This window comes from Abrus precatorius, unplaced genomic scaffold (genome assembly GCF_003935025.1).
Source record: "Abrus precatorius isolate BTA unplaced genomic scaffold, Abrus_2018 Scaffold5, whole genome shotgun sequence".
Taxonomy (NCBI): Eukaryota; Viridiplantae; Streptophyta; class Magnoliopsida; order Fabales; family Fabaceae; genus Abrus; species Abrus precatorius.
Window position 1 is genome coordinate 23,353,341 of NW_020874395.1, and position 71,930 is coordinate 23,425,270.

A 71,930-nucleotide genomic window follows, 5' to 3' on the forward strand; every position below is an offset into this window, starting at 1 on the left:
GAATAGAATTGCCCTTGACAGAGTGATAGTCATATTTTAGTACATCTTTATCTCCATGTTTTTGGTTTAATTGAGCTTCATTAGTGCATTATTTTGATGTGTTAGTTTAGATTTGTGTTAGTAAGTAATTTAGGATTTAAATATAAATCTTTCTTAATTCCCGCCATAATTTCTTATTTTAACACAGTTTCTTGCAAAGACCATATCTGGAGTTACACTACTCAGAATTGGACAAAATTGGTGTCCCTGGAAAGATAAGACATAGATCTACAACTTCTCTGTTGGAAGAAAAGCCCCGTTCGAGCATCTTCAAGTCCAAAATTGCGTCACAATGTTGCGGCCCTGCACTAAAATTTTCAGAATTTGATTGTATTGTTGATTTTACTTAGTTAGGGAGTTGGGTCTTAATTAAGCCCAATTATTATGTCTTTTACTTAGTTAGGTGTTTAGGAAACTTATTAGGGAGTTGGGCCTTAATTAAGCCCAATTATTTTATCTTTAAATAGAGGTTATGACTCTATGTACAAATCCTTGTTTTTCTTTTCCCGCAATTTTTTTAGAATTACAAGTCTTTATTTTAAATTCTTTCCTTTATTTTCGTCTCTCTACCTTCCATCTTTTCATATTTTCTAGTTTTGGCCAAAGAAAACATGATCATGAAGCAAGGCTAATCCATCAATCGGTTCAAGGTTTCAAGAACAACATTGCGTTTGAGTTTCGGGTTAGGTTCTATCGAATTCGCGCTTTTCTTCCTCTTTTCTGATTAGGATAATTACGTTTTTCATGATATTGATTTTTCGTTTGCATTCTAAACAGAGAATGAGAATTTCAGATTTGAAATAAATGAATTCACCTAATTCAATAAATCAATTGTTCTGAATTTTGTTAGAGCATTGGATTTGCGATTTCAGTTCTTGTTTTAATGAAATTCATAATCTAGATTTAGATTTTGGGTTATTAATGTCGTATTGAATTAATGTTGATTAGAAATTCGTTGGAATTATATTCGTGTAACAATGAAAATTGCATTGTAGTGATTGAGATCTTGATTTGGTTGAATTTCATATTTCATTTTGCTATAATTATTCCTTGTTCTTTTCTTTTCTGTTGTTTACAATTTAATTCAAAACAATCATTCTTTAAGCTAATCTGAAATCACATGATGGAACCAGAAACAGAATGTATCTTATGTCCTTGTGAGATGACCTAGGTTTACTCCTTGTATTGCAAAATTTTTGAGAAAATCTAGTTTGTTTGATACCATTGCGACGTGGTTATCAAAATGGCGCCGTTGCCGGGGACATAAGTCAATTTGTTTTTATTTCATCATGTGTACCAACTGATTCGGTGTTTCTGTGTTTGTGCTACATTTCATTTGTGTTTTTATTTCATATGCATTTTGTTCGTCTATTCCGTTCTGCGTATTGTGTTTATGTTCGTTTGCAAACTCTGAAACTAAGTATTCTATGTATCTGTGTTCGTTTGCAGATTTAGTTTTGCATTTCAATTCGTATGTGTGTGTTGATCAATTCATGTTTTAATGTTTATTCATGATCCTTTGATTGTCTATTGCATTATTCCATTGCAATTGAGTGTGTGATTGTGATTGGTTCAATTGTTGTGGCTGCATGCAAAAAACATAGTTGCTGCATATTTTGATATCAGATTTTACTGTTCATGCACTATTCATCAAATTTTGAAAAATTCCAAAAAAATACCTAGAGATTGAATTTTGATCTGAATTTTTGTGTCCACATTTCTTTTAGTGTCTATTAGTGTTTAGAGTTAGTAGATTGCAAAAATCATTAAGAGAAAAAGAGATACATTGTGGTGGCCAAGAGAATTTTTGTGAAACTTAAAAGTGCCATAACTTTTGCTAGGAATGTCAGAATTTAACCCACCACACATGACTTTGGGGTAGAAAAAAATTTCCTATCCACTGCAACCTGCTCCGCCAGTTGAGGCTGCCCCAATTTTCAAAAATCGCATGTTTTCTAATTTTTTTTTTATTTTCTAGCATTTATTGACCTATTTTTCTTAATATTAGGCTTCTAGTTTCCATAGTAAATCAATTCAAAAAAATCTGAAATTTTTTATGGTGTTTTTCTAAACTAAAAAGAGATTTATCATGGTCCCACTTCATTCATATCTTTCATTTTGATGGTACTTGCTTTGTAAACCTACTTTGTGCATTCATTGAGTGCTTGTTGTTCTTGTTGGTTCTAACCTTACATGACCAGGGCCAACCCTAGTGTAGTGAATCAACCTGATCCTGAGATAGAAAGAACACTTCATAGGATAAGAGCTAGCAAAAACAGTGGTAGTGTATTTGATGCTTCTTTTGAAACTGTTAATCCTACTGTTAGTGAATTTGAACTTGAAATTGAGAATATGACTGATAACCCTGAGCTAACTTTGAAGGAATTGACCACACCTAATGTTGTGTATCAGTCGTGGTGTGTCCAATATCCTGAAGACGAAACAATTTCCTATGAGCTTAAATCTGGACTTATCCATTTGTTGCCAAAGTTTCATGTACTTGCAGGTGAAGATCCTCATAAGCATTTAAAAGAGTTTCATGTGGTGTGTTCCACTATGAGACCTCAAGGAGTGCCTGAAGACCATGTCAAGATGAAGGCGTTTCCTTTCTCTCTGGATGGTGTTGCAAAAGACTGGCTTTACTTCCTACCTTTAACAATCACTACATGGAATCAAATGAAGAGGTTATTTCTGGAAAAATTCTTCCCTACCTCCAGAACTGCAGCAATAAGGAAAGAGATTTGTGGTATAAGGCAGCTGAATGGGGAGACTTTGTATGACTACTGGGAGAGATTCAACAAGCTGTGTGCTACCTGTCCCCACCATCAAATAAGTGAGCAATTACTAATTCAATATTTTTATGAGGGACTAACTTTGATGGACAGGAGTATGATAAATGCGGCAAGTGGAGGAGCATTGATGGATAAGACACCACACGCTGCAAGGCAACTTATTACAAACATGGCAGACAACACTAAACAATTCAGATTCAGAGGAGCTGCTAAGGGAGTGAATGAGATAGCACTTGGTCCTGGTACTAGTGCTGTTTATGGTGTTGAAAATCAGAGGCTGGAAAACAAAATCAACGAGTTGACCACCATGGTGAGGCATTTGGCAATTGGTCAACAAAAAGTAAGTGCAGTAAGTGAGCAACCAGCAAGAGTCTGTGGCATATGTACTTCCACTGAGCACCCTATGGATTCATGCCTTACATTGCAAGAGACAAATGCGAATGTTTCTGGAATCTACACAAACCAACAGCAGCAATATAAAGCTCCAAATCAGCAGCATCAGAGTTATAACCCATACTCCCAGACATATAATCCAGGTTGGAGAGATCATCCAAACCTGAAATGGGGGGGCAATAGCAGCAGCAGCAACAACAAAGCCAACAACTTTCATTTCAACCTGCTGTAGGCAAATATCAGCCTCTATTCAGGCAACAGCCACCTCCACCACCCTCTCCTGCACAAAGAAGTGAGCCGTCATTTCAGGAGATAATGCAACAGATGGCTACAAACAACCTGCAGTTTCAATAGAACATGCAAGCAACTGTCCAGGATTTGAAGATTCAGGTTGGACAGCTAGCAACTCAATTGAGTCAGATTCAGTCTCAAGGTTCCAGTAATCTGCCTTCTCAAATAGTCATGAATCCAAAGGGAAATGTGAGTGCTATTACACTGTGAAGTGGAAAAGAGTTAATAGCAGTTGCAGCTGCAGCACTAGATTCTAAAAACAATAGTGATGCAGCCATTGAGAAACATGTTCCACAGCCCTTCCCGAACAGACCAGTAGCATCAAGAAAAAAACCACAGTTGGATAATGAGTTGCTGGACATGTTTAGCAGAATAGATGTAAATATTCCTCTCCTTGATGCCATCTGACAAGTTCCAAAATATGCAAAGTTTCTAAAGGAATTGTGTACTAACAAGAGGAAGCTGAAGGGTTGCAATCTAAACACTAGCAAGTGCACTAGGATTGCAGCAAGTAATGAGTAAATTTAAGATCCGAGTATCGTCTCCACAGGGAATTAGGAACTCAATTATCACTTCACAGAAAAATAACCATTTGAGCCATACGAATTTGGGAAGAGAGTTGTATCATATAAAAGCAATAATCAGAGCAATCAAAAATAAAGAACTTGCAGAAAAACAGAGTATAAGATTTATGATGAAATGAAATAGCAATGAAGGATAGTTAGGAATTTACTTCACAAGAATATCAATATCAATCCAATTAAATCCTCTGAACATTCAAGCAATTGAATAATTGACAATCAGTTTCACATATACCTAGCCAAAGGTTAATTCCTTAACTCATTGACCCTAACAATCCACTAAACCTCCCTAATCCCTTAGGTGAGATTCAATTTCAGGTTGCATTAAGAATTAGAACTATAAGATTGCAGAATTAGGTCTCCTTATCCCTAAGAAATCCCTAAACTCTGGTTGCCAATTCAGATCGGAGCAAACAATCCAATTCCCATTGGTAAAGATTCCTCTTGATTAATCAAATGAATTTCCATTCAAAGATTGCATGAAAAGCAGAATTAACAACTCAATTAATCCAAGAACTTAAAGTTCAGAAGATAAAGTCGAATCAATACATCAATTCGAGTTTCATAAACCCCTAACTATGGGAAATTAAGCACACATTGCAACAAAAACAGAGAAAGAAGAAGAAGAAGAAGATGAAGAAGAATGCAGAGCAGCCATGGCCACGAGCTCCAATCTGATCCCTCTTCTTGGAGCTTCAAGCTTCGACCCCAATCTTCTCTCCACTCTCTCTCAACGAGAATCTAACTAACAAAACAGAAAATGAGCAAAAGACCCCTAGTTTCGCGCTTCAATCATGTATTTATAGAAACCCCAGTTCTGCGCGTTGTCACTTTTCTTCACAAGAGTAACCACGCAGAAGCTTTATGTAGTGCGCGTGTTCACTTTCAAGAGCAAGAGTAACCACACGCAACTTGCAGAGTTGAAGGCTTCTCTGGAACATTCACTTTAATTCATAAGAGTGGCAGCGCAAGAGGTTGAGGGCTGCGCGTGATCACTTTTGTGAGTAATAGTAACCACGCGCAAGCTGTCCTGATACAAGTGCCTCTGGAACGCTCACTTTCGTTGGCGAAAGTGACAACGCGCAGCTCATCAGGAATGAAGTCTCTCTGGAACGTTCACTTTCATTGGCGAAAGTGATAACGCACACTGGCAACGCTCACTCTTGTAAATAAAAGTGATTACGCACAGGCTCCTCTTCTCATTTAGGCTCTGAAATGATCACTTTCACTAACAATAGTGATCACGCCCAGCCTGCATCCCATAATTCTTGTATTTTGGAGTCCAACATTGCCATTCTTCCTTTTCCTTTCCATTGATAATCCATTTCCATGACTTTTGCTCAGATTATTCCTTCAAAAACAAGATAAATTCCTTAAGAACTAAGCATAAATTCTGCAAATGCAAAAATAACTACAAATTGAAATAAAACTTTCAATCATTCTCTTTTTCTGAGTTTTTCTGCTTTCTTCATATATTTTCCTTATTAAATGAGTTAGAATTATGCTAAAATATCAGTAAAAATATGGATTCATCAGCAAGTGAGTATGGGGAGAAATGGTTTTGCACTTCTCTAGAATAAGAATGTGTCGGCGATCATTCCACCTAAGTTACCATAGAAGTGCAAAGATCCAAGAACTTTCACCATTCCTTGTACTATTGGAGAGGAAGTTTTTACAAATGCTATGTTGGATTTAGGTGCTTCAATTAATGTTATGCCTGCATCTGTTTTTAGATCATTGCAGATTGGAGATTTGATTCCTACAGGAATTGTAGTCCAGCTAGCCAACAAAAGTACTATGCAGCCACTTGGTGTCGTGGAAGATGTTCTTGTCAAGGTTGAGGACCTTCTTTTTCCTACTGATTTTTACATTCTAGAGATAGAGGACGACCTACCCAGTAGATGTTTCAACACTAGCAGTTGACTTATCTCCACCTCCATCAGTAGAGCTTAAGCCTTTGCCTGCACATTTGAAGTATGCTTATTTAGAGGACAACCAGCGACTTCCTGTCATTATTGCTCGTGATCTCAACTCTGATCAAGAGGAGAGATTATTGCAGGTTTTGAAAGAGCATAAGAAGACCATTGGTTGGACTTTTGCCGACCTTCCTGGAATTAGTCCTGCTATTTGTATGCACCGAATTTTATTGGAGGATGAGTTTCGACCTGTGAGACAGCCACAGAGACGACTGATAGCATGCATTATTTGTGCACATTTTCAATCCTTTAGAGTGTGTAAATTACCTTTCATGTTCCCTTATTTCACAAATTATGGCATTTCCTAGTTAATTGGATGATAGGAACTCAATTTCAATTAATGTCTAAATTCTATTTTTAGACCTGCACTCACTGTTTTGATCGTAACTTTTTTCATAGATGTCCGTTCGGTCTGATTCTAGTTGTATTGGATTCCTTAGTTTTTGGGCTATAAAATTCATATGCAGATCGTCCAAATTGGAGCTTTTTTCTATTTTCTATGAATTTTTGAAGTTAGGAAAATTGTGCAAGAATTTTTGTATTCGAATTTTGTTCTTGTAATTTCATTTCATTTGTATTAACATTTCATTAGCTTGTAATCTGGGCTGTTTAATCACACTTGTGGGCCCTTCCTTTTAGTGTTGGATCTGATCATAAGTGGTGCCTATTAATATGTTAGAGGCTCCACTTTGCAAACGTTTTGTTTTTGTTTTTTTTACACATTTTTTTAAATTCGGTTTTGGCTCCTAAAATTCTCTCTCGAATTCTCTCTCTTCTCTTGGTGTGACTTTTCATTTTCTTCTTTCTTCTTCTCTCTTCTTGACTTGGTTGAGCATTGGATTCAATGGAAGGCTAGGCTTCTTGGATTGATACACAAGGAATAGGGAATTGCAAGGAAGATTCAGAGTGGCTCCAAGTTTGAATTCTCTTTTCTCCTCTTCTCTTTCGTTTTTCAAGATATTGATAATGTTTGGGGATAGGAATTGAATTGAATTGCGATTGTAGTTTGATTCATGAAATTGAATTAGATTGATAGATCTATTAGTCAAATTCGTAATCTAGTTTGTTAGCAAATTCGATTGAATTAGTTAATGGATTAGATGTTCAAACTAGGGAAACAATGAAGGATGTTGTTTGCATGAACCTATGACTTGTGGATCAATTAATTCTCATTTGATTTCTCTTTTATTCCAGAATTTTATGCGTTTGATCAGATTATTCTTAAACTTTCAAAATTCCCCAATCTTTTGTTTCATTTTAACAATTCGGCAAAGAAGAATTAGATACAAACGTGTCCTCGAGAATTTGACCTTGGTTGACATTATTCTACAAATAATTGCGAAAACCTTGTGCATTTGATAAGTGTTCGATAAAGCTATATCAACGACTCAATCCTACTATTCTAGATGTTGTGAAGAAGGAGGTCACAAAGCTACTGGCAGCAGGTATTATTTATCCCATTTCTGACAGTAAGTGGGTTAGTCCTGTGCAGGTGGTCCCAAAGAAGACTGGGATGACTGTGGTGAAGAATCAGAATGATGAGTTGGTTCCAACCAGAGTTCAAAACAGTTGGCGAGTTTGTGTAGATTACAGAAGACTTAACCAGGCTACTCGCAAGGATCATTTCCCTCTTCCATTTATCGATCAGGTTTTGGAGAGGCTGGCAGGTAAATCCCATTACTGCTTTTTAGATGGATTTTCTGGATACATGCAGGTTCATATTGCACCAGAGGACCAACACAAGACCATATTCACCTGCCCATTTGGCACATTTGCTTACACCAGGATGCCATTTGGTTTGTGCAATGCTCCGGGCACCTTTCAGAGGTGTATGGTGAGTATATTTTCTGACCTTTTGGAGAGTTGCATGGAGGTGTTTATGGATGATTTTACTGTCTATGGTTCTTCATTTGATGCATGCCTAGAGAATTTATCTAAGGTGTTACATAGGTGCATCCAAACTAACCATGTGTTAAATTTTGAGAAGTGTCATTTTTTGGTCACAGAAGGTATAGTCTTGGGTCACTTAGTCTCCAGTCAGGGTATTTAGGTTGATAAGGCTAAAATTGATATCATTGCTTCTCTACCTTACCCTACTTCTGTGCGAGAAGTGCGTTCCTTCCTTAGACATGCAGGTTTTTACAGGAGATTTATATAGGACTTCAGCAAGATTGCACTGCCATTGTCCAAGCTTCTGCAGAAAGAGGTAGAGTTTGTTTTCGATTAGCCTTGTCAGCTAGCTTTTCAGGAGCTGAAGCGGCGGCTTACCACCACACCTATTGTTCAGCCACCTGATTGAGAGCTTCCTTTCGAGCTCATGTGCGACGCATCCAACTATGCACTTGGAGCTGTTCTAGCTCAGCGGGTTGGGAAGCTTTCTCATGTAATAGCTTATGCTTCTCGCACATTGGATGCAGCTCAAGTTAATTACACCACTACTAAAAAAGAGCTTCTAGCTATTGTATTTGCTTTAGATAAATTTCGTTCATATTTGCTAGGCTCTAGGATTATTGTATATTCTGACCATGCAGCTTTGAAATTCTTGTTAAAGAAGCCCGATGCTAAACCCAGATTGATCAGATGGATGCTTCTCCTTCAGGAGTTTGATATTGAGATCAGAGATAGGAGTGGTGCAGAGAATTTGGTAGCAGATCACTTGAGTAGGATTGAAGGGGGGAATGCTGCTCCCTTTCCAATTAAAGATGATTTTCCTGAGGAGCAGTTGATGCAGTTACATGATATTACTCCTTGGTTTGCTGATATTGTGAATTACCTGGTTGCAGGTGTCTTTCCTACAGATGCGTCTAAAGCACAGATAGCCAAACTAAAAAGTGAGGCTAAGTATTATGTTTGGGATGACCATTATCTTTGGAGATTTTGCAGCGACCAAGTGATTTGAAGGTGCATTCCAGATCAGGAGATCCATTTTGTGCTTCAATTTTGTCATGGTTCACCTGTTGGAGGACATTATGGATCATATAGGACAGTTAGGAAGGTGTTGGAGAGTGGGTTTTACTGGCCTACCATTTTCAGAGATGCACATCAATTCTCTAGCACCTGTGAGCAGTGTGAGAGAGCAGGGATGGCCATTATACATAGACATGAGATGCCCCAGCAGCCGATCATTTTCTGTGAGGTTTTTGATGTTTGGGGTATTTATTTTATGGGTCCATTTCTTGTATCTTTTGGTTACACATTTATTTTACTAGCTATAGATTATGTTTCCAAATGGGTGGAGGCTAAGGCCACCAAAACTAATGATTCTAAAGTTGTTGTGGATTTTGTTAGATCTAACATTTTTTGCAGGTTTGGTGTGCCTAAAGCCATTATCAGTGATAGGGGAAGCCATTTCTGCAATAGAAGCATGCAGGCTTTGCTTCATAAGTATGTGGTTGTGCATCGAGTGTCTACAGCTTATAATCCTTTTGTTGGGATGGTCCTTTTGTTGTTACTAATGTGTTTTCCCATGGTGCAATTGAATTTAAGAATGAAGTCACCGGTAGCATTTTCAAGGTCAATGGACATCAACTCAAGGAATTTCATCAAAGTCCAAAGTTGGAGGAGGAAATTGTAGAAAGCATGTCCTTGGAAGCACCAACTCTTGAACCTTGAGGGAGTTCTTTCCCCATTCTGTATTCTTTGAAATTGTCTTTGTTGTTTGGCTGCATTGAGGACAATGTAACTTTTAAGTGTGGGGGGAGTTGCATGAAAACTTGTGTTGATGTTTTCATTTTCTGTTTTTCGTTTTCTGCAGTTTTCTGTTTTCCATTTTTTTTTTTTTGCTGTTTTTTAAATTCTGCAGTTTGTGCTTCTATTTTTCTGTTTTGATGATGTTTTGTTGGAGTTTTCATCCTTTCTTTTTAATTTCTAGATGTAGGAATTGTGAAAGTTGTTACACCATTTTTAGTTGATAGGTTGCAATACTTGATATGAGTCATTTTTACATTTTTAGTTGAGCAAGTTGCTTGAAAATTTTGAGTTTGATTCATTAATGATAGAATATAAATCTTGTGAGAATTTTGAGCATATTTTACTTCTTTCTTGTGTGATTTCACTCATGTGGCTAGATTACCTTTGGTTTTGCCTTGTATCTTTTTGAAGCTTCTTGTCACATGCATTATTGATATGATTTAGGCCTTTCTTCAAATTGTAGCTACTTTGCCAAATTGACTTACCTTACATTGATTCCTCTTGTTTACCCCCTTTGGGCCTTTATAACCCTTCCTTGATTTTAGCTCATTATAAGCCATATAGTGAAAAATCATGATGTTCCATAACCTTAGGGATTATAGGAGCTTTGGAATTGTTTTGGGAATGAGTCTTTAATAAGTGTGGGGGTGCCTCTAGGAAATACTTCTATATTGTGGATATTGAGTTGTTTGGTATTTTAAAAAAAAATAAAAAATAAAAAAGAAGAAAGAAAGAAAGAAAAGCAAGCAAAAGAAAAAAAAAGTATATATATATATATATATATGTGTGTGTGTGGAAAACCATTGGGGTTAGGAGATTTTTCTAGGGGTAACCTTTTTGCTTATTTAAACTTATTCCCCATTGCTCCTCTTTTCTCTTTGGTTGTTTAAGCCTAAATGTCTTTTCCGTCTAACCTTTACCTTGGCCACATTACAAGCTAAATAAAATTCCTTTTGATCTTTAATAGCATGTGTTTCAAGTTGTGGAAATTAGAAGCTTGTCAAAGCTTGATTGTGCTAGTTTTCATGTTGTGTTGAGCGTAAATACTAGCCAAAAATATTTGAGAGTTGAGAGCTATACACTATCTGTGAGGTTCTATCATTTTTGAATCTTTCTTTATTTTAACTTGCCTTCTTTCTTACTTTTAATGTCATTTGTGTCTCATTGATTGTTTGTTGCCTTGATTCTAGAAATGTTTGTTCTCTTTCTTTATTCTTTGCATTGGAAATTCATTAGAAAGTTTTGCCTCGGAGTGAAAAGGATTAAGTGTGGGGGTATTTGATAGTCATATTTTAGTACATCTTTCTCTCCATGTTTTTGGTTTAATTGAGCTTTATTAGTGCATTATTTTGATGTGTTAGTTTAGATTTGTGTTAGTAAGTGATTTAGGATTTAAATATAAATCTTTCTTAATTCCTGTCATAATTTCTTATTTTGACACAGTTTCTTACAAAGACCATATCTGAAGTTACACTACTTGGAATTGGACAAAATTGGTGTCCCTGGAAAGATAAGACAAAGATCTACAACTTCTCTGTTGGGAGAAAAGCCCAATTCGAGCATATTCAAGTCCAAAATTGCGTCACAATATTGCGGCCCTGCACTAAAATTTTCAGAATTTGATTGTATTGTTGATTTTACTTAGTTAGGGAGTTGGGCCTTAATTAAGCTCAATTATTTTATCTTTAAATAGAGGTTATGAATCTATGTACGAATCCTTGTTTTTCTTTTCCCGCAATTTTTTTAGAATTACAAGTCTTTATTTTAAATTCTTTCCTTTATTTTCGTCTCTCTACCTTCCATCTTTTCATATTTTCTGGTTTTGGCCGAAGCAAACATGATCATGAAGCAAGGCTAATCCATCAATCGGTTCAAGGTTTCAAGAACAACATTGCGTTTGAGTTTCGGGTTAGGTTATATCGAATTCGCACTTTTCCTCCTCTTTTCTGATTAGGATAATTACGTTTTTCATGATATTGATTTTTCGTTTGCATTCTAAACAAAGAATGAGAATTTCAGATTTGAAATAAATGAATTCACCTAATTCGATAAATCAATTGTTCTGAATTTTGTTAGAGCATTGGATTTGTGATTGCAGTTCTTGTTTTGCTGAAATTCATAATCTAGATTTAGATTTTGGGTTATTAATGTCGTATTGAATTAGTGTTGATTAGAAATTCGTTGGAATTATATTTGTGTAACAATGAGAATTGCATTGTAGTGATTGAGATCTTGATTTGGTTGAATTTCATATTTCGTTTCGCTATAATTATTCCTTGTTCTTTTCTTTTCTGTTGTTTACAATTTAATTCAAAACAATCCTTCTCTAAGCTAATCTGAAATCGCATGATGGAACCAGAAACAGAATGTATCTTATGTCCTTGTGAGATGACCTAGGTTTACTCCTTGTATTGCAAAATTTTTGAGAAAATCTAGTTTGTTTGATACCATTGCGACGTGTTTATCACGGAGCTGACCCGAAAAGGCAAAGAATTTGACTGGAACAAAGAGTGTGAAGCAGGCTTCCAGAAGCTGATTGAGATATTGACATCAACACTTGTGTTGATTCTCCCAAATCCTGAATGGAAGTATAAAGTATATTGCGATGCATCTAGACAAGGACTTGGATGTGTTTTGATACAAGACAAGAGAGTAGCGGCGTATGTTTCTAGGCAACTTCGACCCCCAGAAAGTCAATTATCCCATGCATGATTTGGAGCTGGCAGCAGTGGTCTTTGCATTGAAGATCTGGAGACACTATCTTTTTGGAACAAGATTTAAGGTCTTCAACAACTACAAGAGTTTGAAATACTTGTTTGACCAAAAGAAGCTGAATATGTGACAAAGGAGGTGGCTAGAATTCCTGAAGGATTATGATTTCACATTATCCTACCATCCTAGGAAAGCGAATGTGGTTGTGAATACATTAAGCAGAAAGTTTTTGCACATCTTAGCCATGATGGTGAAAGAATAAAAGCTGATTGAAGAATTTAGAAATTTGAACTTGGCAATGTAACTATGACTCAATAGTCTTTATCTTGAGACTTTAAAGATTAGCAACGATTTCCTAGCTCAAGTTTGGTCTATGCAACAAGAAGATCTGTATTTGCAAGAGATGATGCATAAAAAAGATGAAGGCAAGAACTTGGAGTTACACCGTGATTCAAATGGGTTGATAGAATTCAAAGTAAGAGTGTGTATCTCACAGAACGGAAGGCTGAAACAAATGATTTTGGAAGAAGGCCACTGATGAATCCATATTTTATAGATATTTTATTTATCTTTTTATTAATTTTTAATAGAAAAATAGGCTTAGAAATTGTAAATGGTATAAAAATCTCATTTAGGTCAAATATTATATCTTTCTTAATTTTTGTCTTATTTACACTAATTTTTGTGAATATATTTTGCAATTTTGATCATTTGAATAATTTTCCAGGAATCTCCAGACTTATTCTATGGATTTTTGGCCTTGGAGAAAATTTGAGGTGAAAGTGATCACTTTCAGAAGTGATAGTGACCACTACAGCAAGTCAGATCCAAAGGGCAGACCAAAGTGACCACTTTCAGAAATGATAGTGTACACTACAGGGAGCCAAGAACACAACAAGCCTACGCGTAGCCACTTTGATCTACTAAAGTAACTACACGTGCTGCGCATAGCCACTATCACTTGCAACAGTGGCCACTATAGAGAGGAAGAAAATTTTGGAAGCTGCGGGTAGCTACTATCACATGCAATAGTAGTTACTCCAGTTAGGACAATATTGATAGTGGTTACTATCATTTACGATAGTAACTACTATGAAGGCATCAACTTTTTTATATATAGATTTTTACCATTTAAGGTTATAAACTTTTTGTAGAACTTTTACTTTAGATTTTTTAGGACTTTTAGGATACTTTTGCAGAGCCTAGGTTGGACCCTTGGCTGGATAGGTCGGCCTTGGGTTCCAGCCAAGGGTCCAACCTAGGGTTTGATTTCATTTTCTTCTTACTTCTCTTTGATTTTTACATTGAAGTTGTTGATTTCTTTTAACTTTGACTTTGTAATTGTGAGACCCATCCTTATAGAGGGCTAAACCACTTGTAATCCTAGTGGGTTCACTTAGATTATTGAATTCTTCGGTTTTTGAATGTTAATATAATTATTTTTCTTTCATGAATTTCTTCTTCCCAATCTCTTAAATTGAATTAATGGTTGAATGAGGGAGACATTGCTTAATTAAATCTAATTCATTTTAATGACATTCTAAACTTAAATTGCTTAATTCTGGGTTTATTTCTAAAGTTGCTTAATCTTGGGATGAGAGATTGGAGTCCATTAAATTACTTAATTTCGTATGAGAATCTAAGGTTGCTTTTTGCTTGTTAAATTAACCTAATTTTGGAGAAGAGGAAGAGTATTAAACTTTAAGAGGAATGAGGATAGAATTTACATGAATGAACTAGGGGGTTACTACATTCTATTGATTGAACTTTGGAATTTAATTTTCTGCTTAAGTAGATTGAACTTGAAACCACAAAACCCCTTATTTTTACTTGCTTTCTGAATACATTGCACACCATATGTTTGATATTTGGTCACTTATCTAATGATTCTTAGGAGACGACCTATGTTAGAACCCTAGTATTACATTAAATTTCTGTTTAAATTTTGATGAGGATTTGTGACAAATGTTTCGTTCATCACCCACAAGAGTAAACTAAGTTTCTGCTTGGAAACGACAAAGATGTACCAAGATATAAGGAAGAACTTTTGGTGGTATGGGATTAAGAAGGAGTTGGCAAAGTATGTGGCGAGATATATAACCTGTAGGAAGTCAAAGATGAAGCATCAACATATGCTGGGAGAGTTATAACCACTAGAAATTCCTAAGTGGAAGTAGGATAGCATTTTCATGGACTTCGTGTTCGGCCTGTCAAATACCAAATGGAATCATGATGCAATATATGTGATCGTGGACAGACCTACCAAGACTGCTCATTTTTCTCCAGTCAACATGAAGTACAAGATGGAGAAGTTAGCAGAAATGTATTTCAAGGAGATAGTTAGGTTGCATAGAGTGCCTACAAGTGTTGTATATGATCGAAATCCAAGATTTACTTCTAAATTTTGGGAAACTCTACATGGATTATTAGGGACTAAATTGAAACTTAGTTCCACATATCACCCTCAGACTGATGGACAAACGAAGCGAACCATCCAAACTTTTGAGGACTTGTTATAAGCCTGCGTGATGGAACAACAAGGAACCTAGGAGAAATGTCTACCCTTGGTAGAATTTACATACAACAACAACTATCACACTAGCATCAAGATGGCACCACACAAGGTATTGTATGGAAGGAGGTGTAGAATGCCTTTGTGTTGGTATAAGTCTGGAGAAATAATTTTGTATGCACCTGACTTAATTCAAAGGAAAACTGATCAAATCAAAATTATTGAGGAAAAGATCAAGACTTCCCAAGATAGACAAAAAAGTTACTATGATGGCCAAAGGAAACCTTTAGAATTTCAAGTAGGAGACCATGTGTTTTTTTACAGTTTCACCCACCATTGGAGTTGACAAAGCCTTAAAATCTAAGAAGTTATCCTTTAAGTTTATTAGACCCTTTGAAATCTTACAGAGGGTTGGATCTATAGCTTATCGAATTGCCTTATCACTTAGCCTTTCAAATCTACATCCAGTAGTCTTTCGTGTGTCTTAACTTAGAAGATACATCCCAGATCCATCTCATGTAATCGAACTTGATTATGTCCAAGTTCAAGATAATATCTCTTATGATGTATTTTCAGTGAAGATCGTTGATCATCGAGTCAAGCAGTTGAGAGGCAAGGATATATCCCTGGTGAAGGTGATATGGAGTGCAAATGACAAAGGAGATGCAACTTAGGAACTTGAAGACAAAATGCGGATGACGTATCCTCATCTCTTCCTCAGTCAGTCAATTTCAGGGCAAAATTCCTAAAAGACGAGAGAGTTGTAACATCCTTTTTCCATTTTGGGTTAACCAATGAATTATTTAGTGTTAGGATGTGTCTAGGAATAAATTTTGAGCATTTTGAAGAAGTCTAGTGCAAGGGATTTCCCTCAGGCGAGATATGTCTCGCTCAAGTGAGACAACGCTCAAAATGACATGTTTTCAAGGCAACCTCGCTCAAGTGAGATAGGATAAATTCAGCCCAATTGTCGCCTCGCTCAGGCGAGAGAGACGTCGCTCAAGTAAGCTGATATCTTGCACAAGCAAGATGAGTCGCTCAAGTGAGGACTCACAGGAAAAATATCTAGCTCTTTGGACGTCATCTCGCTTAGGTGAGATTGAGCCTTGCTCAAGCGAGGATAGCATAAAAAGCTTGGGGAACCACTGTCTAGTGTTCTCGCTCAGGCGAGAATCACGTCACTTAGGTGAGAATTCCCTCGCTCAAGCGAGAGCTAGCTCACTCACGCAAGAACGCGCAGGTTCAGGGGGTATTTAAGCAATTTTAGACTTGATATTTGCATTACAGTCCAAGAAACATTTTCTAACTCTTTTTATATGAACTCTCTCTTCTCTCCTCTAGTGAAAAGCCTTAGAAACTTCAAAGTTACTCCAAACCCAAGTTTGAGCCTCGAATCTACGGAATCGTTGGTGAGTATCTCAAAGTTTGGCCCCTCATTTTGACTCTATTTCCTCTGTTTGCTCTCTTCTCAAAGATAACTCCTCCCTGTAAGGTGTAGGACGATCTTAACTTATTGGACCACCCTTTCCACTCTCTCATTCACTAAACTTGTCCTTTGAGATAAGTAAAGCTTTATTCCATCACTAAAAACATGATTTGTTTTTCTTGTATGTATGTGACTATGTATCCTTGGTTGTGAATATATGTCTAAATGATTTTGTTGATAACATGAGATTTTCTTGTCCTTGATGAATTGAAATGACACGTGTATTGAAAATAAACATATATATGAGATGAACTTAAGCAACTTAGAAGGAAAAAAGGGTAAATAATTTGTGAGTATAAAAATAATAATGTGTTTAGGTTATAATGAGTAATGAGAGGAGTAAAGTCATAATGAAAAACATGAAAATGAGATGGGAAATATGGAAAGAGAAATGAAATGAGAAAGGAATATGATAAGGACCAGCATGAATAGTTTAAAGGTACACCAGGAGTGTAGAAGATGGAGGCAATTGAGAAATCTTAGGGAAATGAGGGTGGTGGATACCCTTCTTGAATTGTTCATAACAAATGAGAGTAAAAGCACCACAGGGTCACACTTGTTTCCTGAGCTAAACTCATGTTCACGCTTTTGCTAAAAAAAGCTGAGTTAGCACATGTTATATCTATGTAGCTACAACTATCTAGTGACTATCTATGCTAAGAAAGGCTTCAAGAGATTCCAGGGGCAGTGAAAGTGAGAAAGGAGAACTCCAAGTATTAATAGGAAGGAAATGTAATAAGGTGAATAACTAGTGGTTGTTATATGTTCACGAATATGATTTTATGGCATGATTGGTTGTTGTATTATCTTGCTTATATTGTCTTATTTAATTGTGAATGTATGTTTGGTAATGAGAATAGAGACTCATCCTTACATAACCTTTCAAGGAACCACATGATGGCACCTAGAGAGAGGATTAGACTTATAGATAGTTCTGTATATTGTAGGCTAAATTACGTATTGAACGAATATCAAAGGACTTGTTATTTTAAGTTTGCTATACACATGGACGATTTACCTAGGAATATTATTATGATGGAAATGGAATTATACTATAGTATATCTTTAGAAGTCCTTGTAAATAATAAGATCCACCATACTCTATGTGTGTACCTCTATTAAGGCACAGTTAGAACTCTAGTAGCGGTGACCTATCTATTCACATATCATGATCATGATTTCCTTAGGAGGCAAACTCGAGCCACCTTTGAGCGGGTTTAAGGTGTGGAAGCTACTAAAGACTAGAAATCTCTATCTCAAGTCAAATGAGAACCTTAATTCTAAAGATTTTGCAGAGATTGAGAGATGACATAGGGATAACTAGCATTGTCTTTAGTCTCTTAATTTATAGACTACTCATTAGGACTCATTGTATTTTGTATCTTGTAAATGTTGTAAATGAGTCTTAATGTATTTTGAAGTTATGTTTTGTAATTATGAACTCTTATAAACATACTAGAATGGTGTACATTAATGTTATTTTTTGTTTCCTTATAACCTTGTTTAATTCTCGTTACCTTATCATTCTAAATTTTTATAAGTTTAAGTATAATAAATGAAATGTTATATATATATATATATATTTCTATGCGCTTCATTTGGTTTGCAAACGAGATTTATTTTAAATTTTCCTTTCTTAACTCAGAAATTATTTTCTTAATTATATTAGACAAATAAGGATGTTGCTAATAGTAGGCTAAATTATGAATTTAAAGAGTGACGGTGGATCTATCACTGTAAATTTATAGTAGATAATGATAGTGGATACAATGATGCATTTACTCTTGAGACGATAATAGGTATAGTATTCCTATTCATTACCTTATTAGTGGTATAACACATCGCACACTTAACATATTCACAGGGACAGTTTGAATACCAGACATCGTGAACTATGTATGCATGCTTTTCACGATGGCAAATAGATGGAAAAACTACTTTCACTCAAGAGCTGATGACTGGCACCAAGGTCATTACTGATATTGGAGATCATTACGATGAGGACTGATAAATCCACATTTTACTATATTTTTAGCCTAGTTTTTGTTAGTAAATAAGGAGTTAAATAGTAAATAAACTTGAAAATACCATAAAAATTGTATTAATATTCATAATTGTGTATATAGTTTAGAATTTTAGATTTTATTCCAATTCTGGACAATTTTGCTTAAAAAGACTTAATTTTGTGCAGAAGCTTAACCTGAAGATGTTTGAGTTGAAGATTGAAGTGAAGAAAGTAGAGGAATTGAGCTTAAAAGATGAAGAATCAAGCGTTATGTGTTAGGCGTAGCCACTTTGAGTGCATAGGGTTAACACTTTGAAGAAGAAAATCCATGAAATTCAAGTAGGTAGCAACTCTAAGTGCTGAAAGTGAACACTCCAGTAGTAGAAATCCTAAGGAGTCTTGTGCGTGTCCACTCTAAGTGCTAAAAGTAGCTACGCAAAGCTGCGCGGGACACTCTAAGTGCTAAGAGTGTCCACGCAAAAGTAACAGAATTCTAAATATCACTTCTAAGTGTCAACTTTGGACGATTGAAGTCCTAATTCAGTTATATAAGCTTCTAGAAGACCTTTCATGCTATAATCCTCAGAGATTAAAGTATGGAAGTGGAAAAGGCGGGAAAAACATTATAAATAGAAGTTAAGAGTTCAGATTGAAAGTCTTTGGCCATTTTTTGTTTTCTTTTTATTTCCACACCTTAGGAGAGATAGAGAGGGAGATTGGAGGTGACTTTCAAGCTCTGAACTTTGAGGAATCAGGCTGGGGATTGGATTTATGAAGAAATTATGCAGCTTCTCTTCTTCTACTCTTTCTCTCTCTTTTCCTTTTAGAAACATGTTCTGATTTCTTTTTGTTAGGGATCTATGGATCCAGATTTGATATTGTGATGTAATTTTGAATTTGGACCTTGAGGTTTTGATTGAATTGAGTATGTGATTCTATTCTTAATACACTTGTGAACTAATCCTTCATTCAATTGAACCTATAGAAATCTTCATCAATGGAAGTTGAGTTTATTTCTCATATCTGAATCATACGCCTAGGTTATTGAGATCTTAGAAATAAGTATCATAATCTAGTAATCCTATAATTTCTAGAACTTAAAGCAATATTTGATTGAATTTCACCTAAGGAATTAGGGAGGTTTAATTAGGTATTAGGATCAATGAGGCAAGGAATTGTCCTTTGGTTAAAGAAGTGAAATTGATTATCAACCATTTAGAATTCTTAAGAGTCCAGAACATAATTACATTGCAATTAAAAGTCTGGTGAAGTGATTGATGAATCCATATTTTTACTGATATTTTAGCATAATTCTAGCTCATTTAATAAGAAAAATATATGAAGAAAGCAGAAAAACTCAGAAAAAGAGAATGATTGAAAGTTTTAATTCAATTTGTAGTTATTTTCGCATTTGTAGAATTTATACTTAGTTCTTAAGGAATTTATCTTGTTTTGAAGGAATAAGCTGAGCAAAAGTCATGGAAATGGAGAATCAATGGGAAGGAAGAGGAAGAATGGCAATGCTGGACTCCAAAATACAAGAATTATGGGTTGCAGCCTGTGCGTTATCACTTTCGCCAACGAAAGTGAACGTTCCAGAGAGACTTCATTCCTGATGAGCTGCGCGTTGTCACTTTCGCCAACGAAAGTGAGCGTTCCAGAGGCACTTGTATCAGGATAGCTTGCGCGTGGTTACTGTTACTCACGAAAGTGATCACGCGCAGCCCTTGACCTCCTGCGTTGCCACTATTCTGAATAAAAGTGAATGTTCCAGAGAAGCCTTCAACTCTGCAAGTTGCGCGTGGTTACTCTTGCTCTTGAAAGTGAACACGCGCACTACATAAAGCTTCTGCGTGGTTACTCTTGTGAAGAAAAGTGACAACGCGCAGAACTGGGTTTCTATAAATACATGATTGAAGCGCGAAATTGGGATCTTTTTGCTCATTTTCTGTTTTGTTAGTTAGAGTCTCGTTGAGAGAGAGTGGAGAGAAGATTGGGGTCGAAGCTTGAAGCTCCAAGAAGAGGGATCGGATTGGAGCTCGTGGCCATGGCTGCTCTGCATTCTTCTTCATCTTCTTCTTCTTCTTTCTCTGTTTTTGTTGCAATGTGTGCTTAATTTCCCAGAGTTAGGGGTTTATGGAACTCGAATTGATGTATTGATTCGACTTTATCTTCTGAACTTTAAGTTCTTGGATTAATTGAGTTGTTAATTCTGCTTTTCATGCAATCTCTGAATGGAAATTCATTTGATTAATCAAGAGGAATCTTTACCAATGGGAATTGGATTGTTTGCTCCGATCTGAATTGGCAACCAGAGTTTAGGGATTTCTTAGGGATAAGGAGACCTAATTCTGCAATCTTATAGTTCTAATTTTTAATGCAACCTGAAATTGAATCTCACCTAAGGGATTAGGGAGGTTTAGTGGATTGTTAGGGTCAATGAGTTAAGGAATTAACCTTTGGCTAGATATATGTGAAACTGATTGTCAATTATTCAATTGCTTGAATGTTCAGAGGATTTAATTGGATTGATATTGATATTCTTGTGAAGTAAATTCCTAACTATCCTTCATTGCTATTTCATTTCATCACAAATCTTATACTCTGTTTCTCTGCAAGTTCTTTGCTTTAATTGCTTTGGTTTATTGCTGTTATATGTTACAAATCTCCTTCAAAAATTCGTATGGCTCAAATGGTTATAATTCTGTGAAGTGGTACTTGAAACCTAAATTCCCTGTGGAGACGATATTCTGATCTTAAATTTACTCATCACTTGCTGCAATCCTAGTGCACTTGCTAGTGTTAGATTGCAAACAACAGTGATTCCTAACTATTTTCCATATAGCATTTTAATACAAAATTTGTATTCTGTTTTGCTGTATTTTTCAGATTTTTGCACTTTATTATTTTTGTTTGTTAAATGATTAAAAACACCTTAAATTCGTTTGGCTCAACTAGTTATTGATTTGTGAAGTGGTAATTGATAGAACTAATCCCTGAGGATGATACTTGGGACTGACATTGATTTAAATTTTATTACTTGCCTACCTAGTACACTTGCTAGTTAGTATTCTGATTTTGTGCGATAAGTTTTTGGCGCTGTTGCCGGGGATTATTTACTTTCAATATCATTAGTAGCAGAGAGATAGCTAGATTGAGCACTTCTTTTTGTTGTTTTGCTTTCTAATTTTTTGGCATAATTTTTTTTTTCTTTCTGTATATTGTGAAGTTTTCTGCATAATTTTTTTTGTGTTGTTGATTTTTGCATGAGTTGTTTTTCATTTTTCTGAATAGCTGTTTAATTTTTCTTCATAATTCATTTTTTTCTGCATTTTTTTGGATAGATTCTGCATTTTAGTTTTGTTTGCTACATAACTTTTATGTATAATTTCGTTTTGCATTTTTCTGCATAGTTGTAAATTTCATTTTGCATAATTTCTATGTTTTTTGCATGTTATGTTTCATAATTTTCTACATAATTTTAGATTTCATTTTTCTTAGTTACTGATTTCATTTGAATTTTGTGTACTTCCTTTTTGTATGCAAAGAAAAACTAGAAAAATAAAGTGCTCTATTATTTAATGGTAACCAACATGTATAAGAATTTCTATCAAAGCCAAGTTGTAAGAACAAAAAGCTTATGAAGCAGATGATTTTGAAGCTTTGATCAATAATTTTCAAGCTGGAATTTTCCAAACTAACCCCTTGGTGTGTGATTTTTACAGTGAAAACCATGTACATGAAACTTATGATGTGGCTGCACTAAAATTTCAAGAAGAATTCAATTATGGAGGAAATTTTTAAAGACCTAAATCTACCTTTCCTCATGTATATCAATATCAAGCTAACATGAGTCAGCCATATTATGATTAGACTCAACAAATAATTGTTGTAACAACACCATTCTCCAGTCCTCAATTTTCACAGCCTTGTTTTCAAGTATCATATTCTCAATCTCAAAAAGGACAACAGGCTTCAAAGACTCTTCCAAACAGAAATAATGAACTTGAAGAAACTTTGCTCCAATTCATGGAATTTACTCAATCAAGTTTCAAGAATCAAGAGGCATCTGTGAAGAAGATAGAGATACACATAGGACAAATTTCAGAGCAAATATTAAATAGGTATAATGAGAGATTGCCTAGCAACAGCATGATGAACTCAATAGAGCAATGCCAAGCTACTTTCACAAAGAGTGAGGTGAAAATTTCAAGTACTAAAGCTACTGAGAAAAAGGAAGCATTAGATAAATATGAAAAGAATAGTGATCAAGATAATCAACAAGAGGATTGCAAGGAAGAGCAGCTAACTCTTTTAAGAGAATGTAAGATAAAACAACCAAAGGACTGCAGCAAGACATAACTTGAGAAAAGAACCAAAAAATGATTGTTTAAAGATACTTGCAAGCCAATGGATGAAGCTAAATGCAAAAAGCTTCTATTTCCTCAAGGACTGCATAATTCTAAGCAGGAAAAATAGAATCATGATTCTATTTTAAGAGAGATCCTTGCTGGAATTAGATATGAAGATAATAAAGAGCATGAAAGGAAGCTTGCTGAGTATATCAAGCTGCTGGAAGTCCCTCCACTTGAGGAAGAGCATGTCAAGCACTTAAGGATTGTTCTTCAAATTCTGAGGGAGAGGCAACTATATGCAAAATTCTCCAAGTGTGAATTCTGGCTGTCAAAGATTCAGTTTCTGGGGCACTTAGCGTCGAAGGAAGGAATCATGGTAGACCCTACAAAAGTGGAAGCAGTGGCTGAGTGGCCGAGACCAACAAATGTGACTGAGGTCTGCAGTTTTTTGGGATTAGCAGGATATTACCGGAAGTTCATTGAAGGATTTTCTTAGATAGCTTTACCCTTAACGAAGCTGACTCATAAGGGAAGGAAGTTTAAGTGGACCAAAGGGTGTGAAGCTAGTTTCCGGGAGCTAAAAATAAGGTTGACTTCGGCACCGGTGTTGGCTCTATCGGACCCGGAGTGAAACTTTGACGTGTATTGTGATGCGTCCGGGCATGGACTGGGGTGTGTTTTGATGCAAGACGGGCGAGTGGTTGCCTATGTCTCAAGACAGTTATGCCCGCATGAAATCAACTATCCGACACATGATTTGGAGTTAGCCGCGGTGGTTTTTGCTCTTAAGGTATAGAGACACTACCTGTATGGAGCGAAGTTTGAAGTGTTCAGTGATCACAAGAGTTTGAAGTATCCGTTTGATCAAAGGAAGCTAAACATGCAGCAGAGGAGATGGACAGAGTTTCTCAAGGACTACAATTTCACACTGTCTTACCATCCTGGCAAGGCAAATGTGGTAGCAGATGCACTGAGCCGAAAATCATTGCATGTGGCAGCAATGATGGTGAAGGAAATGGAGTTGATTGAGGAATTCAGAGACATGAATTTGGCCATGGAGGTAAGGCTGGGGAGTTTGTATCTCGGAGTGACTATGATTCACAATGACTTTTTGATGTATGTCTGAGATGCTTAGCAAGGAGATGCCTTCTTGCAAGATATAATGAGACAGAAAGGTGAGGGAAAGGAATTGGAGTTCCATTGTGATGAGATTGGGATAACTAAGTTTCAGAACCGGGTGTGCATTCCCCAAGTGGATGAATTGAGGTGGATGGTGCTTGAGGAAGCACATAAGAGCTGAATGAGTTTTCACCCCGGTACAACCAAAATGTATCAGAACCTCCAAAAGAGTTTTTGGTGGAATGGAATGAAGAGGGATGTGGCTGAATATGTAGCTAGATGCCTAACCTGCTAGAAGGAAAAGGTAAAGCACCAGCGTCCACCTGGGTTGTTACAGCCGTTGGAGATCCTTGAGTGGAAATGGGATAATATTTCCATGGACTTTGTTTTTGGATTGCCGATGACCAGGAACAACCATGATGCCATCTGAGTGCTAGTGGATAGGTTAACTAAGGCTGTGCACTTTCTCCCGATCAACATGAAATATAAATTGGAGAGACTTGAAGAGTTTGTATGTGAGGAAGATAGTCAGGCTACATGGAGTGCCGACTAGTGTGGTGTCGGATAGAGATTCGAGGTTTACCTCGATGTTTTGGGAGATCCTACAACGGGCATTGGGGACTAAGCTGAGACTGAGCTTGGCTTATCACCCACAGACTGACAGCCAGACTGAACGAACTATTCAGTCCCTGGAGGACTTACTGAGGGCTTGTGTGCTCGAACAGCAGGGGACTTAGGAGGAATGCCTGCCATTGGTAGAGTTCACTTACAATAACAGCTATCATGCTAGTATTGGGATGGCACCATTTGAGGCCTTATTAGGCGGAGGTGTAGGACTCCTCTGTGTTGGTATAAGGATAGAGAGGTAACTCTGTGTGTGCCAGATATGATTCCCAGGCAAAATGAACAAATCAAGATGATCAAAGAGAAGATGAAGGCAGCACAGAATAGGCAAAAGAGCTACTATGATAATATGAGGAAGCCTTTGGAGTTTCAGGTGGATGACCATGTGTTTTTGAAGGTCTAACCTGTGACTGGAGTTAGGGAAGAGGGACTGGTGATCACGAGTGTCGCGCTCGGACAAATTAATAAAAACTGAATTGTATAAAAATTATGTAGTAAGAGGTGCAATCCGAGTCGTCTCCCAACGATGATAACGTTATACGATTATAAAATTAGAGGGGGTTTGATTTATAGAATAACACTAATTAGAATCAAAAGTTAACAAGAATTAAAAACTCTAATCCAAGAATTTAGAAGAACTACGACCACTCTATCACTGGATTCCAAGGAGATGCATCAACCAACAAATTAGTGATTAACATTAAATTAGAATGAAACCTCAATTCAAATTAAGCATTCACACGAGAACCCTTATGCATTCGATTAACACACAATTCGCGCAAAGTTCAGAAACCTCTAGAACCTAATCGATTTGTGTTAATTTAATTCACTAATGCCATTAATCTTAGATCTCAAACCTAAAAATCTAATTCACACTCTTTCAAGAATTAATTACATACATCAACCGAATAATATGTAATCAAACAACTGCACAATTATCAATCCAAACGAAGAACCTCAATTCAAAATCATAATTAGCAAGAGGAGAAAAAAGGAAGAGATGAAACTGAATTTATTGTTGAATAAATTGCAAAACTGATCCTCAAGAGCGTCTCAATCCTTTTTTAATCCTTGGACTAGATGAAAGTCTAAGCCTCTATTAATGGAGGAAAACGAAAAGTAAAAACGGAAGAGAAAAAAAGAAGAAAACAAAAACCCTAAAACATAAACCTAATCTAACCTAACGTCCCCCGTTGTAACTTGCTACCCTAATATAAATACAGGCTCCTAAGGGTCAAAATGTAAAACCTAATTAATAATTATTCAATTACATTAATCCTCTACTCAATAGCTGTCTTTGGGATCCTTATTTGTTCAAATTCGAATTCTAGAGGGAAAGTTATGCTTGTAATTGCTGGTCAAAATCCATGCTGAATCCGAGAAGATATTGTGTGGCATTTTTGGCCATGAAGATCTGTCCGTTTAGATTTGTGATCTGAAGAGAAATTGTAGCCCTGAATGTTAGCTTCAAAAGATATGGCCTAGAAACCAAAACAGTATCAGAATTTGCCAAATACTGAAAAAATTAAATAAAGTCCAAATAAAATTCAAACATCATAAAATGATCCAATTCAAACCAATTAGGCACAAAAGAGGATTAATGAACTAGGAATGAAAGGAAATAAGATTGTAAAAATTCCAATTGATCAAATTCCCCCACACTTAGCTCTTGCATGTCTTCATGTAAGACACAGTCAAGCAAATAGAAACATGTAACCTAAAAATCGTAGAATAATCAAAATAAATAAATTCTCCAATAAATCCTTAGAAGTGCTGAACTTAGGAACACAAGATCAAATAAAGCATCAAGAGTTCTACAACAATCAAACATCCAACTCCCAACCTCTCAAAAATGCAAGCCAAGCAATATCATTCAAAGTGTATAGATCAAGCATGAAAGATCTTACAAGATGGTGTATATAACTCAACTCTCAAGTTTATGGTTCAAAGTGTTTCACTCAAGTCACCTCAAGAGACAATGCACTACCATAAGCTTGTTAATCTTCTACTTCTCCACTACTTACAATCATATGCAAACACAAATCAAGAGGGCTTTATTCAATGGTTGTAATGGGGCTAATGTAAGGGTAGGGAAATATGAAGATATGATAAGATACAACCGAAGAGAATAGGAATAACAATGGTTCATAGACAAATCAAGCCATAACACACATTTACTTTCCTTGGACTTTCTTTTCCCTTTATAAAAAATTCTCATTTTCTTTGTAAATTTTTTTTATTGTTATTATTTTTTTCTTTTTTTTTCTTTCTTTATGGCCAAGTGGGTAAAAATTTGAAAGAAATGCCTCTATCATATTCATAATTGCATATGAAAATTGTAGCCTCAAAGAAGAATCAAAACAAGTTCTAGAATGACAAAATCTAAGAGGGAAAGCACACAAGAAAGAAAAGAATGGCATGAATTTCAACCATCCAAAAATAAGGCTCAAAAGCTCACAAAGGTAAAGTCTAACATACTCAATCATACAAATCAAAATCAATCACCTAATTCACATATATCAAGAGGAAGAAGTAAAGATGAAATCATGTAGGAACTCTATCCTCCTTAATGACTATTGCCTTAACTCAACAACTTCTAATTCAACAAAGGAAAACAAAACAAAACAAAAACAATGCTGTTGTTCGCAATCTAACACTAGGAAGTGCACTAGGATTGCAGCAAGTAATGAGTAAAATTAAGATCCAAATATCGTCTCCACAGGGAATTTATATTTCAAGTACCACTTCATAGAATTATAACCATTTGAGCTTTTCGAAATTGGAAAGAGAGTAGTAACATGTAACAATAGCAAACCAGAACAATTAAAAGTAAAAGCAACTTGCAGAAACAGAACAATGAACAAACAGTAATGTGATAACAAAGGGAAAGACCATAGCTAGGGAATTGCTTCACTAAAACTCCAATGTTTAATCAATAAAGTTCTAAATTAGCAAGCAATTGGAAAGAATGACAATCAGTTTCACGTTATATTATTCAAAGGTTAATTCCTTAACTCAATGAACCTAACATTCAATTAAACCATTCTAATTCCTTAGATCTGATTCAATTCAATATTGCTTTAAGTGTAAGAAACCAGAAGATTGCAAGATCAAAGCCTCTTATCCCTAAGAAAACTATAATCTCGGTGATTAGTTCAGATCTGAAGAACAAATTCAATTTCCATTGACAAGAGTTCCTCTGAATTTAGTTAATCGAATTTCCATTTAATTTCTACATAAAGTGCAGAATCAATCACTCAATCTATTCCAAAGCCTGAAATTCAGATCCAAATCAATTCAACATGTTCATTTCAGATCTACAATCCCTAACTATGAAGAAATTACACAGCCATGATAGCAGAGAAAGAAAAAGAAAGAGACGAAGTGTAACGACCCAAATCCACACATTGCAGAAACATATCTCTGATATCGCACATACAGAAAACACCAAAATCTGAGACCGCTCTTTTTTTTTTACATGGTAAAAGTTCTTTTGCAAGGTGAGAGAGTTAACGTGCACAACGTTATTTCAACCAACACATTCTTTCCTCATTAGAGGTTCGCTACTTTAGATCACAGTAATTGAGTTAAAGAGAAATCATGCCAACATATCTGTAGTATTAAGCTACTTCCCCAGTAAATAGAAGTGAAATGATTCAACAAAGTCAGTCATAGAACTTAAAGCATAGCAGGAAGTAAATAGCAAAATCTGAAATTTCAAAACATAACATAGTCGACTCCCTAAGAGCAGTTCCCTAACAATAACAGATAAACTATCCCAAATCAATCGAGAGGAGAATAATCCTCTATAGGATCAGACTCCTCGGACGAGGTAGGTGAAGCAGACATAGCAGCAGCAACAGCAGGTTCTCCATCACTGTCCTCAATCCAACCGGCAGTGCTAGGAGACGAGCGAGAGGAAATAAAAGGGGAATGGGGCGATCGGTAGGTGGGTGACATGTAAAATGGTCTAGCTCCACACCTCACTGAGGATTCCACCACATGGACATCCTTCTCAGCAGGTGCAGGTGGGGAGTCAGTGTGGAAAGGAGGGAATGGTACAGGCTGGGGAGTAGGTCCAGGGTAGGAGAACGGTCGACAGACATAGGTGAGGGGTAGTATTCAAAGTGGGATAGGGTAACTGTGTATCACCAGGGGGTATAGAGAAAACAATCTCAATAGGAGTATCGGCTACAAGATGGGTCAACCAAGAGCCTTCACTTTCTTGTCCATAACTGAGGCGAGCGAAGCCACGAAATATACTCTGCTGGGTCGTGGCGTCATACACCCACATGTCTTCCTCAGAGGGAATGATCAGCATCTGTGCACTGTTCCTGGCCATCTAAACATATAGAAAGAAGACAGACAACAACGAACCAAGGGGTGAGTTCTCCAAATACAAACAACAAGCAATTGTCATGCCCCAAGGAAGGCGGCATCTCAGACATAATCAGTTTCAGTCACCACGACAAGTACTATTTCTAGGATATTCAAGACATGACCACATACGATGTGCATGAAACAACATAGATTTATTTCAAAGAGTCTCAATCACGATCATGCACAATCAATTCATTTTCTAAAGGTAATGCAAATGATGCATGATGCAAGTTTCAGCCTCACAGAGGTTGCCTCTCATGTTTCAATCATATGCACATGGAATGCATGGGGATCCCATCCTCTATGACTGGCGACTCTCCTAGTTGTACCATAAGTTAGACAATTTGAGTCGGAAAGACGATCGGAGGACTCCATTCCCTGCATCGTTCTGCACAACAGTATAAAATTTATACATATATCGGATGCGCTCAGCATCAAAGAACACCAATGGTGTTTGGCCCCTCGGTGGGTCTCTTCGGGAATGGACCTCGACGACCATAGAATGCGCAGTCCTTGTCGGGTTTGGCTAAGGTCTGCAGGTGGATCATGACTCGGCTGCAGGCGCGCCTCTTACCTGTTACCACTTGAGTCTCCAGATCCCCTTTCACCACCCCTAGGAGGTCAACCATGGGACCGAACCTACCACACCTTCAAGTTGTGCGTTTGTAATTGCCTTCGAGTCGTTTCACACAATGACATGATGCATGAAGTGACATCCTCAATTTTTATTCAATAGTTTTCTTATTTCAAAAGAATTAAGCACAACAACCCAGCATTGTATGGAAAGAATATAACGATGCAAGTTTCCAGTCAAACGATTTAGAGACATGGATAGATTCCATGGTTTCAAACATCTTCGTGGATAGGTTCCACTTCTCACAATTCTTAGGATAGGGCATTATTGAGTATATCAAGACTCAGTAGCTTATTACATTCACCATTCCTTTGTTAAATCCACATCCTCTCTCTCTCTTCTATATTTTAGTTCAAGTGTTCTTGTTGCCCGCTACTTTTCCCATCTTGACTTTCTCATTAAGTTAACCTCTAATTTCTTTTTAAATTATTAACTCACTTTCATTGAATCACACTTTCACTTAGGTTTCTCTTCTTGGTTTTGCTCTCTTTAGTTAGGGAACCTCTATTTTATTTTTCTTTTTGCCTAGCTTCCACCTAATCTTTTGTTTTAAGTATGTTTCCTCACATGAATACAAACTACCTATTCTCTCGGCTTCCCATTTTAATTTTGAAGTTTGGACTTAACTTAGTTACTTCTAATCCTTCACACGTTCTGAACCTCCTTACCACACACTCCTAGTATTCTCTCTTGGTTTTCTTTCTTTTCTTACAAGTTATTCACACCATTTACCTCCTTACACTCTCGGTTCCTTACTTGCCACAAGCCATCCATTTACCAAGCCACAAGTTCATTTTGGATTACAAAATCCCAAGAGTAACTTAACTTATCAACATCATAAATCTAGAGTCAAAGGTTGCACCATATTTATTTCATCAAATTCTTGTCTTATTAGAATACCATGATGCATGAACACTCCAAATTGATTAACACATCACCAATCCATCACAAGGGCATATCATTCATCAATTTCCAGCCACATATATTTTCATGTTCTGGGTCTTTCATGCGTTCATGCTTCACGTTTGTCCATTCAAAATCACACACATAAGTAGTGACGCACATTACACACCATTCACACATTTTTCAGCACCTAGATCATAGGCAATTCAACATTTTCACACACCTATTCACGGCCAAACTCATGAGCATATAACCAACATTCACATGGGGCTACCCTTAGAGTTATAAGCACTTCCACATATTCATTCACACATTCCAGCGCCATTTTTCTTAAGGTAAAAATAAATTGAAACCTTTTCTTTTTAACAAAAAGTCTTAATTTGAACTAAGGCGTATCAAGGAAATTTTTCCAAACCTTAGGGGTTACTTTAACAAGTTTTTAAAGGTAAAACTAAGGCTGTCCAATTAATTTTCAGCAAGGAATTTCACCACACTTTTACTCTTTGTTTAAAATGATTTTTCCTACCATTTCTTTTTATGAAACTTTGTTCTTGAACACTTTTCCAATTCTGTCCAGCGCCTTATCTCAATGATTTCCAAAGTTCTCAACACATGTACTTTTGAAAACAACAAGCAACACTTTCCCTTAAACTCACATAATATTTCCCCAATGTCACCACATCAAATTTCACAAAGGAAACACTCTTTTTATGTCAAAGTCCCAAACTGTCCAGCCCCTAAACTCATCCAATTTCCTTTAATTTTCTACCCTTACGCCCTCTTAAAATGTACATGCAATCGCTTCCTAACATCGTCCAAGTGTCAAGGGTCACACAAGCTGAAATTCTTAGAGAAACCACAAACATTCAACACGTTAAGGTAGAAATGCCTTTGTACAAGATTTTGGACTTTTAACTAGCAAAAACTGAGGCCAAACACAAGGAAATTTCACATGCAATGGTCAAAATAAGAACTTTCAAGGAGGTTGATGCATGCAAGGCCAAAGATCAAAGCTTTTAGATTAACAAATCAACATGCAAGAGTGGGTTTTTTTTTTTTTTTGTACACACTCACGGCTCAACATTTCAAGCAAAAAGGAATTTAAATACATTTTTCAGCAAAGGGTCGAACAAAACCGAGGCGGCATACAAGTTAAAATTGACATGCAAGCTTAAAAATGGAAACTTTTAAGATGGTTGACGTATACAAAGTTAAAGATTGAAATTTTAAAACCATAAACAACATGCAAGGGTAAAATCTTGGTGCCCACACTCACGGTCCATCACTTTAACACAAGAGGAACAATTTAAATAGAAGTCCAGCAAGGGACAATTGAAAACCAAGGCAAGTGATAAGGCCAAATAAACATGTAATGCTTAAAAATGAGAACTTTGAAGGGGTAACACACATGCAAGAACAAAATTTAAGGTTTTAAGCAAGAAAGGTCTCGAAATCAACATGCATGGAACTCATTCACAATACGAAGAGATTTTCAAGGAGCAAAACATTTATTTTTCATAGAGAAATCACGAAGACAGCCAAGGGTAAGCAAATAGACAAGAAAAGAGTGAGAACTCCCCCTTGCCTTAAGTGTAGCACGAAAATGAAGAGAGGAAGGTAGCTTGAGCTTGAACTCTCCAAACACAAGGTTGGATTCGAGAAGGAGTTGCTCCAAGAGCTTCAAAATCTTCCACTAAAATATCCTTTGAAACCATCAAAGGAGAATACTTGGACAAAACTCCAAAAGGTTTGAACGAAAAAAGAAAGAGAGAAAGGGCTATGAGTTTCTCGGTTACCTTGAGAGAATGAGTGAAAAATGGATGAAATCGGAAGTGTTGATCCTCTTGGTTTGCTTGAAATGAACAAAGGAAGGGTGGGAGGATTTTGAGTGGAGCTTGAGAGCTTACAAGCTCTCGATTTTCTTGAAGAAATAAGGGGAAAATGAGAGTGTTTGAGTGAAAAGTGGTGGAGTTTTGGGACTTGAGGGCTCTCGGTCTTGTTTGGGAAATTTGAGAGAAAAAGATAGTGTTGGAAAGTTAAGGCTTCACGGTTGCATGCAAGAGAATGAGAGAATGAGATTGTGTGTGATGATGGAATGGTTGAGTGAAGAGAGTGAGATGGGAGGGGTGCTTCTCGGTTAGGGAGAAAGGAGAGTGAATTAGAGGAGATTTTTGTGAGTAAGTGTCTTGGTGTGTGGGTGGCCAACCAAGGTAGTTACCTTGCTGATTTTGGTTTAGTGTTTATCAAATTTTGCATGTTTTCCATAAGACAATGAGTGATGTGAAGGGAGAGTGATTCAAAAGAGTTGGTTGGCACAAAATTTTAAATGAAATAGTAACCCAGGACTTTGCAATTTTTGAAAACATCCACACGATTCCTATCACCCCAAAAGCAAGGAAAAATGTGTTGATTTTGTGTGCAACATAGTAAAAATCATGCACGGTTCCAATGGCACAAGAAGGAATGAAAAAGAAAGAAAGGTGTTCTAAGAAAGTGGCACAAAATAGTTGTTTTAAAGCTTTGTAAAAAAATTGAAAGTGTGTGCACATTTTATTTTTTTTTTGCGAGTCAAACTAGGGTAGAACAAACAAATTTGGCAAGAAATAAGTGTGAGATTGTCGGCTACCAAAAATGGAAATCGGCTAAGGTTGGTACAATGTCTCGTATACGAATCGAAGGTCCAAACTTTTAGGTTGCACGAGTTTTGATAGGAAGTAAGTTTGCATGAAATATGATTGGCCGTAATAAATGCGACGAGACTCAGTGCAATTTTCAGAAAAGATAAAATTTATGATGGCGGCTTCTCGAAAAACACCAAAGGAGGTTCAAAATTCAAGGCATCCTTGAATCGGGAAACGAGGATACTTGCATGAAATGTAATTGGCCGGAACTAGATTTTGGAAGATTCGGGTAATCACGATGTTCTCGCTTTAGGGAACAAAATCGGGTCCATGAATTTTGATTGGTTGGCACTAAATTCGAGGAGGTCTAATGCATTAATTGCGACGGCTAAGTAATGATTAAAGTAAAAAGGTGTAATAATTGCGGCGGCTAAGCAATCATTACTAAATCTAGGGAATGATTAATGAATCTCACGTCTTTTTAGGCAAAAAGTGACTTTTCAGAAAAGTAAAAAGTAAAGATACTTTTTGGCATAGTTTTTGAGGTACTTTCTTGAAATTCACAACGGAACAAGATTAGGGATTTTTGGACGATGTCAGGACCGAGTATCATGCATGCAGTCATTCTAAAATGCAGGGCTTTCTACGAATTGAGACGATCAATTTGAGTCTAATATCTAACTATCTATTCCGACAGTGGCAGGTCGGAACTGCGAGAAATTCACGACTTTATCAGATAACAGTTAGGGTACGAAAATCGGGGCGTTACACGAAGAGAAAAAGAAACTCATAAACGCCATGGAAGCTTGCTCCACTCCAATTCCTCTTTGTGAAGCTCCAAGATTTGAATCCCCACTCCTCTCTCTCACTTCCTCTAACAAGAATCTAACTAACAAAACTGAAAATGAACAGAATCCCCTAATTTTGAAATATTTTTGGTATTTATAAAATTTCTCAGATTTGCGCATCATCACTTTTATGAAAAATAGTAGCTACGCAAAAGATTTATTGTTGCGCGTTAACACTTTTATGAGAAAAAGTGGCCACGCGCAACTTTCCTGATATTGACCGCTCTCTGGAACTATCACTCTTGCTGATAAAAGTGACAACACAAAGCTCAAGTGGTTGCACGTGATCACTCTTATGAGAAAAAGTGATTACGCGCAACTCGCCAAGATGAAGGCTCTCTGGAACGTTCACTTTCGATGATAATAGTGGTTACGCAGAGCTTTTCCTGATATTTGCCTTTCTGGAAGGCTCACTTTTAATGATAAAAGTGATAACACCCAGCATGTTGAGTCTGAAACTTCACAGGATCTCTCACTTTTCCTAGCAGAAGTGGTAACGCCCAAGCTTTCTTCTTCTTTGAACTCTGGAGTGATCACTTTCACTGACAATAGTGATCACGCCTAATCTGCACTTTCTTGTCTTGTGTTTTTGGAGTCCAGACTTGATTCTTTCATCTTCCTTGTCATCAAGCCTCCATTTTCATGATCCTTGCTCAATTTATTCCTTCAAAAACAAGATTAAAAACTTAATTTCAAAGCAAAATTTCCACAATTGCTAAAATAACTACATATTTAAACATACTTCAATTCCTTCTCTTTTTCTGATTTTTTTCTGCTTTCTTCATATCTTTTTCTTATCAAATGTGTTAGAATTATGCTAGAATATCAGTAAAAAAATAGATTCATCAAATGCTAAATAAAAAAAAAATTTCAATAACCTATTATTCTCCCCTCCACACTTCAATTTTACATTGTCCTCAATGTAATGTATAATGGAAATATAATTAAATGTAGTAAGGAAAGGGAAAGTGGAACTCCCTATTCAAGCATAAGTGGCCGCTAGCAAGCGAACCTCCTCAATGGTCTCCAAGGGTATGTCCTCAATGGTCTCCAAAATTTGTGTTCTCCCACTGCAAAATTTAGAATTATGCAGAAACGTGTGTCAAATAATAAGGTAACGTGCAACATGAAGTGTTTATGCATCAAAGATGTGTAGCAACTTCATGAATTATCACAACTCAAATGCAAGACCATTATTGAATGCACAAAATAAATTGAAAACTTCTAAAAAAATAAAATAACTGTGAGTTGCCTATCACACAGTGCTCTTTTAACGTCACTAGCTTGACGCCTTATGATCTTTAATTCTAGGAGATACTTTTGATGGCAGCAATTTCAGTTGTATCCCTAGATATTCCTCTTTTTTATCATAAATTTGTAGCACTTCATTTAATTGGGAACATGGAAGAAATAGTTGTGGAGGGATTTCCAGCTGCTTCATGAACTTAATAAGCTTCTCTTCATGCTCTTCATTTTCTTGATGTGCAGAACATCGTGTCTTGCTGCTGTACCTAGGCTGCTCCCTTGAATATACAATGATGTAATATTTATATTTCAACTGCTCAGGAAATGGCTTTAACTCAAATGCAGGGGGCAACTTTAGAGAAGGAGGCAATGTAAAAATTGGAGTTGAATCTGCCGTGGATGCATCATGATTTACTTTTTCAGAATCTGCAATAGCTACATCAAAATCACCATAAACATATGTATCAATCTCAACACAGATGCTACATTTTGCAGAATCATTACATGCATCGTAAGTAAAAGAATTAGGATATTTAGCTAGGTTAGGATAATTAATACAATCTGAAAATTCAGAAAACTTAGCCAAATTATCATCAACTAAATCATTCAACAAATTATCATATAAAACTGAATGAAATGGAAGAGGAAAAGATTGCTCAAAATTTTCTTCTGCCTCGGTATAAGTGGCATGAGCAGTAGGAGAAAATTCTACACTTGTTGGGCTGCAATCACTTGCTGGAGCAGTAACATTAAGATCTTCATCTATTGGTTGCTACTCTTGCGAGTCTTGAATGGTCTTTCTTGAACTCAAAGTAACATTCTCTGGTTCAACAACTGGTTGTGCAGAAAGATTACTAGGACCTTGAGACTTCAGCTCGTTTACTGTTGTTGCCAACTGACCAATCTGATTTTGCAAGTTTTGAATGGATGCTTCTGTTCTTAGTTGGAAATTTAGATCGTTAATTGTCATCTCCCTTATCAACTCTTCCAAGGAAGGCTCATTCTTGGAAGGTGCAATATTTTGTGGTGGGGGTTGATATTGTTGCTGCGTAAAATTCTCACATCCTAAGTTTGGATGACTCATCCAATCTGCAGACTCATACAATGTAGGACAGAAATCAGTATGATGTTCAGGTGAATTACAAATTTCACACAACATTGTAGCCATTTGTGACAATGTCAACTGCTCGATCAAAGAAGCTAAATCATCTAGCTTGTTCTCTAGTCTTCTATGATCAGCCATATAAAAAATTCTTTGAGCCATAATATCTAAATAAGAATGAAAAGAAATATTTTTTTTTTCAAAAACCACCAACCAGCCTTCAACCTATTGCCATTGCGTAGATCTCGTCGAGCTATATGAAATGCATATATTACAATAAGAAATAGGAGTTGTATTCAAAAAGTTATGTCACTTTTAAGTTTGGACAGAGATCTACACGTTCAGATACACGGTCATGTACTTGACCAAATACATTTCTGTGTGAGTTTTTTTTTTGAATTTTTGGGCAGTGATCTACACGGCCGTGTACTTTTTCGATGAATACAGAATGAAAAAATACAGAAACACAACACAAAATGTAAAGAATTCAATGATGTCATACTAAGCAAGGATAGATGACTACCTACTATGCTATTCAAAGGCTACTAAAACAAAATGCATAGACACAATTATGCTAAATGAAAAATGCTAATTATACAGAATCCTAATTCGATGAAAAATACTAATTATGTAGAATTCTAATTCGATGAAAAACGCTAATTATGCATAATCCTAATTAGATGTAAAACGCAACACAGAATATGCAATGCAATCACACTAACACAAAATTACATAATCAAATAACATCATCATCCCCAGCAACGGCGCCAAAATTTGATCGCGAGTGTCGCGCTCGGACAAATTAATAAAAATCGAATTGCATAAAAATTATGTAGTAAGAGGTGCAATCCGAGTCGTCTCCCAACGATGATAATGTTATACGATTATAAAATTAGAGGGGGTTTGATTTATAGAATAACACTAATTAGAATCAAAAGTTAACAAGAATTAGAAACTCTAATCCAAGAATTTAGAAGAACTACGACCACTCTATCACCGGATTCCAAGGAGATGCATCAACCAACAAATTAGTGATTAACATTAAATTTGAATGAAACCTCAATTCAAATTAAGCATTCACATGAGAACCCTCATGCATTCTATTAATACACAATTCGCTCAAAGTTCAGAAACTTCTAGAACCTAATCGATTTGTGTTAATTTAATTCACCAATGCCATTAATCTTAGATCTCAAACCTGAAAATCTAATTCACACTCCTTCAAGAATTAATTACATACATCAACCGAATAATATATAATCAAACAACTGCACAATTATCAATCCAAATGAAGAATCTCAATTTGAAATCATAATTAGCAAGAGGAGAAAGAAGGAAGAGATGAAACTGAATTTGTTGTTGAATAAATTGAGAAACCGATCCTCAAGAGTGTCTCAATCCTTTTTCAATCCTTGGACTAAATGAAAGTCTAAGCCTCCATTAATGGAGGAAAATGAAAAGTAAAAACAGAAGAGAAAAAAAAAGAGGAAAACAAAAACCCTAAAACATAAACCTAATCTAACCTAACGTCCCCTGTTGTAACCTGCTGCCCTAATTTAAATACAGGCTCCTAAGGGTCAAAACGTAAAACCTAATTAATAATTATTCAATTACATTAATCCTCAACTCAATAGCTGTCTTTGGAATCCTTATTTGTTCAAATTCGAATTCTAGAGGGAAAGTTATGCTTGTAATTGTTGCTCAACATCCATGCTGAATCTGAGAAGATATTGTGTGGCATTTTTGGCCGTGAATATCTGTCCGTTTTGATTTGTGATCTGAAGAGAAATTGTATCCCTGGATGTTAGCTTAAAAACTCAACTAGAATGGGCTTAAGCGTACATCTGTGGACTGAGATATGGCCCAAATACTGCACCAAGGTCAGAAACTGTGACTACAACATTCTGACTTTTTCCAGGCTCATTTGCAGATTCTTATCATCAGAATTGGATTTTGACCTCTGCATAATAATTGTTTACCTTTCTCTTAGCTTTCCTACAAATCAAGAATCATAATGAAATGAGCTCTACAACTCAAGATATGGCCTAGAAACCAAAACAGTATCAGAATTTGCCAAATATTGAAAAAATTAAATAAAGTCCAAATAAAATTCAAACATCATAAAATGATCCAATTCAAACCAACTAGGCACAAAAGAGGATTAATGAACTAGGAATGAGGGAAAATAAGATTGTAAAAATTCCAATTGATCAACTGGTGGTGATACCGATAGTGGGAGCGGGTACACCACTGGCCACACACTCTCTTCCTGACTAGATGATAGCTCATATTTTGTTCCCACATTTTTAGTGTTATTGGATCCTTTGCATGACTTTTCATTTCCTTATTTCTTCCATTTAATATGTTTTTGCATTTATCTTGATAATTAGGAATTTTCGTGAATACTATACTTTTGTTCATATTTTCTATTCTGACCTTTGGTTACTAATTTGACCATAACTTTTTCTGTAGGTATTCGTTTTGGCTGATTCATTTTGCATTGGATTCCTTACTTCCGGGGCTTTAATTTGGATATCTGGATCGTACTGTTTGGAGTCTGGAGCTATTTTCTACGAATTTTAGAAGTTTAAACTTTTAGTTGACTATTGTATAGTTTTTATTTTGCTTTTGTTTTGCAGTTCGTTTGTATTTAATTTCGGCCCAACTTTGGCCCACTCGATTTTTGCTCTTTTAGGATTAGTATTTATAGAGATCAGGGGCTGATTGGGAAGGACTTTTGATTCATTTTTTCATTTTTCAGTTTACAATACCTTTCCCGCTTCTAATAGAATCTCTCATTTTTTTTACCATTCTTCTTCTTTTCTTGCATTTTTCCATTCTGAATTCGTATGCCTTTGCAATTACAACTGAAAGACGTTTAAGATTGTACAAAATCAAGATGATTTCTGCTATGTTCTCCCTTCAATTTCATTGCCAAAGTCCAGATCGCATTTGTTCAAGAAGTTTTGATGCTCCGAGTTTGTTTTCCGATCTCACATTTTTACGATTGTATAGAAGCATTGTTCGATTGAATTGTGCATTGTTCTTAATCGTATAACAATCAATTGATTAATTGTTTGTTGTGCAGAAGAGATTTAAACAAATTTGATTTTCATTCAATCTTAGTTTTGGATTTTTGTGCTCTGGATTTCGATTTTAACTTTCGGTTCCAATTCTATGCATTTTAATTCTCTGCGATTTCATTCTTGGCGATTTCATTCTTTGTAATTTCATTTTCTGCATTTTAATTTTGTAATTCAGTTTCTGCATTTAAACCCCCAAACATACAACCTTTCATGCATAATTGAGATTAGAGCAACGTGCAATTGCATCCTTATGAGATATGACCTAGGTTGCTCCCTGAACTGCATGTTTTTGTGAGAAATTTAGATCTGAATTGGAAAGAATGACAAGCAATTGGAAAGAATGACAATCAGTTTCACATTATACTATTCAGAGGTTAATTCCTTAACTCAGTGAACCTAACATTCAATTAAACCATTCTAATTCCTTAGATCTGATTCAATTCAATGTTGCTTTAAGTGTAAGAAACTAAAAGATTGCAAGATCAAAGTTCCTTATCCCTAAGAAAACTAAAATCTCAGTGATTGATTCAGATCTGAAGAACAGATTCAATTTCCATTGACAAAGGTTCCTCTGAATTTAGTTAATCGAATTTCCATTCAATTTCCACGTGAAGTTCAGAATCAATCACTCAATCTATTCCAAAGCTTGAAATTCAGATCCAAATCAATTCAACATGTTCATTTCAAATCTACAATACCTAACTATGAACGAGTTACACAGCCATGGTAGTAGAAGAAGAAAAAGAAAGAGAAGAAGAAACTCAGAAACGCCATGGAAGCTTGCTCCACTCCAATTCCTTTTCGTGAAGCTCCAAGATCTGAATCCCCACTCCTCTCTCTCACTTCCTCTAACCAGAAACTAACTAAAAAAACTGAAAATGAACAGAATCCCTTCTTTCCGGATCGTTTCTGGTATTTATAAAATTTCCCAGATTTTCACGTTATCACTTTTATGAGAAATAGTAGTTACGCAGAGAGTTTTTGGTTGCGCGTTAACACTTTTCCCAGAAATAGTGGCTACACGCATTTTCCTGATATTGAGAGCTCTCTGGAACTATCACTCTTGATGATAAAAGTGACAACGCAGAGCCAAGGTAGTTGCGCGTTATCACTATTGTTGATAAAAGTGACTACACGCAACTAGCCAAGTTGAAGACTCTCTGGAACGATCACTTTTGATGACAATAGTGGTTACGCAGAGCTTTCCTGATATTTTGCTTCTCTGTAACTATCACTTTTAATGATCTAAGTGGTAACGCCCAGGCTTCACTTCTTCTTTGAGCTCTGAAGTGATCACTTTCACTAATAATAGTGATCACGCCCAGTCTGCAATTTCTTATTCTTGAGTTTTTGGAGTCCAGACTTGCTTCTTTCCTCTTCCTTGTCATCAAACTTCCATGAATATGATCCTTGCTCAATTTATTCCTATAAAAACAAGATTAAAAACTTAATTCCTAAGCAAAAATTTCACAATTGCTAAAATAACTACATATGTAAACAAAATTCAATTCCTTCTCTTTTTCTAAGTTTTTCTGCTTTCTTTATATATTTTTCTTATCATTTGTGTTAGAATTATGCTAAAATATCAGTCAAAATATGGATTCATCAATCCCCAAACTAATGGGCAAGCTGAGGTATTCAACAGGGAAGTCAAGCACCTGTTGCAGAAATTAGTGCACCCGAATGGGAAAGATTGGAGTAAGTTTCTGGATGATGCTCTCTAGGCTCAGAGGACAGCTTATCAGATACCATTAGGCATGTCTCCATTTCGAGTGGTGTTTGGTAAAGCATGCCACCTTCCGGTGGAAATTGAGCATCGATCATATTGGGCTGTGAAGAGTTGTAACATAGCACTTGAGCAAGCTGGAATTGAAAGGAAGCTCCAGCTTCAGGAGCTTGATGAAATACACCTGCAAGCCTATGAGAATTCTAAATTGTATAAAGAGAAAGTTAGGAGATTTTATGATACACATATTCTGAGGAAAGAGCTCTCGGTAGGCCAGAAAGTGTTATTGTTTAACTCTCGATTGAAATTGATTGCAGGTAAGCTTCGGTCTAGATGGGATGGACCTTTTGTGATTACTCATGTTTTTCCCCATGGTGCAGTTGAGATTTAGGATGAAGCTACCAGCAAGACTTTTAAAGTCAATGGTCATCAGCTGAAATTATTCCAGGAGAGTAGACCAGTGGAACCGGCTCAGAACATAGTTGATCTATCCTTAGTGGAGCCTACTTTGATGGAGGATGTGTCTTCTTAGGCACTTGGAGTTTGGAGCATTGTGTTCTTTGATCTTTGTTTCTTTTCCTTATAGTTTCCTTTACTTTCTCATATATAGTTTTCATTCTATTCTTGGATTGTTTGCATGTTTTGTATTTTATATTTCCTTTTCCCACATTGTGGACAATGTGTGTTTTAAGTGTAGGGGGAGGGAGTAGTCCTTAGCATATTTTTCATTGGTTTCCCTTGCTTTTAGAGACTTCATTCTTGTGAGCATCTTTTCATTTGCCATTCTTAGTTGGAAGTTTCATAACTTCATAGTTGTGTTTCTTGCATTTTGAGTTTAGCTAGTTTTTCATGATGATTAGGTTGTGGATCATTAATTGGTAGAATGCATGCCTTAGTGAGATTTGAGCTTATCTTCTTTCTTATGTGATTCGCTCATGTTTGTAGGTATTTTTGAGCTTGAATTGACTCTTTTTGATGTCATCTATTCACATGCACTTTTGATATGATTTAGGCCTTCTTTTGATTTTAGCCACTTGGCCAAATTGACTTACCTTGCATGTATTCCATTGGTTATCCCCTTTGAGCCTTATTGACCTTTTTCTTGATGATTTTGCAGCTCATTACAAGCCATGTAACTTGAAAAACCATGATCCCAACCTTTGGGAATAGATGAGCTTTGGAATTATTTTGGGAATTGGTTAAAAACAAGTGTGGGGGTGTTTTGTACATATTGCTTTGAGCATATTTTGATGCATTGTAGGTTGACTAGAAAAGTGGATTGTATAAAAACAGTGCAGTACTTACAAAGTAAAAAAAATAAAAAAAATAAAATAAAATAAAATAAAATAAATTTTTTTTAAAAAAAAACGAAAAAAAGAGAGTAAAAAGTACTATTCTATTTCTAGATTTTGTACATGTGTTCCTGATTGTTGTGATGTGTTGCTGTTTTGCTTTTACTTGTTTTTAATCCATTCCCCATTACTCTTCGTTTCTCTTTGGTTTTTAGCTTTGTTCACTTTCTTTTATCTTACCTTTACCTTAGACACATTACAAGCTTAATTTAAGTCCTATTGATCTTTGGTGCATGTGTTTTAAATGGTAGAAATTAGAAGCTCTTCAAGCTTATGGAATTACTTACTTTCATGATGTGCTTTGAGTGAAATTTCTTGCCTAGACACTTGAGAGATTAAGTGATACACATCTATGTGAGAATTCTATCAATTGTGATCCATAATTTGATTTGATTGAAACTCTTCTTTACTTTTAATGTTGGAGCATATTCTTGATTGTTTTGATTCTTCCATGCTTTGATTGCTGGCTGATTTTTGTTGCTCACATTACTTACACTTTGGGAACCATTGAAAAATTTTGCTTTGTGTTCATTTCTTTTCTTTTCTTATGCTTGGGATTGCAAAAGCTTAAGTGTGGGGGTATTTGATAGCTCATATTTTGTTCCCACATTTTTAGTGTTATTTCATCCTTTGCATGACTTTTCATTCCCTTATTTCTTCCATTTAATATGTTTTTGCATTTATCTTGATAATTAGGAATTTTCGTAAATACTATACTTTTGTTCATATTTTCTATTCTGACCTTTGGTTACTAATTTGACCATAACTTTTTCTGTATGTATTCTTTTTGGCTGATTCTTTTTGCATTGGATTCCTTACTTCCGGGGCTTTAATTTGGATATATGGATCGTACTGTTTGGAGTCCAGAGCTATTTTCTACGAATTTTAGAATTTAGACTTTTAGTTGACTATTGTATAGTTTTTATTTTGCTTTTGTTTTGCAGTTCGTTTGTATTTAATTTCGGCCCAACTTTGGCCCACTCGATTTTTGCTCTTTTAGGATTAGTATTTATAGAGATCAGGGGCTGATTGGGAAGGACTTTTGATTCATTTTTTCATTTTTCAGTTTACAATACCTTTCTCGCTTCTAATAGAATCTCTCATTTTGTTTACCATTCTTCTTCTTTTCTTGCATTTTTCCATTCTGAATTCTATGCCTTTGCAATTACAACTGAAAGACGTTTAAGATTGTACAAAATCAAGATGATTTCTGCTATGTTCTCCCTTCAATTTCATTGCCAAAGTCCAGATCGCATTTGTTCAAGACGTTTTTTATGCTCCAAGTTTGTTTTCCGATCTCACATTTTTACGATTGTATAGAAGCATTGTTCGATTGAATTGTGCATTGTTCTTAATCGTATAACAATCAATTGATTAATTGTTTGTTGTGCAGAAGAGATTTAAACAAATTCGATTTTCATTCAATCTTAGTTTTGGATTTTTGTGCTCTGGATTTCGATTTTGACTTTCGGTTCCAATTCTATGCAATTTCATTTTCTGCATTTTAATTCTCTGCGATTTCATTCTTGGCAATTTCATTCTCTGTAATTTCATTTTCTGCATTTTAATTTTATAATTTAGTTTCTGCATTTAAACCCCAAAACATACAACCTTTCATGCATAATTGAGATTAAAGCAATGTGCAATTGCATCCTTATGAGATATGACCTAGGTTACTCCCTGAACTGCATGTTTTTGTGAGAAATTTAGTAGTTTTGATACCACTGCGACATGACTATCACTAGACCTCTGACCACTACCTTTGCTGAGCGACTGTGACTGCCCACGTGGTATCCCTGAGGTGGGGGTAACCGGCGACCATCCATAGTGAAACTCTGTATCACAGTGCCACCGTGAGTGCAGCTAGCGTGCAGTGAGTGCATGGGATTATTGTTTGTTAATTTTGTGTGTGTGATGAGGTTTCTCAAACCCCTTAGAGAAAAGGACCTAGCTAGGACTAGGAACACTCAAATTAAAAGAGGAAATTAGGGTTTCTAATGAATACCTTGAACCCTAGAAATTGAGAGGATAGAATTATCTTGAGCAAAGAAGACAAACAACAACAAGAAGAGGATTATGCAGCTACAAACGTAATTAAATTTGGGTTGTATCTCACGCTACATAATTCATATTATGGTGTTTCCAAAACAAGGTGAAAGTTCACGTTTTAAACTGTAATTTTGGCTCAAGAATCATTGAAAAAGGAGTTGTATTTTAGGAGATATGATCTGAGTTAATTACGAACGAAATTTTAGGATTAGAATGAAACTTTGCATATTTTTAAACCCTAGGTCAGATTTAGGTTTCTCATTGTGATTTCATATAAAAATTAAGTAATTAGAAGAAGAAATAACAAAGGATAGGCGCCACAAACCTAATTGGTTGATAAGCCTAAGTTGATTGCCACAAGAATGAGAATTCTTGATAAGACCTAGAAGCAAGGAAGAACCCTAACTTTGAGAGAAAATCTCACACTTTTAAATTTTTTGTTCAATCTGAATTCCCTATTTTCCATCAATCCAAAGTGTTTTTAGTACAATGGAAATTAGGAGTTTGCTTAATCAAAGTCAAATAAGAGAAAAAGAGAAGCACCATTAGTACAAGTAAACTAAGATGGCCTAGTGGTCATTAGCTAACACTTATCCAGAAGTACCTAGGTTCAAGTCTTGCTACAAATACTTTATATAATTTTAATCATGGCTGAAAAGAAATAAAAATAAATAAAACTTCAAATTGAGTCATTGGGCTTATGTCCTTCAAAATCAACAAGAACAAGACAAGTGATGGGCTTCAACGCCATGGATGGATCTTCCCTATCATAAGCTTCAAATTGATGTTGGGCTTCCAACACAAGATGTATTACATGTGCTAATGCTTCTTGGGCTTTCTTAGCTCTTGACCTTGTCATCGGCTCGCTTAAGTCTTCAAATGGATCTTGGGCCTTCCTTGGAGTGTGAATTCTTCCATGGGCTTGGGCTTGGGCCTGGATGTCCTCATCAGTGTGTGTATAAATTGTTTGATGCCGTGAGTGCATCGGTATTTGAATTAAATTGAATGGAGTAGTATTGCTGTAAATTGTTTGATGCCGTGAGTGTATCGGTGTTTGAATTAAATTGAATGGAGTAGTATTGCTACCTGTGAATGCATTGTTATGAATTGTGTTAGAATTAATGTAAAATAAGTGCAAGGTGAGACTCTATGTTTGTTTGTATAATAAGTAGTGTAGAGTACTCACCCTTACATTTTTCAGGCACCTTTACATTCATTTTTCAGGTAACCAAGATGATCAGCACCAGTCTCAGTGAAAAAGGGGTGGATGGAACTACTATTGGACTTAGAATATTATTTGAAACTGTTGTATTCAGATAGGTCCTGTAGTAGTTACTTGATATAAACTTGTAACCCTTTCCTCCATTTGAAATATTTTGTGAAACCATGTGATAGGAATTTTATTTAAATGGAAAATTTTAATATCCTTATTTTTGTGAAATTTATTATTTAGAAATTAAATTAAGGTGTTATATGCTACAGTCAGTGTGTTTCAGCTGACTGACTTGCCCACTTTAGTGAGCAAGTGCAAAATCTTTGAAGCTAATTCAAAGGGCAAGATCGTGGACACCAAGGGGAGTGGTCCAATGAGGCAAGACAAAAGACCCCTAGATTCTTGAAGGGGCCGTATTCAAGCTTCAACCATTCTCAGTCCAAAGGGACTTCATCACAGGAGAGAAGCAGTGGGAGTGGTTCTAGTTTCGGCTCTTTCAAAGGGCCAATCCGATGCTTCAGATGTGGAGAACCACACATGTTGAGGGATTGCCCATAGCCACGGACCAACTGTGGCAACTGTGGGAAGTTGGGGCACACTGCTAATGTGTGTTGACCAGCTAAGAAGAGCGGCAGTGCAAGCACAAACTAGCAGCCTGAGTCGAGAGGGAGCACGGGGCCGTGCGTAGGGCCTAGTACGAGGTCGAAGTCGAGTATTTCTGGGAGAGTCTTTGCCATGAGTTGAGCAGAATCTTTACAATTTGAGGAGCTAATCAGAGGTAAATGTGTTATTAAGGACCGATTATTGGATGTATTGTTTAATTCAGGTGTTACGCACTCCTTTGTTTCTATGGAATGTGTGAAGTGTCTGGGATTGCATGTGATCGAATTGTCGTGGAACGTTGTAGTGACTACCCCAACAGGTAAATCAGTCGTAACCTCGTGGGTGTGTCTAGGGTATTCGATAATGGTGCATGGAAGGGACTTTGAGGTGGATTTAATCTATTTGCCTATTTTCCAATTGGACATGATTTTGAGAATGGATTGGCTAGCTGCCAACCATGTTTTGCTAAATTGTAGAGAGAAAACATTGATTTTGGTGCATCAATGACAAAAATATCTAGACTTTTGAGTTGAGATTCATGGGAGAACACGGTGAATGCTAAGACCTTCATGGTCATATTCTCAGTGGATGCTGAAAGTATATCCCGATGATGAGGGACTTCTTGGAAGTATGTGGAAATGGCATATTGATTATGATTGTGATTGTGTTTGAAAATGTTAGAAACTATGAATGATTACAATGATACACTGGAGGTGTGGAAGATGGGGGTGATAGAAATACCATGGGGAAGGGAGAGTGGTAGTGACACTAACAGTGAGTGTGGGTGTACCACAGGCCACACACTCTCCTCTTCACTCGACCTCTAACTAACGCCTTTCCTAAAGGGCCCGTGACCACACACGTTGTATCCGTGAGGCAGGGGCTAACAGGCAACCATCCATGGCGTGAAACTAAGTGCTTGAGGTTGAGGGCATCAGAAATCTGTGATCGCAGTGTCATAGTGAGCGTAGCTAACGTGCAGTGAGTGCACATGTGTTTGTGGATTGAAGGTGCAGTGAGCGCACCCATGTGTAAATTGATATGACTTGATGTGCGTGTTGATGTAATAAATTAAGTTACGCTTGATGAAGCGTGTTTTTGTGTTTAAAAGATTTGTCGCAAATCCTCATCAAAATTTAAACAATTTAATGTAGTACTAGGGTTACCCTAGATTGTCTCCTGTGAATATTGGCTATTAATCTTCATTAAACATGTTGAAGGCATTAATTGAACAAGCAATTAAAATGGGGGGTTTTGTGGTTTCAAATCAAAATAAAGAGTAACAAACAAACGAGTTTAATTAATTCAAACAATAGAAAGCAGCAATCCTTAGTTCATCCACAAAGATTCTATCCTCATTCCACTCAAGATTTAACATTCATCCTCTCTCCCATGAACTAGGTTAATTTAACAAGCGAAAATCAACCTTGTGGTCCCAATGAAATTATGCAATTTGTTAGGCTCTAATCTCTCATCCCAAAGTTACGCAACCTTAGAATTAAATCTAAGATTAAGCAATCCCTAATTTAGAATCTCCTTAAACGAATTAGGGTTAATTAAGCAATACCCCCCTCATTCACCATTAATTCAATTCAAGAGACAAGGAAGAAGTAATTCATAAGAAGAAAGGAATTATATTATCATTAAATTCAAGGAACTCAAGAATCTATGTGAATGTACTAAGGATTACACAAAATTTAGCCCTCCATGGAAATGGGGGTCAAAAACGCAGTTGGAAAATGCAAAAAATTCATTAACATTAATGTAAAAGCAAGAGAAATGAAAACCAAACCCTAGGTTGGACCCTTGGCTGTCACCCAAGGTTGCCCTAAGCTCTAAAAAATATCCTAAATTTAGTAAAGAAGAAAAAAGGTTCAAAAAACGTAAGAACTCTCTACCCTAATTTGGTAAAAATCTATGTATACTAAAGCTGGCGCCCTCCAAAGTAGTTGCTCTCATTCTTTCATAGTAAACACGCGCAGTATCAATTGGGTTTTGCCTCTCTGGAGTGATTACTATGAATATTCATAGTAATCACGCGCAGCATTGGGACATTTTGGACTCTCTAGAGTTGTCACTATGAATTTTGATAGTAACTACGCGCAGCACCTTCAATTCTGCATGCTATGGAGTGACTACTAAGAATATTCATAGTAACCACACGCAGGTTTAGTGGATTCTGGGTTGCTGTAGTTGTCACTATAAGCTTTGAAAAGGATCACATTGGTCCCTTTGCTGGAAATGGCTTGTTGTAGTTGTCACTATCAATTTTGAAAGTAGTTACTTTCACCTCAAATTCCTCAAAATCCAATAATTCTTCAAAATAAGCTTGGGGATTCCTGTCACATTATTCAAATGATCAAAACATGTAAATTAACTAAAAACTAAGAAACCTATATTATTTAGCCTAATTGGAATATTCATCTTATTTACACTATCTAAGTCTATTCTTTTTTATAAAAAGTAATAAATGATGTATAAAAATTTAGTAAAATGTGGATTCATCAACGGTTGTTCAATGAATGAATTAAATTATATCATGAATTATATTAGAAACATGTGGAATGTGCAAGGTAAGTCTCTATGATCGTGTGTGTGTATGTGTGTGATAGTGTAGACTACTCACCTTTACATTTATTTTTCAAGTGACCAAGACGATTAGCAGCTGACTCAGTGAAAGGGATGAATGAAACTGCTATAGGACTTAGAAAATTTATTTTGAAACTTGTGATGTATTGATAGGTCTTATAACAATGATTTGATTCAAAATTTATAATCCATCCTTATTTTGAAATACTTTATTAAACTATGTATTGGAAATAATTTGAATAAAATTTTATTATTCCCACTTATTGCAAAATTTATTTATTTAGAAATTAAATTAAGGTGTTACAGAAGATGGATTTGTTTCTCAAATCTAAATTAATTACAAAGATTAGTGACTTCTAAGGGATAAGTCATCTTAATCTTGCAATCCTATGGTTTCTAATTTCTAAAGCAACACTTAATTGAATTACATCGAAGGGATTAGGGTGATTGAGTTAAATGTTAGGGTCATTGAGTTAAAGAATTAACCTTTGACTAATAATTTGTGAAACTGATTGTCAACTAATTCAAATACTTGAATGTTCAGAACATGATTGAGTTAACACAGAAATTTTGATGAAGTAATTTCCTAGCTCTAATTCATTCATACATTTCATCTTAATACAATTTTCGTAGTTATGTTTTACTTCAAGTTTATTTTCTTTTATACTTGTTATTTCTGACTTTTACATAATACAAGCTCTCTAATCAATTACATGGCTCAACTAAATGTTGATTTGTGAAGTGATAATTGAGAAAAACAATCTCTAAGAACAATACTTGGGATGGATGAATGAAACTACTATAGGGCTTAGAAAATTATTTTCTTTGAAAATCCTAACGTAGTTGAACTAGTCCTTTAGCAATGACTTGATATAAATTGTAATCCATCCTTATTTTGAAACACTTTACTGAACTGTGTATTGGGAACTGTTTGAATGAAATTTTTTATTATTCCAAATTTTACAAAATTTATTTATTTGAAAAATTAAATTAAGGTGTTATACTCTGTAGGCTTTAAATTGTACTAAGATTGTTAAAAATTTGATTTATTTATAAATGAATTTTTGGAATGTAAATACTCAACAGTTGGCACCATTTAATGTTTTTTCATTTTGAATTTAGATTGAGAAAAATGTATTTCTAATGTTTTGTTAAGTAACCGTGAAAGGATTTATTTACAAGAAAGTATTAATTTCATCATGTTTTTATACTATTTGCTTTAAGAAAATTCATTTAATTCCTTTCAATTTATCATAATTTATCATATTATTGAATGTGAAAATAGGGATGTTACAGGTAACATGTTTCTATAATGCCTTCTTAAAGAATCAATTCCTTCATCTGTAAAATTGTACCATAAATAATATTTCTTGTATGTTGTGTGATATCAGTCAAGATAAGTGTTAAAGAGTAAGTTTAGTCACAAAGTCTGTCGCAAACAAGTAAGTTAGTGACAATTTTTTTAGCAAAAAATAAAAAAAATAAAACTAACATATACATTGAAATTTTATAAAAATTAAAATAAAATTTTGATAAATAACAAAAATTAAAACATTTTAAAAGATTATAAGAAATAAAGACAAATTTTATTTAGAAAAACAAAAAAGTTACAATGCTTACATTTTCAAAGGATTAGAATATAAAAAAAATATGGATGACAAAAAGATAATTTAGCTTTTATTATTTACTTAATAAATATTTTTGTTGATTAATAAATACTTGATAGGAATCCCCTTGCTGGAATTCTGGAAGAGGACCTTTCTTGGATAAAAAAAAATGCATAAAGGTTGGAGAACATCGTTTACAAACTCGGAACTATATCTCAAGTTATAGAACTCAAAATTAAACGAGACCAAAACGAGGTGAATCCTCACGTTTTGAGAAGCAATTTTGACTCAAGAATCATTGAAAAAGGATTTGTAGAACGGAAGTTATGAGCAAGACATGTTTTGGACAAAAATTGGAATGTCGTTGACGAACTTGGAGCTGTATCTCAAGCTGTAGAACTCGGAATTGAATGTGACCAAAACGAGGTGAATTCTCACGTTCTGGGAAGCAATTTTTACTCAAGAATCATTGAAAAAGGATTTGTAGAACGGAAGTTATGAGCAGGACTTGTTTTGGACGAAACTTGGGAATTTAGGATTTCAAGAAAAACGTGATGGTGATAATGGGTGGCACCACTTTCAGGGAGAAAGATAAGCCACAAAGATGCCACAAGGAAGGTGGAAAGCCCTTGATAAGTCTCAAACTTGGTTCAGCCAAGAGCCTGGGAGAATCATTCTCACACAAAGTTTTATTTGATAATCCAAATCTACTTTCATTGATGTAAATGTACATATAGGGGCTGCCACTTAGCAACCACAAAACTCTAAAAGTTATTATGGGCCAGCTAGCCCATTAAAACATAATGAAAATAAAAGAAATAACAATAATTAGAATTTATTGGACTAAATTTGTATGCCCATATGGCAGCCCACTTAAACTTATGATAAACTTTATTTAGTAGCATACAATGCTTTTAAAATAATAAAAATAAAATAAAAATACTAGCAGCCCTTCTTGCATCAAGGGTCTTCAATGGGGACAATGCAATGAACTAATTTAGGCTCTAAGTCCTCCAATTTAGACGCAACTTCAAGAATTGTTGCTATCACTTGGTTTAGAGTCTCCTTAGCCTTCTTAGTTCTTGCTCTAGTCATAAGTCCCCCAAGTCCTTCAAATGTGTTGTTTCTCTTGTCCTTAACCATGTCCTCATCAATACTCATTTGCATGTGAATAATAAAAGTAATTTTAATTATTAAATAAAGAGATCTTTTAACTTATATAACATTACACATTACAAAAATTTATTTATATATAAATATATATGTTAAGTTTTTATTAAAAATTACAATTTTTTTTATAGTGAAATTATTAAATATTATATTTTTAATAAAAATAACATATATATAAATTTTATAATGAAACTTAGGTGCATTATTATATATTATTAACGTTGTTTTACCATTAGAATTAGAATTTTACACTACTAATATGAGATAATTTAGTGTAGACTTTTAATCTCAATTATATAAATTATTGAGATTAAACTTTAATTTTGATTTATAAATTTTGTTTTTAAAAAATATTAACAACATACTCTTTAATATTTTATTTTTAAAAACATGCTTAATTATTAATTAAAATTAATTAAAAATTATGTAAATTCTACTTTTTCTCAATACTAATTTAATATTTTTTATATAGTTTATATTTTTTTCATAAATTTTAACAAATAATTAAGAGAATGTGAGAGTATGATCTTAATATTTTTTACATGTTAAAAAAAATTTAAAAATTCGGGAGAACTACTTAGAGTGTTTGACTTGTTTCTCTATAATAATTAATTTAATATAAATAATAAATAATTATAAATAAAGAGAATTTTGAAAAGAGACTTAAAATAAAAAGAAAAGATAAATATAATTTAAAATAAATATAAATTTGAAAAATTTAATGGGCTTAAGTATATTTTTTAAATAATAATAACAATTGCTTTGTTTCTAACCTTGAGCAGAGATAAGAAAAAGTGCAATGGAAGATAATAATCTTCATATTATATGTTTGTATTGAAGTAAGTGTTGCGCAATATAAGTGTTCCTAACTGGACATCTGGTGGGAGAGCTAGTTTTGCGCAATTTGTGTTGCCGTTTGAAGTAAGTCATTAAAATAAGGAGGCTTGTCTAATGTGTGATTTAAAATTAAGGACGATTTTCTAAAGTTTAACCCAACGTACGGCAGATAATAACAACAACAATAATAATAATAATAATAATAATAATAGTCAATTAATAGATAAAATACAATATTAATTAGTTTGATAATTTTCCCTTTTTGCATAGAAGAATCGTCGTCGATTAGTATCCTAGGAAAATTGAAATGTAAAGATACACAAATTTATATCAAACTAATCATGGCTAAAATATTTGCAAAACATTATCTTACTTAGACTACAACAAAGTTAATCATTAAGCCAAAGCAAAAATTAATGTTCGCAAAACATTATTGTCTAACTCAATAGACCATGAAACATTAAATAATTTTAGTGTTTTGTCCATAAATGTCAAACTGACAAACACAAATACACATGGTGAGTCAACAATGTGGATCCTTGTTGTCCTTAAAAATATTCGACTCGAAGCTTACTAATATCAGTCCTTCCAAGCAATTGGAATAAAGACAACACCACCGATCAAGATTCCACCAAAAACCAATCTTCACCTTTTTCTTCTTCAACTTGATCCATTGAATCCATGATAAATGAAAACCCCATTTCAGAAATGCATTTGCTATCATCCTTCTCCACCCGATAGCAATCACCAGAAGTGGAAGAATAATTTACATGATAATGAACTTGGTCACCACCTTCATATTCCACCTCATCTTCGATGTAATCATTAGAAAGATGGTCCAATGTTTCGGTTGCGGACAATCCAAAAAGATTAGAATGGGGTGGATCCATGACTCGCCAATTTTGTTTGTGCTTTTGGGTACCTTTGGTCTTGTCCTTGGACTTGCAAGCTGGGTTAAGGTGGCAATCATTGCACCGCGGTGTGTCACACTTGCCCGTGAACTTGGAGTGATTGGTTGGCTTAGAAGACACCTTTACGAAGAGTCCAGCAGTGGGAGGGGAATCAAATCGGGTGATGAATCGGGTATTGGGTCTTGGGTTTAGTGGGGATGGTAGGATCCTATAAGACCTTACCATACCATGTTGCCGACCCTTTCTCTTCATTAGTGTTCAATTCAAGTTGTTGGCCACGGGAATCAAACCAGAAAATTAAAACAAAAAAAGCAAAGAACCAGTGAAGGGTTTATGGGTGAGGAATGAATCAGCTATTCTTTTTAAAGTGTTGCCTTCGCTATATTGATACTTTGGGAGCAAGGAAGATTTAACTAACTAGCGTGTAGACCAAGTATATATGAAAAATAATGTAATTTTGACAATTCATTTCGATTAAATAAATGAAGAGAAGACACTTTTGATTCATTTATGGGTTATTTAATTCCTATGATCTTATCCTCACCATTTATGCATGATAAAATGTTCAATTCGGTGACATGGAAGAAAATAGAAACTACTCCATTCATAATTAGTTAGTTCTTTTTCTTATTTTGATAAAATACAAGAGATCGAGAAAGTTACATACGCAACTAATTAGGACTATCAATTACTTTGATTTTTAACATTATAACATTAATCAATAACTAATTTATTCTCTCTAAATTTAATAATTAGTTTCAATTTAATTCTTAAATTTTACAACCATTAGCCAATTTAGTCACTAATATTATAAATGAAATTAACTAATGCTCAACAAAACTTATGACCAAAATAATTAATTATTATCCAAGTTAAGATTTAAATTTACTAATTATTACACTAAGATTAAAAATGATCGACAACTATTTTAAACTTATTTTATATATTAATATAATCGATTATTGTAAAAATTCGGTTAGTCAAAGCGTTGCAAATTCGCGCACCATTTTATATTAAATACGATCAAAACTAATATTAATTAAATTTTTAATACATAAAAGGAAATATTTCTATTAAATATGTAAATTTAATTAACTGTCTAAATATTGATTTATAAATATTTAAATAATTTTTAGGGTCAAGATGACCTATCCTACCATCTTGATAAACAATAAATAACGATGATACGATGATTAGAAGAATAGTCTATGAAATTAAACAAATAAGGAATATAAAAATTAGATTAAATATTATACAACCACCCACTTGATCGAGAAGATACACATTTAGAAAGAAATTATAATTGTACTCAACCATTTTATAATTGTCTAATATCATACAGAGTTAATAAAATGGGTAGACATGATGGCTATCTGAATATATATCCATATGATGATTAAATTTAAATTTTCTTTTAGATTTGCATACTACAAGTTTGGGCCGTCGGCATTACCTTTTTTCTTTTTCGAGTATACAAATTGTTATATTTAAATATCATATTGTTGTCAATAAAAAAATGTCATATTATTTTATTTAAATGGTTGAAACTACTGATAATGTTTATTTTTAATACTTAAAAGTGTAGCATCCTTAACTTTATATTCAATTTATATAATAAATTATGATAAAATAAAAAAATATATATTTTTTTAAAACAAGTAGTATGAAAATGCTATGAAGTTTAAATTTTCTTGTAAATAAATTTTTTTGTAAAACTTTACAAAAATATTATAAATAAAAAATGATAAATTGTATCTTAATAATTAAATTTATTCTGCAAGTTGTAACATCTCTATTTTTTTATTCATAAATTTTAATAAAACTTAATTAAAATAGGTAACATTTTAGATAAATTATGAAAGGTTTATGTTGATTTAAATTTTAAAACATTAGAATTTATCAAAATCTTAAAAGTCTTTACAGATAAATTTCATTCATAATATAGAAATATATTTTCACAACTTAATTTAACTTTACAAATAAGATTGAGAGAATTAATTACTAAATATTACAAATATAATTCAAATTATTATTTACAGTAAACTTTATTAAACCATTAAAATGTCTAAATTTGACATCAAATTGTTTATATACCAAAATTCAATTTCTAATAAAGACTTAATCAAAATTATTACTACCTTAATACAACCTAAATCTTAACAAAGCAGATTCTTTCTTGCTGTTATTGAGAATATGATCCTGGAATGAATTGTCCTTCATTTCAATTCCTGAAAAATAGTTGTAAAGGTGAGTGTTTACCGCCTCATTAAATCCTTTATTTTATGAAAAATAGTAATATAGAAACATTTTTAAATACAATACATCAAAATAATATTAGTTTGCATATTATATTAATGAACTTATAGCAGATCAAACATAACAAGCACATTAGTAATATTTCAAAACATACACTAAGACTATATCATTCATTCATATATTCTTATATCAATCAATATGTCATAATACATGAGTTCTAATCATATTAATCAATGTATTACAATACATGCATTATAATCACACTCATCGATGTATTACAATACTTGTATTATAATTAGACCAATCAATCTATTACAAAACATGTATTATAATCACAACATCACTATATTATAACTTAGACATCATGAGTACACATTCATTGTCCCTAGCTTAAGATCTTCATAGTATAGATAGTTGTTGGTTAGTTGCAACAACACGGATACAATGTGTGCCAACTTGACCCTTTTAGCAATAGTGTGTCAGAAGTATAGGTTAGGAAATGAGTGTGAGGCTTTTGATACTTTCATTCTTAACAGTTTGTGTGCAATTTAAAAGAAAGCATTCACCACTGTACATTTTCCCAAGTTTTTCCAAAATTGACTCCATCTTCCATACTCCCAGTATATCTCTGTCACTATTTGATGTAATCTTAGAAGTCATAGGTTCACACATACATATACTTTTGTACTTGCTTTGCTCATGTTTAGAATAGTTTATTTTCAGCCTTGTATTTTGGCCATGGGCTCAAGAAGCCCATTAGGATTTGAGTGAAGTCTTTTGTATTTTTATTTAGGCTTGTATTAGGCTATGTTTCAGGGCATGTATTCAGCCCAAATCTCCATCCCCTTTCTTTTCTTTGTTTTAAGGCTCATTAGAGACCATTTTGGGCCTTGAGTTAGCTTGCCTATATATAGGTTAAGCTCCTTTGTAATTTTTAGATTTTTGATTCATTTGATGCATTTTTCAGCATAGTCTCCTCTTGAGTGAGTGAGTTTTCTCTGAATTTTTTCATTGAAAATTTCAGAACCATACTCTTATCATGGATTCTTCCATGTGGTGAGTGCATTGATGCTTATCTTCAATCCTTTGAAGTGGCACGTTGCATTATAATTCCATTTCCTTGCTTTCCACTTGTTTTTTCTTCTTTATTTGGTGCTAGATTTGTGAAAACTCTCCATACATTCTGCTTAAAACCATGGCTGAAACATCTCTTGGACGATCCGCTTTTGGTCATTCTTGAAGGAAGCTTTAAGGATCACATCACTATCTAACACATTTCCATCACTTTTTCATGACATACCATTTTCTCAACAATTCTCTTTTCATGACTTTCTTTAACATTCAATCATTTTCACACTTTCTTAATAGTTCAAACAACACTTTATACAAATCCATATTCTCAAATATTCACACTAATAGTCATTGTAACACCTTAATTTAATTTCTAAAATAAATTAATTTGGCAATAAATGGAAATAATAAAATTTCATTGAACGGTTCCTAATATATGGTTTCAATAAAGTATTTCAAAATAAGGGAGGGTTACAAATTTGCATCAAAATAAATGCTATAGGACTAACTTAAATACATCACAATTTTCAAAAATAATTTCCTAAGTCCTATAATAGTTTCATCCTTCCCATTCACTAAACCTGGTGCTGATCATCTTGGTCACCTGAAAAATTAATGTAAGAGTGAGCACTCTACACTATCACACACACACATACACACAAGTATAAAGACTCATCTTGCACGTTTCGCATAATTACAATACCATTCAAATCAAGCATAACACAAACACAAATTAATATTTTATAACGTTGCACATACAGGTGCGTTCATTGCATTTTAGCCATGCTCACTGTGGCACTGTGATCACAGTTTTCTTGATACCCTCAACCTCAGGAACTTACACAGTTTCACACTATGAATGGTCTCCGGTTAGCCCCTGCCTCACGGATACAACGTGTGCAGTCATGGGCCACTTAGCAAAGTGTTAGTCAGAGACTGAGTCAAGAGGAAAGTGTGTGACCTATGGGGCACCCACGCTCACTGTTGATGTCACCACCACCCTCTCTTTCCTAAGGTATTTCTACCACCCCATCTTCCACACCCTAGTGTATCGCTGTAACCATTCATAGTTTTCAACATTTTCAAACACAACCACAATCACATCAACATGCCATTCACGCATATTCTCACCCATTTCATATTATTCATCATCAACCAATGGGATATCAACACATACAATCAATCACATTACATTCCACACTAAATTTCCATCACAATCAAACAATTCTCATCAAATACACATCTTTCTGCATTTTATCCTAATCACATTGCAATACATAATACAATAAACAAATTCTAATTATAATGAGATAGGATAGAGTCCTCTTTTACCTCGGATTGAAGTCTCAACATGAATTCAACAATGGAAATGCTCCCTACACAGATTTTTGTCATAAACACATGAGAAACTCCATGAGAAACTGAGAAAACAAAGATGAGGGACGAGCCAAAATCCTAGTTCTTAAAACTTACCTCCAAACATCCCAAATATGATCTCAACCTTCAATGTTGCACCCAGACATCTTTGGAGGCAATTTAATCGGTGAAATAAGATTGGAAAAATTGAGAGAATCGAAAGAGAGCTTGAATAGAGGAATGGGAACTGAGTTTTCCCTAAACCAATCAAATACCCTAGGGTTCGCAATACTCTCGCTACAACAAGACACTCTGGTTTCTGCATAATCTCGCTACAGCGAGACTGCACCCAGAAAATGCACCTCCTCTGTTGCCTTTTCGTTACAGCGAGGAGTCTCTCGCTACAGTAAGAATGCAATAGAGGCACCCCCATCTCTTGAGGCCTTCTCACTACAGCGAGAATGCAAGAGTCATGCCACTTGCCCAAGACATTCTGGCTATAGTGAGAATTCTCTTGCTACATCGAGAATGTCCTTGCAGCATACACTTAGCCTATTTCCAATCAGTTTCAAACACACCCAGTTATCAATTTGCAATCAACATCCACAATTATACTTATATATTCGTCTATACATATTCACACATATGCATATCATCATATAAACTAAACACACAATCAGGAAATAATCCACGTATTTATATTAATAATTAAAAATTGATTACAAAACTTAGGACGTTACAACTCTCCCCTCATTTAGGGAATTTTGTCCCCGAAATTCAGTAAAACTATACAAACAATTCTAGATATAGCTCTCTCATTCTACTCTCCTTTTTCCATGTGACATCTCTCTCATTACCCGCACCATATATCAACTTCACCAGTGGGATCTCCTTGCCCCTCAGCTACTTAACACAGTGATCCATAATCCTCATCGGATACACATCGTAGGACAACTCTTCCTTTACTTGAACCAAGTCAAGATCAATCACGTGAGAGGAATCTGACACATACTTCTTTAATTGAGACACATGAAACACTGAATGTAGATTGGAGAGAGTCAGAGGTAGTGCTATCTAATACGTTGCAGGACCGATCTTACTCAGCACTTCAAATGGCCCAATGAATTTAGGAGATAGCTTTCTAGATTTTAGAGCTCTCTCAACTCCGATCATAGGTGAGACCTTAAGAAATGCATGGTCACCCACCTGGAATTCCAAAGGTTTCTTCCTCTTATCATAGTAGCCTTCATCTTCTCTCTGATCATCTTGATCTGCTCATTTTGCTTCTGAACCATGTCTGGTGCACATAGAGTCACCTCTTCAGTCTCGTATCAGTACAAAGAAGTCCTACACTTTTCTCGTACAGAGCCTCAAATGGTGCCACTCCAATGCTAGCGTGATAGATATTGTTGTATGTGAACTCCACCAATGGCAGGCATTCTTCTCAAATTTCTTGCTGCTCAATCACATAAGCTCTCAACAAGTCTTTCAGGGATTGGATAGTCCTCTCTATCTGACTATTAATTTGTAGGTGGTAAGTCAAACTAAGCTTCAACTTAGTACCCAACGCTCTCTGTAGGCTCTCCTAAAAGCTTGAGGTGAACCTCAGATCTCTGTCGGATACTACACTAGTCGGCACTCCATGTAGCCTGATTGTCTTCCTCACATACATGTCCGCCAATCTCTCTAATTTATATTTCATGTTGATCGGGAGAAAGTGTGTAGCCTTGGTCAATCTTTCTACTATCACCCAAATAGCATCATGGTGGTTCCTAATTCTTGGCAAACTGGAAACAAAATTCATGAAAATGCTATCCCACTTTCACTTAGGGATCTCCAAAGGTTGCAACAATCCAGGTAGACGTTGGTGCTCCACCTTTGCCTTCTAACAAGTTAGGCATCTAGCTACATATTCCACCACATCCTTCTTCATTCCATTCCACCAGAAGTTCTTACAGAGATTCTGATACATCTTGGTTGCACTAGAATAAAAACTCATTCTACTCTTATGTGCTTCCTCAAGTATCATTTGCTTCAACTCATCCACTTGGAAAATGCACACTCAGCCTTGGAACTTGATCACCCCATTTTCATCATAGTGGAACTCCAAGTCTTTCCCATCACTCTTTTGCCACATCGTATCTTGCAGGAAAACATCTCTCTGCTGAGCATCTCGGATGTGTACTAAGAAGTCATTGTGGATCGTCATCGTCCCGAGGTACAAACTCTCTGGCCTTACCTCCATAGCCAAGTTCATGTCTCGAAACTCCTCCATCAGGTCCATCTCCTTCACCATCATGGCTGCCACGTGCAATGACTTCCTACTCAATGCATCAACCACCACATTTGTCTTGCCAAGATGGCAAGACAATATGAAGTCATAGTCTTTGAGAAATTTCATCCACCTCCTCTGCCGCATGTTCAAATCTCTCTTATCAAATAGGTACTTCAAGCTTTTTGTGATCACTGAACATTTTAAACCTTACTCCATCAAGGTAGTGCCTCTACACCTTGAGTGCAAAAACCACTGCGGCTAACTCCAAGTCATGTATTGGGTAGTTGACTTCATGAGGGCGTAATTGCCTTGAGACATAAGCAATTACTCTTTCCTTTCAGTCCTAGGATGCACTTTCAAGGAGTTTTAGTGGTCCGAAATGAGTTATGCACGCGTTTCCTAGCCGCTAAGCAAAAGGGGACCAAAACAAAACTAAAATTGAAACTTGGGCCCAAAGCCAGCAAGAGGCGCCAGGAAGGGAGGGAGCGGTGGGCAACCCTTTCTTTGAGTCCTAGGAGTCATAACGAAGGAGTTTTAGTGGCCCAAGACAAGTTTTACACAATTTCCTTAGCAGCTAAGCAAGAGGGGAGCAAAGCGAGACTAAAACTGGAATTTGGGCCTAGAGGCACCAGGAAGTGCTAGGAAGGGAGAGAGCAGTGGAGAATCCTTTCTTTCAGTCCTAGGAGTCATTTCCAAGGAGTTTCATTGGCCCGAGACAAGTTTTGAACGCGTTCCTTAGCCACTAAGCGCAAGGGGAGCACAGCGAGACCAAAACTAGAACTTGGGCCCAATGGAGCCAGGAAGTGCTAGGAGTGGAAAGAGCGGTGGAGAAGCCTTCCATTGAGTCCTAGATGTCAATTCTAAGGAGTTTCAGCAGCCCGAGATGGGTTTTGCATGCATTCCTTAGCTGCTAAGCAAAAGTGGACCAAAACAAGACCAAAATTGATATTGGGGCCCAAACGCGCTGGAAAGCGCTAGGAGGGGAGACAACGGTGGGGAACCTTTCCTTAGAGTCCTAGGTGTCACTTCTAAGGAGCTTTATGGCCCAAGATGAGTTTTGCACACTTTGTTTAGCCGCTAAGCAAAAAGGGGACTAAAGCGAGACAAACTGAAACTTAGGCCCAAGGCGCCAGGAAGGGCTAGGAGTGGAAAGAGCAATGGGGAAGCTTTCCTTTGAGTCCCAGGAGTCACTTCCAAGGAGTTTCAGTAGCTCAAAACGAGTTTTGCATGCTTTTCTTAGCCTCTAAGGAAAAGGGGACTAAAGCGAGACATAAACTAAAACTTAGGCCCAAAGGTGCTAGAAAGGGCTAGGAGTGGAGAGAGCAGTAGGGAAGCTTTCCTTTGAGTCCTAAGAGTCACTTTCAAGGAGTTTTCGTGGCCCGAGATTAATTTTGCATGTGTTCCTTAGCTGCTGAGAAATGGGGACCAAAACGAGACCAAAATTAGAACTTAGGCCCAAAGCCAGCAGGAGGCGCCAGGAGGGGAGGGAGCGGTGGGGAACCCTTCTTTTAAGTCCTAGGAGTCACTTTCAAGAAGTTTCAGTGGTCTGAGATGAGTTTTTCCTGCGTTTCTTAGCTGCTAAGCAAAAGAGGACCAAAATAAGACCAAAACTGGAACCTGAGCCCAAAGGCGCCAGGAGGGGAAGGAGTAGTGGGGATCCTTTCCTTTGAGTGCTAAGAGTACAGGCAAGGAGTTCCAGTTGCTCGAGATGAGTTTTGTGTGGAAAACCCTTCGTTTGAGTCCTAGGAGTCTTTTTCAGGGAGTGTCAGTGGCCCGAGATGAGTTTTGTACGCGTTGCTTAGTTGCTAAGCACAAGGGGACCAAAGCGAGACCAAAACTAGAACTTAGGCTCAAAGGCGTCATGAAGCGGAAAGAGCGATGGGATGCTTTCCTTTGAGTCCTAGGATTCACTTTCAAGGAGTTTCTTTGGCCCGAGATGAGTTTTACACGCGTTCCATAGCCGCTAAGTAAAAAGGGACTAAAGCAAGACCAAAACTGAAACACAGGCCCAAAGCAACCAGGAGGAGCCAGGAAGGGAGAGAGCGGTGACAAACCCTTCTATTGAGTCCTACGAGTGACATTCAAGAAATTCTAGCGCCAGAGATGAGCTTCGCACGCTTTCTTTTTTGCTATGCAAAAGGGGACAAAAAAAAAAAAACTGGAACTTGGAGCCATAGGCGCCAAGAAGCTCTAGGAGAGGAGGGAGTGGTAAGAAACCCTTCCTTTGAGTCTTAGGGGTGATATTCAAGGAGTTTCAGCGGCCTGAGACAAGTTTAGCACGCGTTGCTTAGAGGCTAAGCAAAATGGAACTAAAAGAGACCAAAATAGGAACTTGGGTCCAAAGGCGCTAGTAAGTGCTAGAAGGGGAGAGTATGGTAGGGAATCCTTTCTTATAGTCCTAGTAGTGACATTCAAGGAGTTTTAGCGGCCTGCATGAGTTTCGCACAATTTCTTTAGCTGCTAAGCCCAAGGGGACCAAAAAAGACCAAAACTGGAACTTGAGCCTAGAAGCACCAGGAGGGGAGAGAGTGGTTGGAAACACTTCCTTTGAGTCCTAGGAGTGACAATCAAGGAGTTTCAGCGGCCTGAGACGATTTTCACACGCGTTTCTTAGCTGCTAAGAAAAAGGGGACCAAAAGAGACCAAAACCGGAACTTAAGCCCAAAGGCGCCAGGAAGTGCTAGGAGGAGAGAGAGTGGTGAGGAACCCTTCCTTTGAGTCCTAGGAGTGACATTCAAGGAGTTTCAGTGGCCTGAGACGAGTTTCACATGCGTTCATTTCCGCTAAGCAAAAGGGGACCAAAAAAGACCACAACTGAAACTTGGGGTTATAGACGCCAGGAGGTGCCAGGAGGAGAGAGAGTGGTTGGAAACCCTTCTTTTGAGTCCTAGGAGTGATAGTCAAGGAGTTTCAGCGGCCTGAGACGTGTTTCGCACGCATTCCTTCGCCGCTAAACAAAAGGAAACCAAAAGAGTCGAAACTGGAACTTGGGGCCATAGGCACAAAGAAACACCAAGGCGGGATAAAGTGGTAGGAAACCCTTTCTTTGAGTCCTAGGAGTGACATTCAAAGAGTTTCCGCAGCCTCAGGCGATGTTTGTGCGCGTTCCTTTGCTGCTAAACAAAAGGGGACCAAAAGAGATAAAAACTGAAACTTGGGGAGATAGATGCCAGGAAGTGCCAAGAGGAGAAAGACTGGTTGGAAACCCCTCCTTTGAGTCCGAGGAGTGACATTCAAGGAGTTTCACCTGCCTGAGATGAGTTTCACGCGCGTTCCTTTTCCATTAAGCAAATGGTGACCAAAAGAGACAAAAACTGAAACTTGGAGCCATAGGCGCAAAGAAACACCAGAAGGGGAGAGAGTGGTGGAAAACCCTTCCTTTAAGACCCTCGAGTGACATTCAAAGAGTTTCAGCAGCCTGAGACGAGTTTCTTAGGATTGACATGCAAAGAGTTTCAGTGGCCTGAGATAAGTTTCGCACGCGTTCCTTAGCTGCTAAGCAAAAAGGGACCAAAAGAGACAAAAACTGGAACTTGGACCACAGGTGCCAAGAAGCGCCAGGGGTGGAGAGAGTGGTTGGAAACCATTCCTTTGAGTCCTAGGATTGACATTCAAGGTGTTTTAGCGGCCTGAGATTTGTTTCGCGCGCATTCCTTCGCTACTAAGCAAAAGGGGACCAAAATAGAACACAACTGGAACTTGGGGTTATAGACGCCAGGAAGTGCCAAGAGTTGAGAGAGTGGTTGAAACCCTTCCTTTGAGTCCTAGGAGTGACATTGAAGGAGCTTCAGCGGCCTGAGACAAGTTTCACATGCGTTCCTTAGCCGCTAAGCAAAAGGGGACCAAAAGAGACCAAATCTAGAACTTGGGGCCATAGGCCCAAAGAAACGCCGGGAGGGGAGAGAGTGGGGGGAACCCTTCCTTTGAGTCGGTGGAGTAACATTCAAGGAATTTCAGCGGCTTGAGACGAGTTTAACACGCGTTCCTTAGTTACTAAGCAAAAGGGAACCAAAAGAGACCAAACCGGAACTTGGGGCCATAGGCACAAAGAAATGCCAAGACGGGAGAGAGTGGTCGGAAACTCTTCCTTTGAGTGCTGGAAGTGACATTCAAAGAGTTTCCACGGCCTGAGGCGATTTTTGCGCACGTTTCTTTGCCGCTAAACAAAAGGGGACCAAAAGAGACAAAATTTGAAACTAGGGGCGATAGTCGCTAGGAAGTGTGATATAGCTTTATCGAACACTTATCAAATGCACAAGGTTTTTGCAATTATTTGTAGAATAATGTCAACCAAGGTTGAATTCTCAAGGACACGTTTGTATAATTCTTCTTTGCCGAATTGTTAAAATGAAACCAAAGATTGGGGAATTTTGAGAGTTTAAGAATAATCTGATCAAACGCATAAAATTCTGGAATAAAAGAAAAATCAAATGAGAATTAATTGATCCACAAGTCATAGGTTCATGCAAACAACATCCTTCATTGTTTCCCTAGTTTGAACATCTAATCCATTAACTAATTCAATCGAATTTGCTAACAAACTAGATTACGAATTTGACTAATAGATCTATCAATCTAATTCAATTTCATGAATCAAACTACAATCGCAATTCAATTCAATTCCTATCCCCAAACGTTACCAATATCTTGAAAAACGAAAGAAAAGAGGAGAAAAGAGAATTCAAACTTGGAGCCACTCTGAATCTTCCTTGCAATTCCCTATTCCTTGTGTATCAATCCAAGAAGCCTAGCCTTCCATTGAATCCAATGCTCAGCCAAGTCAAGAAGAGAGAAAAAGAAAGAAGAAAACGAAAAGTCACAACAAGAGAAGAGAGAGAATTTTAGGAGCCAAAACCGAATTTAAAAAATGTGTCAAAACAAAAACCAAAAACAAAACGTTTGCAAAGTGGAGCCTCTAACATATTAATAGGCACCACTTATGATCAGATCCAACACTAAAAGGAAGGGCCCATAAGGTGATTAAACAGCCCAAATTACAAGCTAATGAAATGTTAATACAAATGAAATGAAATTACAAGAACAAAATTCGAATACAAAAATTCCTGCACAATTTTCCTAACTTCAAAAATTCATAGAAAATAGAAAACAGCTCCAATTTGCACGATCGGCATATGAATTTTATAGCCCAGAAAATGAGGAATCTAATGCAACTAGAATCAGACCGAACGGACATCAGTGGAAAAAGTTACGATCAAAACAGTGAGTGCAGGTCTAAAAACAGAATTTAGACATTAATTGAAATTGAGTTCCTATCATCCAATTAACTAGGAAATGCCATAATTTGTGAAATAAGGGAACATGAAAGGTAATTTACACACTCTAAAGGATTGAAAATGTGCACAAATAATGCATGCTATCAAATTCCCCCACACTTAAGACTTTGTACTCCGGGCAAAGTATGGAACTCAAAATATCAATCGGTGGACAAAACTCAACCAAGCTCAATATGCCATAGCGATAATGAAAAATCAATCCACACACTCCAACTCAACAAGGTAAATCTCATCAAATCAATGCAAGAGAAATATATGTGGTAAAATCCTCTCAAGACATACTCTCAATCTCTCAAGTGTTTAAGGTAAAATGTATCACTCAAGTGCACAATCAATGAAGCATGATCAACCTTAGGCTTGCTTATTGCCTACTTCTCCACTAGAATACACATATACACACAAAAATCAAGAGGTCTTGCATAATAAGGTGTATTGGGGCTAGGATGAAGGTAGGAAAACTACAAGGGTGAGCAAGCTAAAACCAAAGAGGAAATAAGAACAATGGGGAATGAATGCAAAGAAAGTAAATGTGAAAGTAAGTCCCCTAAGTGAAAACATAATGCAATGCAATACAATGAACCAATCCTCAAATGGATATCATTAGCCTTCACTTTCCTCTATTTATTGCTTACTTACTTTTTAGTTCCTTTTTCTCACTTTTTTTTATTTGCTCCCCTTTTTGGTAATTTGGGGCTAAATTTCTTTTTATTTTCCAAATCTTTTTTTTTTTTATTTTTTTTATTTTTTAACAAAACAGCTCCACTAAAACCTCCAAGCTACAAGATAAACAACACAAACAACCAACCAACCAAAATTGCATTTTCTAAGAGAATTCCCCCACACTTATTTCTATGATCATTCCCAAAACAATTCCAAAGTTCTTAAATCCCTAAGGTTGGGTCATCACATGGTTTTACACTTTGGTTTGTAATGAGTTAAGATCACAAAAAAAATTGGAAATATTAGGCTCAAGGGGGCTCAACAATGGACATAGTGCAAGGTTGGCTTCTTTTTTAGTAGCTCTCAAGAAAGAAACAATGCCTCTATCATTTAAATGCATGCATATGGAAATGTAATTTCAAAAAGGCTCAAAGCAAGTTCTAGAGTCACACAACAATGAGTGCAATCACACAATGAAAGAAAGCAAAATGACATGATGTTGTCATTTATCTCAATGGCCTAAAACCTCACAAGGTAAATATTCTACCACACATAATCCAACATACAAGATTCTGAAAGTCTACCTATCAAACTAAAGCATGATTTAATCAATCCATCAAAGCCATGAAAAATCACCTAATTGAGTTATGTACAACAATTACAACAAACAAACAAATGAAAACATGAAACACTAATGAAATAAAAAAAAAATATCAAATATGTACAAAATGAGTGACATGATACACCCCCCCCCCACACTTAAAATCCACATTGTCCTCAATGTATACACAATAAGCAAAAAGACAATCCAAAAGTGAGAGAGTGGAAAGAAAAACTCCCCTATCAATCAAGGGTAAATGGCTAATCCAAATGTAGACTCCTCCTCCTCTTGTGCATGCTCTTTCAAGTCCTCATGAAAAACTTTAAGTCTATGCCCATTAACTTTGAAGTTCCTTTGGGATCCCATGTCTTGAAGCTCAACTACACCATAAGGAAAAACATTGATAACAAGATAAGGTCCATCCCATCTAGATCTCAACTTACCAGGCATCAACTTAAGTCTAGAATTATATAAAAGAACTTTATCACCAATATGAAACTCTTTCCGGCCTATCCTCTTATCATGGAATGCTTTGGTTCTCTCTTTGTAGATGTTAGAATTCTCATATGCCTCCCTACGAATCTCCTCCAACTCTTGCAATTGAAGCTTCCTATGAGAACCCGCTGCATCCATATCCAAGTTACATTGCTTGATTGCCCAATATGCCTTATGCTCCACTTCTACCGGTAGGTGACATGCCTTTCCAAAAACAACCCTATAAGGAGACATCCCTATGGGTGTTTTGTAGGCTGTCCTATAAGCCCAAAGAGCATCCTCCAAGCTCAAACTCCAATCCTTCCTATTAGGTTGGACAGTCTTCTCCAAAATTTGCTTGATTTCCCGATTGGAGATTTCCCCTTGTCCGTTAGTTTGGGGGTGGTATGGTGTGGAAACTCTATGCATAACCCCAAACTTCCGAAGCAAGGCATCCATGGTACGATTGCAAAAGTGTGATCCTTGGTCACTAATCAAAGCTCTAGGCAATCCAAACCTGTAGAAAATATGTGAGCTAACAAAATCCACAACAACACGAGCATCATCAGTACGAGTGGACTTTGCCTCCACCCACTTGGAGACATAGTCCACTGCTAACAAAATATACACAAAGCCAAATGAAATAGGAAAGGGACCCATAAAATCAATACCCCATACATCAAACACCTCACAGAAAAGAAGTGGCAATTGAGGCATCTCATTCCTATGTGAAATATTCCCCGTCCTTTGGCACTGCTCGCAAGTCTTACAAAAAGTGTGTGCATCCCGGAATATAGTGGGCCAAAACAATCCAGAATCTAAGATTTTCCGAGCTGTACGTTGAGGTCCAAAGTGTCCACCACAAGCAAGGGTATGGCAAAATCGAAGCACGGATTGGAACTCAATTTCAGGCACACATCTTCTTAGGATCTTGTCACTACACATCTTCCATAGGTATGGATCATTCCAAATGTAATATTTGGAATCACTCTTCAACTTGGCAACTTGAGCTCTAGAAAAGTAGGAAGGAATCTCCTTGGAAACAAGATAATTCACCAAATCTGCATACCAAGGATCATGCCCTCTAATGTGCAAAAGTTGCTCATCCGAAAAGGTATCACGAATGGGAAGATCCTCAAGTGGCTGCTGAATTTTGCTCAAGTGATCCGCCACTAAGTTCTCAGCCCCGCTCCTATCTCTAATCTCAATATCAAATTCCTGTAAAAGAAGCATCCAATGAATCAATCTAGGTTTAGAATCAGACTTCTTAAGCAAGTATCTCAAAACTGCATGATCAGAGAATACAATCACTTTAGAGCCTAGCAAATATGAATGAAATTTATCTAAAGCAAAAACAATGGCTAAAAGCTCTTTCTCTGTGGTAGTGTAATTCGCTTGTGCTCTATCCAAGGTACGAGAAGCATAAGCTATGACATGAGGTTGCTTCTCCACTCTTTGGCCAAGCACAGCACCTACTGCAAAATTTGAGGCATCACACATGAGTTCAAATGGAATTTCCCATCTAGGTGGCTGAATGATAGGTGTGGAAGTGAGGCTTCTCTTCAACTCATCAAAGGCATTCCTACAAGCTTGCTCAAAGACAAAGTCAGAATCCTTTTGCAAAAGAGTGGATAATGGAGATGCAATCTTGCTAAAATCTCTAATAAAGTGCTTATAAAAACCTGCATGACCTAGAAAAGAGCGTAATTCCCACACATATGTGGGGTAAGGTAAAGAAACAATCACATCAATCTTAGCTCTATCTGTCTTAATGCCCCTATGTGAAATCACATGCCCCAATACAGTCCCCTCATTCACCATAAAATGACACTTTTCATAATTCAAAACCAAGTTGGACTCAATGCACCTATCTAAAACTCTAGACAAGCTATCTAAGCAAGAATCATATGAAGACCCAAAAATAGTAAAATCATCCATAAAAACCTCAAGGGAATCCTCTAAGAAATCTACAAAAATGCTCATCATACATCGTTGAAAAGTACTGGGTGCATTACAATGTCCAAAAGGCATACGTCTATATGTAAAGGTGCCAAAAGGACATGTGAAAGTAGTCTTATGTTGATCTGATGAATTCACTTTTTATTATATTTTTACTTGCCTTTTTGGTGCTCCTTAATAGAAAAAATGGACTTAGATAGTGCAAATAATATAGAAATCACATTTTGAGTAAATATCATAGGTTTATTAATTTTTGGTTAATTTGCATTTAATTACATAGATAAAGATTGCAATTTTAATTATCTTAATAATTTTGCAGAGTCCCCAAGTTAATTTTGAGAAATCTTGGCCCTTGGATGAAAGTTGCCCCCAAAGTAGCCACTTTTAGGAGCAAAAGTGGCAACTACAGCAAGTCTGGGCATTAAAGGTTCCAAAGTAGCTACTATCAAGCCCAAAAGTGGCAACTCCAGAAGCTCTAGGGATGCCAATTTTGAAGCATTTCTACGCGTGGACATTATTGGCTCTCATAGTAGCCACGCGCACCAAAGTAGCCACTTTCAGCACAAATAGTGGCAACTCCAGAAGCTCCAGGACGCTAATTTTGAAGCATTCCTGTGCGTGGCCACTATTGGCTAGCCACACGCACCAAAGTAGCCACTTTCAGTACAAATAGTGGCAACTCCAGAGAAGTGGCAACACTTCCATCCTGCGCGTGGACACTTTCAAAGGCAAAAGTGGACACTTTGGTGACATGTCATCCACTATAAATAGATTCTAGGAATTAGGGTACGGGACTTTTGACACTTTACACAATTTTTCTTTGCCAAATTGGGATAATTTCTTACGACATTGGAGTCTTGGGTGACAGCCAAGGGTCTTCTATAGGTTTTAATTTCCAATTTCCCTTTTGATTTTTGTTGAATTTACATTAATGTTGTTTACGTTGTTGCATTTCTTTCTCTCATTTGTGAAGCCCATCCATATGGAGAGCTAAACTTTCTTGTAATTCCTAGTCAATGCACATGATGAATCTTGAATTCTTGGGATTAATTGCAATACAAATCTTTCTTTCCCTGAATTTATTAACCCCAATCTCTGAATGAAATGGAATTTGCATGAAGGGAACATTGCTTAATGAACCCTAATTTACCTAACGAAATTCTAATTCAAAATTGCTTAATTTTGAGTAATCCTTGAGGTTGCTTAATCTTAGGGATAGAGATTGGAGCCCATTAAGATGCTTAATTTTAATTGGGATGTTAAAGTTAGTCTTCGCTTGTTAGATTAACTTAATTTAAGGGAAAGAAAGGGGATTATTGAATCATTTGAAAGAATAATGATGGAACTCATTGCTTGACTAGGGATTACTCATTTTAATTGATTGAATTTCATTAATTTACATTTCGTTCTTGATTAAAATCCAGAAATTGACAAATCTCCCCCCAATTTACTTGCTTTAAAATATATGTTTACACTTGTTCGATGTATGTTCCCAACCAAAAATTCCTTAGAGACGACCTAGGATAACACCCTAGTACTGCATTCATTTCTTTGCATATTTGATGAGGATTAACGACAATCTTTTGCATGACAAATAGCTAAATTTGTTTCATCAAATTGGCGCCGTTGCCGGGGAGTTTTTGGTGCTGAACTTATGTTGAACATGCTTAGTACTCTGTTTTTGTGTCTTGCATGTTAGTGTGTTTGTTTCATTTTGAGTTTTTGTGTTGTGTTGAAAGTCATACGAATTTAGTAGTCTGTTTCTGCATTGTTATTGCAAGATTTTCTGCATCATTTCCTTCATTCAAGTACTGAAAATTTTCAATCACTCACTTTCAATTTTCTGCACTCATTTTGCTGCATATTTCTCTGTTTTTCTGCACTTTTTGCTGCATAATTCTGCAGAGAAATTTTAAATTGTTCTTGTTATTTCATTTACTCAATTTGCTTTTAATTTAGTTAGTTGATATCTAGTGCATGACCCGATCAAACCCTGGAGATTTGTATCCATTAGACCAGGAGATTGATAGGACTTTTTATAGGAACCTTAGGACACATAGGGATCACTCTGAACACTCTGAATCATTATCATCACCTACTGCATCTTTGCAATCTGTGACACCAAATTCTGCTTACTCTTCTCCATTTTCACTTAACTCTAGTTTTGGAGCAATGGCAGGTGACGAGAGGACTCTTAAGGAGCTCGTTGCACCGGATGTCACATACCAAACATTATGCATCCAATATCCAGATGTGGACGCTCCTTTTGTTTTGAAAACTGGATTAATTCACCTTCTACCTAAATTCCATGGTTTTGCAGGTGAAGACCCTCACAAACACTTGAAGGAGTTTCATATTGTGTGCTCCACCATGCGACCTCAAGGTGTCCCAGAGGAGCATGTCAAATTGAAGGTCTTCCCTTTCTCATTAATGGACACTGCAAAGGACTGGTTGCACTACCTTCCACCGGGATCAATAACAAGTTGGGACAACCTCAAAAGACTCGTTCTAGAGAAGTTCTTTCGGCCTCGTC

General features: G+C 36.1%; 1 protein-coding gene across 1 annotated transcript; it reads right to left on the reverse strand.

Moving 5' to 3' along the window:
- Positions 1 to 53,160: 53,160 nt before the first annotated feature.
- Positions 53,161 to 53,703, reverse strand: LOC113866928. Its single transcript, XM_027501725.1, has one exon. The coding sequence runs from the start codon at positions 53,701 to 53,703 to the stop codon at positions 53,161 to 53,163; it is 543 nt and encodes a 180-aa protein (XP_027357526.1).
- Between the last annotated feature and the right edge of the window lie 18,227 nt (positions 53,704 to 71,930).

Excerpts from the sequence above, each read along its gene's own strand:
- LOC113866928 (XM_027501725.1), bottom strand. The coding sequence starts at position 53,703 with ATGAAGAGAAAGGGTCGGCAACATGGTATGGTAAGGTCTTATAGGATC.